This window comes from Balaenoptera physalus (genome assembly GCF_965194825.1).
Source record: "Balaenoptera physalus genome assembly, chromosome: 8".
Taxonomy (NCBI): Eukaryota; Metazoa; Chordata; class Mammalia; order Artiodactyla; family Balaenopteridae; genus Balaenoptera; species Balaenoptera physalus.
Genome location: NC_138887.1, coordinates 36784044 through 36856132, shown reverse-complemented (window position 1 = coordinate 36856132; position 72089 = coordinate 36784044).

Sequence of the window (72089 nt, the reverse complement as noted above, 5' to 3'; positions counted from 1 at the left end):
AAGACACAGGCACCCCAAAGTTTAGGGCTGCTCTGTTGACAAGAACCTCCACTTCGTTACACCTTAAATATCCCAGGAAAGAGAAAAATGGATAAAGAAGTTGTGGTCCTTAGGTGCAATGGACTATCACTCAGCCATGAAATCAACGTCATAAGGCTAGTAGCAGCATGATGAGTGAATTTAGGTACAACGATTCTAAGTGAAATAAGTCACACAGAAAAAGACACTTATCATAAGATATCACTTATAGAGGGAGTGTAAAAACCGCTACCCTTGAACTGAATTACAAAACAGAACAGAATCACACGTTTAGAAAACACACTATGGCTGCTTAACGGGAAAGGTGAGGTGGGGTGATGCATAAAACAAGGGTTTCAAATTAGCTCAGACACCGTTCCATAAACCCAATATGTAATAGACAAGACCTACTCCTAGCTCAGTGAATTGGACTCAACACTCCCTATTCACCGCCCAAGAATATATCTGACTAGTAAGAATCTTAAAACCTATGTATTGATATCTCTCTGTAAGTGAGTCAAGTGGGTGTAAAGCGGCATAAACACAGCAGTGAAAAGCAGCTAAACCCCATTATAAAAATCAATTACTTTTAAAAACCCGTGAAACAAAGACAGTGAAAGAGAGAGTAATTCTTACAAAATTCGTTCAGGGGCTGTGATGCCACCTGGATTGACCATATCTAGACCCACAGCTGATTGAGACATAAGGGTGGACACTCTTGGGGCTGAGAGGTTTGGTGAGGTTGGGTACGCAAATGCAGACCCTTTAAAGTAATACTGCGTGGTACCCATCCCATGGGTCCCAAATCTCCAAGTTCAAGGGCATCTTCCTACATCGAAAACATGCATGAGAAACCCAGAAGATGGTACACCGTGTGATCGTGAAACGTTTCTAAAACGCACCTCATTTCTCATCTACTTGTGCTCGGGGTCGCCGTTCCAGCCGCTTTACTAGCAATCTCCCTCCTTGGAGAATCAGCACCTTTAACCTCCTGTTCAGTACAGGTTGCAATTTGTCCTGAGGATGAACGGGAAGAGGGGGAACCAATGAGAGACTAGCTCTAGGTGTTGGGACAGGCACAGGTCACTCTATTTTCCCATCAGGAAGAAGAATTAACCACAGACTCAGCCTGCCGCCCGGGACCAGAGTAGGGCCTGAAGCAATCCTGCGCTTTTGCGGCCAGCTCCCAAGAAAGCGAGTTGAAAAATGGAGCTCAGGGGCACTGCAATTCACAAACCTGCAGACTTATAAATGATCACTCTCGTCCACAAATATATTGAGGGAAGGCAACGAAGAGGATTTGAAAGCAAGGCAGAATTGCAGGAAACAGATTTCAGGAGGGAGATTCGAATCGCCTTTAAAGCACAGGAAAAGCGGCAAAACCTCGACAATGATGCCCTTGGCCAAAAAGGGCGTATGCGTTTTTTCCTGAATATATTCAGGAAAAAACGCATACGCCCTTTTTGGAAAACCAAGCAACCTGGAAAGGCAAATCAGCGCTACAAAGAAGTCTCGCTTCCCATCTGTCAAAAGGGCCATGCTGAATAAAGTGTCAAAACAAGAAATGCAGGACAGGCCATGGAGAAACGGGAGCCTTGCTACGCTGATGGGCGAGATGTAAATTGCCAACAACCACTCTGCAGAAGTGTACGGTGTGTCCTGAAACATCTAAAAACTCAGCTTAGAGAGCATAGGGCACTTCCGCTCATGGGCGTATAAATTGGGAAAACTAAAAATCAGCAAGACACAGGCACCCCAAAGGTTAGGGCTGCTCTGTTGACAAGAACCTCCACTTCGTTACACCTTAAATATCCCAGGAAAGAGAAAAATGGATAAAGAAGTTGTGGTCCTTAGGTGCAATGGAATATCACTCAGCCATGAAATCAACGTCATAAGGCTAGTAGCAGCATGATGAGTGAATTTAGGTACAACGATTCTAAGTGAAATAAGTCACACAGAAAAAGACACTTATCATAAGATATCACTTATAGAGGGAGTGTAAAAACCGCTACCCTTGAACTGAATTACAAAACAGAACAGAGTCACACGTTTAGAAAACACACTATGGCTGCTTAACGGGAAAGGTGAGGTGGGGTGATGCATAAAACAAGGGTTTCAAATTAGCTCAGATACCGTTCCATAAACCCAATAGGTAATAGACAAGACCTACTCCTAGCTCAGTGAATTGGACTCAACACAACCTATTCACCGCCCAAGAATATATCTGACTAGTAAGAATCTTAAAACCTACGTATTGATATCTCTCTGTAAGTGAGTCAAGTGGGTGTAAAGCGGCATAAACACAGCAGTGAAAAGCAGCTAAACCCCATTATAAAAATCAATTACTTTTAAAAACCAGTGAAACAAAGACAGTGAAAGAGAGAGAAATTCTTACAAAATTCGTTCAGGGGCTGTGATGCCACCTGGATTGACCATATCTAGACCCACAGCTGATTGAGACATAAGGGTGGACACTCTTGGGGCTGAGAGGTTTGGTGAGGTTGGGTGAGCAAACGAAGACCCTTTAAAGTAATACTGCCTGGTACCCATCCCATGGGTCCCAAATCTCCAGGTTCAAGGGCATCTTCCTACATCGAAAACATGCATGAGAAACCCAGAAGATGGTACACCGTGTGATCGGGAAACGTTTCTAAAACGCACCTCATTTCTCATCTCCTTGTGCTCGGGTTCGCCATTCCAGCCGCTTTACTAGCAATCTCCCTCTTTGAAGAATCAGCACCTTTAACCTCCTGTTCCGTACAGGTTGCAATTTGTCCTGAGGATGAACGGGAAGAGGGGGAACCAATGAGAGACTAGCTCTAGGTGTTGGGACAGGCACAGGTCACTCTATTTTCCCATCAGGAAGAAGAATTAACCACAGGCTCAGCCTGCCGCCCGGGACCAGAATAGGGCCTGAAGCAATCCTGCGCTTTTGCGGACAACTCACAAGAAAGCGAGTTGAAACATGGAGCTCAGGGGCACTGCAATTCACAAACCTGCAGACTTATAAATGATCACTCTCGTCCACAAATATATTGAGGGAAGGCAACGAAGAGGATTTGAAAGCAAGGCAGAATTGCAGGAAACAGATTTCAGGAGGGAGATTCGAATCGCCTTTAAAGCACAGGAAAAGCGGCAAAACCTCGACAATGATGCCCTTGGCCAAAAAGGGCGTATGCGTTTTTTCCTGAATATATTCAGGAAAAAACGCATACGCCCTTCTTGGCCAACCAAGCAACCTGGAAAGGCAAATCAGCGCTACAAAGTAGTCTCGCTTCCCATCGGTCAAAAGGGCCATGCTGAATAAAGTGTCAAAACCAGAAATGCAGGACAGGCCATGGAGAAACGGGAGCCTTGCTACGCTGATGGGCAGGATGTAAATTGCCAACAGCCACTCTGGAGAAGTGTACGGTGTGTCCTGAAACATCTAAAAAACTCAGCTTAGAGAGCCTAGGGCACTTCCACTCATGGGCGTATAATTTGGGAAAACTAAAAATCAGCAAGGCACAGGCACCCCAAAGTTTAGGGCTGCTCTGTTGACAAGAACCTCCACTTCGTTACACCTTAAATATCCCAGGAAAGAGAAAAATGGATAAAGAAGTTGTGGTCCTTAGGTGCAATGGAATATCACTCAGCCATGAAATCAACGTCATAAGGCTAGTAGCAGCATGATGAGTGAATTTAGGTACAACGATTCTAAGTGAAATAAGTCACACAGAAAAAGACACTTATCATAAGATATCACTTATAGAGGGAGTGTAAAAACCGCTACCCTTGAACTGAATTACAAAACAGAACAGAGTCACACGTTTATAAAACACACTATGGCTGCTTAACGGGAAAGGTGAGGTGGGGTGGTGCATAAAACAAGGGTTTCAAATTAGCTCAGATACCGTTCCATAAACCCAATAGGTAATAGACAAGACCTACTCCTAGCTGAGTGAATTGGACTCAACACCCCCTATTCACCGCCCAAGAATATATCTGTCTAGTAAGAATCTTTAAACCTATGTATTGATATCTCTCTGTAAGTGAGTCAAGTGGGTGTAAAGCGGCATAAACACAGCAGTGAAAAGAAGCTAAACCCCATTATAAAAATCAATTACTTTTAAAAACCCGTGAAACAAAGACAGTGAAAGAGAGAGAAATTCTTACAAAATTCGTTCAGGGGCTGTGATGCCACCTGGATTGACCATATCTAGACCCACAGCTGATTGAGACATAAGGGTGGACACTCTTGGGGCTGAGAGGTTTGGTGAGGTTGGGTGAGCAAACGAAGACCCTTTAAAGTAATACTGCCTGGTACCCATCCCATGGGTCCCAAATCTCCAGGTTCAAGGGCATCTTCCTACATCGAAAACATGCATGAGAAACCCAGAAGATGGTACACCGTGTGATCGGGAAACGTTTCTAAAACGCACCTCATTTCTCATCTCCTTGTGCTCGGGTTCGCCATTCCAGCCGCTTTACTAGCAATCTCCCTCTTTGAAGAATCAGCACCTTTAACCTCCTGTTCCGTACAGGTTGCAATTTGTCCTGAGGATGAACGGGAAGAGGGGGAACCAATGAGAGACTAGCTCTAGGTGTTGGGACAGGCACAGGTCACTCTATTTTCCCATCAGGAAGAAGAATTAACCACAGGCTCAGCCTGCCGCCCGGGACCAGAATAGGGCCTGAAGCAATCCTGCGCTTTTGCGGACAACTCACAAGAAAGCGAGTTGAAACATGGAGCTCAGGGGCACTGCAATTCACAAACCTGCAGACTTATAAATGATCACTCTCGTCCACAAATATATTGAGGGAAGGCAACGAAGAGGATTTGAAAGCAAGGCAGAATTGCAGGAAACAGATTTCAGGAGGGAGATTCGAATCGCCTTTAAAGCACAGGAAAAGCGGCAAAACCTCGACAATGATGCCCTTGGCCAAAAAGGGCGTATGCGTTTTTTCCTGAATATATTCAGGAAAAAACGCATACGCCCTTCTTGGCCAACCAAGCAACCTGGAAAGGCAAATCAGCGCTACAAAGTAGTCTCGCTTCCCATCGGTCAAAAGGGCCATGCTGAATAAAGTGTCAAAACCAGAAATGCAGGACAGGCCATGGAGAAACGGGAGCCTTGCTACGCTGATGGGCAGGATGTAAATTGCCAACAGCCACTCTGGAGAAGTGTACGGTGTGTCCTGAAACATCTAAAAAACTCAGCTTAGAGAGCCTAGGGCACTTCCACTCATGGGCGTATAAACTGGGAAAACTAAAAATCAGCAAGGCACAGGCACCCCAAAGTTTAGGGCTGCTCTGTTGACAAGAACCTCCACTTCGTTACACCTTAAATATCCCAGGAAAGAGAAAAATGGATAAAGAAGTTGTGGTCCTTAGGTGCAATGGAATATCACTCAGCCATGAAATCAACGTCATAAGGCTAGTAGCAGCATGATGAGTGAATTTAGGTACAACGATTCTAAGTGAAATAAGTCACACAGAAAAAGACACTTATCATAAGATATCACTTATAGAGGGAGTGTAAAAACCGCTACCCTTGAACTGAATTACAAAACAGAACAGAGTCACACGTTTAGAAAACACACTATGGCTGCTTAACGGGAAAGGTGAGGTGGGGTGATGCATAAAACAAGGGTTTCAAATTAGCTCAGATACCGTTCCATAAACCCAATAGGTAATAGACAAGACCTACTCCTTTCTCAGTGAATTGGACTCAACACCCCCTATTCACCGCCCAAGAATATATCTGACTAGTAAGAATCTTAAAACCTATGTATTGATATCTCTCTGTAAGTGAGTCAAGTGGGTGTAACGCGGCATAAACACAGCAGTGAAAAGCAGCTAAACCCCATTATAAAAATCAATTACTTTTAAAAACCCGTGAAACAATGACAGTGAAAGAGAGAGAAATTCTTACAAAATTCGTTCAGGGGCTGTGATGCCACCTGGATTGACCATATCTAGACCCACAGCTGATTGAGACATAAGGGTGGACACTCTTGGGGCTGAGAGGTTTGTTGAGGTTGGGTGAGCAAACGCAGACCCTTTAAAGTAATACTGCGTGGTACCCATCCCATGGGTCCCAAATCTCCAGGTTCAAGGGCATCTTCCTACATCGAAAACATGCATGAGAAACCCAGAAGATGGTACACCGTGTGATCGGGAAACGTTTCTAAAACGCACCTCATTTCTCATCTCCTTGTGCTCGGGTTCGCCATTCCAGCCGCTTTACTAGCAATCTCACTCTTTGAAGAATCAGCACCTTTAAACTCCTGTTCCGTACAGGTTGCAATTTGTCCTGAGGATGAACGGGAAGAGGGGGAACCAATGAGAGACTAGCTCTAGGTGTTGCGACAGGCACAGGTCACTCTATTTTGCCATGAGGAAGAAGAATTAACCACAGGCTCAGCCTGCCGCCCCGGACCAGATTAGGGCCTGAAGCAATCCTGCGCTTTTGCGGCCAGCTCCCAAGAAAGCGAGTTGAAAAATGGAGCTCAGGGGCACTGAAATTCACAAACCTGCAGACTTATAAATGATAACTCTCGTCCACAAATATATCGAGGGAAGGCAACGAAGAGGATTTGAAAGCAAGGCAGAATTGCAGGAAACAGATTTCAGGAGGGAGATTCGAATCGCCTTTAAAGCACAGGAAAAGCGGCAAAACCTCGACAATGATGCCCTTGGCCAAAAAGGGCGTATGCGTTTTTCCTGAATATATTCAGGAAAAAACGCATACGCCCTTTTTGGCCAACCAAGCAACCTGGAAAGGCAAATCAGCGCTACAAAGAAGTCTCGCTTCCCATCGGTCAAAAGGGCCATGCTGAATAAAGTGTCAAAACCAGAAATGCAGGACAGGCCATGGAGAAACGGGAGCCTTGCTACGCTGATGGGCAGGATGTAAATTGCCAACAGCCACTCTAGAGAAGTGTACGGTGTGTCCTGAAACATCTAAAAAACTCAGCTTAGAGAGCATAGGGCACTTCCACTCATGGGCGTATAAATTGGGAAAACTAAAAATCAGCAAGACACAGGCACCCCAAAGTTTAGGGCTGCTCTGTTGACAAGAACCTCCACTTCGTTACACCTTAAATATCCAAGGAAAGAGAAAAATGGATAAAGAAGTTGTGGTCCTTATGTACAATGGAATATCACTCAGCCATGAAATCAACGTCATAAGGCTAGTAGCAGCATGATGAGTGGATTTAGGTACGACGATTCTAAGTGAAATAAGTCACACAGAAAAAGACACTTATCATAAGATATCACTTATAGATGGAGTGTAAGAACCGCAACCCTTGAACTGAATTACAAAACACAACAGAGTCACACGTTTATAAAACACACTATGGCTGCTTAACGGGAAAGGTGAGGTGGGGTGGTGCATAAAACAAGGGTTTCAAATTAGCTCAGATACCGTTCCATAAACCCAATAGGTAATAGACAAGACCTACTCCTAGCTGAGTGAATTGGACTCAACACCCCCTATTCACCGCCCAAGAATATATCTGTCTAGTAAGAATCTTTAAACCTATGTATTGATATCTCTCTGTAAGTGAGTCAAGTGGGTGTAAAGCGGCATAAACACAGCAGTGAAAAGAAGCTAAACCCCATTATAAAAATCAATTACTTTTAAAAACCCGTGAAACAAAGACAGTGAAAGAGAGAGAAATTCTTACAAAATTCGTTCAGGGGCTGTGATGCCACCTGGAATGACCATATCTAGACCCACAGCTGATTGAGACATAAGGGTGGACACTCTTGGGGCTGAGAGGTTTGGTAAGGTTGGGTAAGCAAATGCAGACCCTTTAAAGTAATACTGCGTGGTACCCATCCCATGGGTCCCAAATCTCCAGGTTCAAGGGCATCTTCCTACATCGAAAACATGCATGAGAAACCCAGAAGATGGTACACCGTGTGATCGGGAAACGTTTCTAAAACGCACCTCATTTCTCATCTACTTGTGCTCGGGTTCGCCATTCCAGCCGCTTTACTAGCAATCTCCCTCCTTGGAGAATCAGCACCTTTAACCTCCTGTTCCGTACAGGTTGCAATTTGTCCTGAGGATGAACGTGAAGAGGGGGAACCAATGAGAGACTAGCTCTAGGTGTTGGGACATTCACAGGTCACTCTATTTTCCAATCAGGAAGAAGAATTAACCACAGACTCAGCCTGCCGCCCGGGACCAGAGTAGGGCCTGAAGCAATCCTGCGCTTTTGCGGCCAGCTCCCAAGAAAGCGAGTTGAAAAATGGAGCTCAGGGGCACTGCAATTCACAAACCTGCAGACTTATAAATGATCACTCTCGTCCACAAATATATTGAGGGAAGGCAACGAAGAGGATTTGAAAGCAAGGCAGAATTGCAGGAAACAGATTTCAGGAGGGAGATTCGAATCGCCTTTAAAGCACAGGAAAAGCGGCAAAACCTCGACAATGATGCCCTTGGCCAAAAAGGGCGTATGCGTTTTTTCCTGAATATATTCAGGAAAAAACGCATACGCCTTTTTTGGCAAACCAAGCAACCTGGAAAGGCAAATCAGCGCTACAAAGAAGTCTCGCTTCCCATCTGTCAAAAGGGCCATGCTGAATAAAGTGTCAAAACAAGAAATGCAGGACAGGCCATGGAGAAACGGGAGCCTTGCTACGCTGATGGGCGAGATGTAAATTGCCAACAACCACTCTGCAGAAGTGTACGGTGTGTCCTGAAACATCTAAAAACTCAGCTTAGAGAGCATAGGGCACTTCCGCTCATGGGCGTATAAATTGGGAAAACTAAAAATCAGCAAGACACAGGCACCCCAAAGGTTAGGGCTGCTCTGTTGACAAGAACCTCCACTTCGTTACACCTTAAATATCCCAGGAAAGAGAAAAATGGAAAAAGAAGTTGTGGTCCTTAGGTGCAATGGAATATCACTCAGCCATGAAATCAACGTCATAAGGCTAGTAGCAGCATGATGAGTGAATTTAGGTACAACGATTCTAAGTGAAATAAGTCACACAGAAAAAGACACTTATCATAAGATATCACTTATAGAGGGAGTGTAAAAACCGCTACCCTTGAACTGAATTACAAAACAGAACAGAGTCACACGTTTAGAAAACACACTATGGCTGCTTAACGGGAAAGGTGAGGTGGGGTGATGCATAAAACAAGGGTTTCAAATTAGCTCAGATACCGTTCCATAAACCCAATAGGTAATAGACAAGACCTACTCCTAGCTCAGTGAATTGGACTCAACACTCCCTATGCACCGCCCAATAATATATCTGACTAGTAAGAATCTTAAAACCTATGTATTGATATCTCTCTGTAAGTGAGTCAAGTGGGTGTAAAGCGGCATAAACACAGCAGTGAAAAGCAGCTAAACCCCATTATAAAAATCAATTACTTTTAAAAACCAGTGAAACAAAGACAGTGAAAGAGAGAGAAATTCTTACAAAATTCGTTCAGGGGCTGTGATGCCACCTGGATTGACCATATCTAGACCCACAGCTGATTGAGACATAAGGGTGGACACTCTTGGGGCTGAGAGGTTTGTTGAGGTTGGGTGAGCAAACGCAGACCCTTTAAAGTAATACTGCGTGGTACCCATCCCATGGGTCCCAAATCTCCAGGTTCAAGGGCATCTTCCTACATCGAAAACATGCATGAGAAACCCAGGAGATGGTACACCGTGTGATCGGGAAACGTTTCTAAAACGCACCTAATTTCTCTTCTCCTTCTGCTCGGGTTCGCCATTCCAGCCGCTTTACTAGCAATCTCCCTCTTTGAAGAATCAGCACCTTTAACCTCCTGTTCCGTACAGGTTGCAATTTGTCCTGAGGATGAACGGGAAGAGGGGGAACCAATGAGAGACTAGCTCTAGGTGTTGGGACAGGCACAGGTCACTCTATTTTCCCATCAGGAAGAAGAATTAACCACAGGCTCAGCCTGCCGCCCGGGACCAGAATAGGGCCTGAAGCAATCCTGCGCTTTTGCGGACAACTCACAAGAAAGCGAGTTGAAACATGGAGCTCAGGGGCACTGCAATTCACAAACCTGCAGACTTATAAATGATCACTCTCGTCCACAAATATATTGAGGGAAGGCAACGAAGAGGATTTGAAAGCAAGGCAGAATTGCAGGAAACAGATTTCAGGAGGGAGATTCGAATCTCCTTTAAAGCACAGGAAAAGCGGCAAAACCTCGACAATGATGCCCTTGGCCAAAAAGGGCGTATGCGTTTTTTCCTGAATATATTCAGGAAAAAACGCATACGCCCTTCTTGGCCAACCAAGCAACCTGGAAAGGCAAATCAGCGCTACATAGTAGTCTCGCTTCCCATCGGTCAAAAGGGCCATGCTGAATAAAGTGTCAAAACCAGAAATGCAGGACAGGCCATGGAGAAACGGGAGCCTTGCTACGCTGATGGGCAGGATGTAAATTGCCAACAGCCACTCTGGAGAAGTGTACGGTGTGTCCTGAAACATCTAAAAAACTCAGCTTAGAGAGCCTAGGGCACTTCCACTCATGGGCGTATAAATTGGGAAAACTAAAAATCAGCAAGACACAGGCACCCCAAAGTTTAGGGCTGCTCTGTTGACAAGAACCTCCACTTCGTTAAACCTTAAATATCCCAGGAAAGAGAAAAATGGATAAAGAAGTTGTGGTCCTTAGGTGCAATGGAATATCACTCAGCCATGAAATCAACGTCATAAGGCTAGTAGCAGCATGATGAGTGAATTTAGGTACGACGATTCTAAGTGAAATAAGTCACACAGAAAAAGACACTTATCATAAGATATCACTTATAGAGGGAGTGTAAAAACCGCTACCCTTGAACTGAATTACAAAACAGAACAGAGTCACACGTTTAGAAAACACACTATGGCTGCTTAACGGGAAAGGTGAGGTGGGGTGATGCATAAAACAAGGGTTTCAAATTAGCTCAGATACCGTTCCATAAACCCAATAGGTAATAGACAAGACCTACTCCTTTCTCAGTGAATTGGACTCAACACCCCCTATTCACCGCCCAAGAATATATCTGACTAGTAAGAATCTTAAAACCTATGTATTGATATCTCTCTGTAAGTGAGTCAAGTGGGTGTAACAAGGCATAAACACAGCAGTGAAAAGCAGCTAAACCCCATTATAAAAATCAATTACTTTTAAAAACCCGTGAAACAAAGACAGTGAAAGAGAGAGAAATTCTTACAAAATTCGTTCAGGGGCTGTGATGCCACCTGGATTGACCATATCTAGACCCACAGCTGATTGAGACATAAGGGTGGACACTCTTGGGGCTGAGAGGTTTGGTGAGGTTGGGGGAGCAAACGCAGACCCTTTAAAGTAATACTGCGTGGTACCCATCCCATGGGTCCCAAATCTCCAGGTTCAAGGGCATCTTCCTACATCGAAAACATGCATGAGAAACCCAGAAGATGGTACACCGTGTGATCGGGAAACGTTTCTAAAACGCACCTCATTTCTCATCTCCTTGTGCTTGGGTTCGCCATTCCAGCCGCTTTACTAGCAATCTCCCTCTTTGAAGAATCAGCACCTTTAACCTCCTGTTCCGTACAGGTTGCAATTTTTCCTGAGAATGAACGGGAAGAGGGGGAACCAATGAGAGACTAGCTCTAGGTGTTGGGACAGGCACAGGTCACTCTATTTTCCCATCAGGAAGAAGAATTAACCACAGGCTCAGCCTGCCGCCCGGGACCAGAATAGGGCCTGAAGCAATCCTGCGCTTCTGCGGCCAGCTCCCAAGAAAGCGAGTTGAAAAATGGAGCTCAGGGGCACTGCAATTCACATACCTGCAGTCTTATAAATGATCACTCTCGTCCACAAATATATTGAGGGAAGGCAACGAAGAGGATTTGAAAGCAAGGCAGAATTGCAGGAAACAGATTTCAGGAGGGAGATTCGAATCGCCTTTAAAGCACAGGAAAAGCGGCAAAACCTCGACAATGATGCCCTTGGCCAAAAAGGGCGTATGCGTTTTTTCCTGAATATATTCAGGAAAAAACGCATACGCCCTTCTTGGCCAACCAAGCAACCTGGAAAGGCAAATCAGCGCTACAAAGTAGTCTCGCTTCCCATCGGTCAAAAGGGCCATGCTGAATAAAGTGTCAAAACCAGAAATGCAGGACAGGCCATGGAGAAACGGGAGCCTTGCTACGCTGATGGGCAGGATTTAAATTGCCAACAGCCACTCTGGAGAAGTGTACGGTGTGTCCTGAAACATCTAAAAAACTCAGCTTAGAGAGCCTAGGGCACTTCCACTCATGGGCGTATAAATTGGGAAAACTAAAAATCAGCAAGACACAGGCACCCCAAAGTTTAGGGCTGCTCTGTTGACAAGAACCTCCACTTCGTTACACCTTAAATATCCCAGGAAAGAGAAAAATGGATAAAGAAGTTGTGGTCCTTAAGTGCAATGGAATATCACTCAGCCATGAAATCAACGTCATAAGGCTAGTAGCAGCATGATGAGTGAATTTAGGTACGACGATTCTAAGTGAAATAAGTCACACAGAAAAAGACACTTATCATAAGATATCACTTATAGAGGGAGTGTAAAAACCGCTACCCTTGAACTGAATTACAAAACAGAACAGAGTCACACGTTTAGAAAACACACTATGGCTGCTTAACGGGAAAGGTGAGGTGGGGTGATGCATAAAACAAGGGTTTGAAATTAGCTCAGATACCGTTCCATAAACCCAATAGGTAATAGACAAGACCTACTCCTAGCTCAGTGAATTGGACTCAACACCCCCTATTCACCGCCCAAGAATATATCTGACTAGTAAGAATCTTAAAACCTATGTATTGATATCTCTCTGTAAGTGAGTCAAGTGGGTGTAAAGCGGCATAAACACAGCAGTGAAAAGCAGCTAAACCCCATTATAAAAATCAATTACTTTTAAAAACCAGTGAAACAAAGACAGTGAAAGAGAGAGAAATTCTTACAAAATTCGTTCAGGGGCTGTGATGCCACCTGGATTGACCATATCTAGACCCACAGCTGATTGAGACATAAGGGTGGACACTCTTGGGGCTGAGAGGTTTGGTGAGGTTGGGTGAGCAAACGCAGACCCTTTAAAGTAATACTGCCTGGTACCCATCCCATGGGTCCCAAATCTCCAGGTTCAAGGGCATCTTCCTACATCGAAAACATGCATGAGAAACCCAGAAGATGGTACACCGTGTGATCGGGAAACGTTTCTAAAACGCACCTAATTTCTCATCTCCTTGTGCTCGGGTTCGCCATTCCAGCCGCTTTACTAGCAATCTCCCTCTTTGAAGAATCAGCACCTTTAACCTCCTGTTCCGTACAGGTTGCAATTTGTCCTGAGGATGAACGGGAAGAGGGGGAACCAATGAGAGACTAGCTCTAGGTGTTGAACAGGCACAGGTCACTCTATTTTCCCATCAGGAAGAAGAGTTAACCACAGGCTCAGCCTCCCCCCCGTGACCAGAGTAGGGCCTGAAGCAATCCTGCGCTTTTGCGGCCAGCTCCCAAGAGAGCGAGTTGAAAAATGGAGCTCAGGGGCACTGCAATTCACAAACCTGCAGACTTATAAATGATCACTCTCGTCCCCAAATATATTGAGGGAAGGCAACGAAGAGGATTTGAAAGCAAGGCAGAATTGCAGGAAACAGATTTCAGGAGGGAGATTCGAATCGCCTTTAAAGCACAGGAAAAGCGGCAAAACCTCGACAATGATGCCCTTGGCCAAAAAGGGCGTATGCGTTTTTTCCTGAATATATTCAGGAAAAAACGCATACGCCCTTTTTGGCCAACCAAGCAACCTGGAAAGGCAAATCAGCGCTACAAAGTAGTCTCGCTTCCCATTGGTCAAAAGGGCCATGCTGAATAAAGTGTCAAAACCAGAAATGCAGGACAGGCCATGGAGAAACGGGAGCCTTGCTACGCTGATGGGCAGGATGTAAATTGCCAACAGCCACTCTGGAGAAGTGTACGGTGTGTCCTGAAACATCTAAAAAACTCAGCTTAGAGAGTATAGGGCACTTCCACTCATGGGCGTATAAATTGGGAAAATCAAAAATCAGCAAGACACGGGCACCCCAATGTTTAGGGCTGCTCTGTTGACAAGAACCTCCACTTCGTTACACCTTAAATATCCCAGGAAAGAGAAAAATAGATAAAGAACTTGTGGTCCTTAGGTGCAATGGAATATCACTCAGCCATGTAATCAACGTCATAAGGCTAGTAGCAGCATGATGAGTGAATTTAGGTACGACGATTCTAAGTGAAATAAGTCACGCAGAAAAAGACACTTATCATAAGATATCACTTATAGAGGGAGTGTAAAAACCGCTACCCTTGAACTGAATTACAAAACAGAACAGAGTCACACGTTTAGAAAACACACTATGGCTGCTTAACGGGAAAGGTGAGGTGGGGTGATGCATAAAACAAGGGTTTCAAATTAGCTCAGATACCGTTCCATACACCCAATAGGTAATAGACAAGACTTACTCCTAGCTCAGTGAATTGGACTCAACACCCCCTATTCACCGCCCAAGAATATATGTGACTAGTAAGAATCTTAAAACCTATGTATTGATATCTCTCTGTAAGTGAGTCAAGTGGGTGTAAAGCGGCATAAACACAGCAGTGAAAAGCAGCTAAACCCCATTATAAAAATAAATTACTTTTAAAAACCAGTGAAACAAAGACAGTGAAAGAGAGAGAAATTCTTACAAAATTCGTTCAGGGGCTGTGATGCCACCTGGATTGACCATATCTAGACCCACAGCTGATTGAGACATAAGGGTGGACACTCTTGGGGCTGAGAGGTTTGGTGAGGTTGGGTGAGCAAACGCAGACCCTTTAAAGTAATACTGCGTGGTACCCATCCCATGGGTCCCAAATCTCCAGGTTCAAGGGCATCTTCCTACATCGAAAACATGCATGAGAAACCCAGAAGATGGTACACCGTGTGATCGGGAAACGTTTCTAAAACGCACCTCATTTCTCATCTCCTTGTGCTCGGGTTCGCCATTCCAGCCGCTTTACTAGCAATCTCCCTCTTTGAAGAATCAGCACCTTTAACCTCCTGTTCCGTACAGGTTGAAATTTGTCCTGAGGATGAACGGGAAGAGGGGGAACCACTGAGAGACTAGCTCTAGGTGTTGGGACAGGCACAGGTCACTCTATTTTCCCATCAGGAAGAAGAATTAACCACAGGCTCAGCCTGCCGCCCGGGACCAGAATAGGGCCTGAAGCAATCCTGCGCTTTTGCGGACAACTCACAAGAAAGCGAGTTGAAACATGGAGCTCAGGGGCACTGCAATTCACAAACCTGCAGACTTATAAATGATCACTCTCGTCCACAAATATATTGAGGGAAGGCAACGAAGAGGATTTGAAAGCAAGGCAGAATTGCAGGAAACAGATTTCAGGAGGGAGATTCGAATCGCCTTTAAAGCACAGGAAAAGCGGCAAAACCTCGACAATGATGCCCTTGGCCAAAAAGGGCGTATGCGTTTTTTCCTGAATATATTCAGGAAAAATCGCATACGCCCTTTTTAGCCAACCAAGCAACCTGGAAAGGCAAATCAGCGTTACAAAGAAGTCTCGCTTCCCATCGGTCAAAAGGGCCATGCTGAATAAAGTGTCAAAACCAGAAATGCAGGACAGGCCATGGAGAAACGGGAGCCTTGCTACGCTGATGGGCGAGATGTAAACTGCCAACAGCCACTCTGGAGAAGTGTACGGTGTGTCCTGAAACATCTAAAAAACTCAGCTTAGAGAGCATAGGGCACTTCCACTCATGGGCGTATAAACTGGGAAAACTAAAAATCAGCAAGACACAGGAACCCCAAAGTTTAGGGCTTCTCTGTTGACAAGAAGCTCCACTTCGTTACACCTTACATATCCCAGGAAAGAGAAAAATGGATAAAGAAGTTGTGGTCCTTATGTACAATGGAATATCACTCAGCCATGAAATCAACGTCATAAGGCTAGTAGCAGCATGATGAGTGGATTTAGGTACGACGATTCTAAGTGAAATAAGTCACACAGAAAAAGACACTTATCATAAGATATCACTTATAGATGGAGTGTAAAAACCGCAACCCTTGAACTGAATTACAAAACAGAACAGAGTCACAGGTTTAGAAAACACACTATGGCTGCTTAACGGGAAAGGTGAGGTGGGGTGGTGCATAAAACAAGGGTTTCAAATTAGCTCAGATACCGTTCCATAAACCCAATAGGTAATAGACAAGACCTACTCCTTTCTCAGTGAATTGGACTCAACACCCCCTATTCACCGCCCAAGAATATATCTGACTAGTAAGAATCTTAAAACCTATGTATTGATATCTCTCTGTAATTGAGTCAAGTGCGTGTAAAGCGGCATAAACACAGCAGTGAAAAGCAGCTAAACCCCATTATAAAAATCAATTACTTTTAAAAACCCATGAAACAAAGACAGTGAAAGAGAGAGAAATTCTTACAAAATTCGTTCAGGGGCTGTGATGCCACCTGGATTGACCATATCTAGACCCACAGCAGATTGAGACATAAGGGTGGACACTCTTGGGGCTGAGAGGTTTCTTGAGGTTGAGTGAGCAAACGCAGACCCTTTAAAGTAATACTGCGTGGTACCCATCCCATGGGTCCCAAATCTCCAGGTTCAAGGGCATCTTCCTACATCGAAAACATGCATGAGAAACCCAGAAGATGGTACACCGTGTGATCGGGAAACGTTTCTAAAACGCACCTAATTTCTCATCTCCTTGTGCTCGGGTTCACCATTCCAGCCGCTTTACTAGCAATCTCCCTCTTTGAAGAATCAGCACCTTTAACCTCCTGTTCCGTACAGGTTGCAATTTGTCCTGAGGATGAACGGGAAGAGGGGGAACCAATGAGAGACTAGCTCTAGGTGTTGGGACAGGCACAGGTCACTCTATTTTCCCATCAGGAAGAAGAATTAACCAAAGGCTCAGCCTGCCGCCCGGGACCAGAGTAGGGCCTGAAGCAATCCTGCGCTTTTGCGGCCAGCTCCCAAGAGAGCGAGTTGAAAAATGTAGCTCAGGGGCACTGCAATTCACAAACCTGCAGACTTATAAATGATCACTCTCGTCCACAAATATATTGAGGAAAGGCAACGAAGAGGATTTGAAAGCAAGGCAGAATTGCAGGAAACAGATTTCAGGAGGGAGATTCGAATCGCCTTTAAAGCACAGGAAAAGCGGCAAAACCTCGACAATGATGCCCTTGGCCAAAAAGGGCGTATGCGTTTTATCCTGAATATATTCAGGAAAAAACGCATACGCCCTTCTTGACCAACCAAGCAACCTGGAAAGGCAAATCAGCGCTACAAAGTAGTCTCGCTTCCCATCGGTCAAAAGGGCCATGCTGAATAAAGTGTCAAAACCAGAAATGCAGGACAGGCCATGGAGAAACGGGAGCCTTGCTACGCTGATGGGCAGGATGTAAATTGCCAACAGCCACTCTGGAGAAGTGTACGGTGTGTCCTGAAACATCTAAAAAACTCAGCTTAGAGAGCCTAGGGCACTTCCACTCATGGGCGTATAAATTGGGAAAACTAAAAATCAGCAAGACACAGGCACCCCAAAGTTTAGGGCTGCTCTGTTGACAAGAACCTCCACTTCGTTACACCTTAAATATCCCAGGAAAGAGAAAAATGGATAAATAAGTTGTGGTCCTTAGGTGCAATGGACTATCACTCAGCCATGAAATCAACGTCATAAGGCTAGTAGCAGCATGATGAGTGAATTTAGGTACAACGATTCTAAGTGAAATAAGTCACACAGAAAAAGACACTTATCATAAGATATCACTTATAGAGGGAGTGTAAAAACCGCTACCCTTGAACTGAATTACAAAACAGAACAGAATCACACGTTTAGAAAACACACTATGGCTGCTTAACGGGAAAGGTGAGGTGGGGTGATGCATAAAACAAGGGTTGCAAATTAGCTCAGATACCGTTCCATAAACCCAATGGGTAATAGACAAGACCTACTCCTAGCTCAGTGAATTGGACTCAACACCCCCTATTCACCGCCCAAGAATATATCTGACTAGTAAGAATCTTAAAACCTATGTATTGATATCTCTCTGTAAGTGAGTCAAGTGGGTGTAAAGCGGCATAAACACAGCAGTGAAAAGCAGCTAAACCCCATTATAAAAATCAATTACTTTTAAAAACCCGTGAAACAAAGACAGTGAAAGAGAGAGAAATTCTTACAAAATTCGTTCAGGGGCTGTGATGCCACCTGGATTGACCATATCTAGACCCACAGCTGATTGAGACATAAGGGTGGACACTCTTGGGGCTGAGAGGTTTGGTGAGGTTGGGTACGCAAATGCAGACCCTTTAAAGTAATACTGCGTGGTACCCATCCCATGGGTCCCAAATCTCCAAGTTCAAGGGCATCTTCCTACATCGAAAACATGCATGAGAAACCCAGAAGATGGTACACCGTGTGATCGTGAAACGTTTCTAAAACGCACCTCATTTCTCATCTCCTTGTGCTCGGGTTCGCCATTCCAGCCGCTTTACTAGCAATCTCCCTCCTTGGAGAATCAGCACCTTTAACCTCCTGTTCAGTACAGGTTGCAATTTGTCCTGAGGATGAACGGGAAGAGGGGGAACCAATGAGAGACTAGCTCTAGGTGTTGGGACAGGCACAGGTCACTCTATTTTCCCATCAGGAAGAAGAATTAACCACAGACTCAGCCTGCCGCCCGGGACCAGAGTAGGGCCTGAAGCAATCCTGCGCTTTTGCGGCCAGCTCCCAAGAAAGCGAGTTGAAAAATGGAGCTCAGGGGCACTGCAATTCACAAACCTGCAGACTTATAAATGATCACTCTCGTCCACAAATATATTGAGGGAAGGCAACGAAGAGGATTTGAAAGCAAGGCAGAATTGCAGGAAACAGATTTCAGGAGGGAGATTCGAATCGCCTTTAAAGCACAGGAAAAGCGGCAAAACCTCGACAATGATGCCCTTGGCCAAAAAGGGCGTATGCGTTTTTTCCTGAATATATTCAGGAAAAAACGCATACGCCCTTTTTGGCCAACCAAGCAACCTGGAAAGGCAAATCAGCGCTACAAAGAAGTCTCGCTTCCCATCGGTCAAAAGGGCCATGCTGAATAAAGTGTCAAAACAAGAAATGCAGGACAGGCCATGGAGAAACGGGAGCCTTGCTACGCTGATGGGCGAGATGTAAATTGCCAACAACCACTCTGCAGAAGTGTACGGTGTGTCCTGAAACATCTAAAAACTCAGCTTAGAGAGCATAGGGCACTTCCGCTCATGGGCGTATAAATTGGGAAAACTAAAAATCAGCAAGACACAGGCACCCCAAAGGTTAGGGCTGCTCTGTTGACAAGAACCTCCACTTCGTTACACCTTAAATATCCCAGGAAAGAGAAAAATGGATAAAGAAGTTGTGGTCCTTAGGTGCAATGGAATATCACTCAGCCATGAAATCAACGTCATAAGGCTAGTAGCAGCATGATGAGTGAATTTAGGTACAACGATTCTAAGTGAAATAAGTCACACAGAAAAAGACACTTATCATAAGATATCACTTATAGAGGGAGTGTAAAAACCGCTACCCTTGAACTGAATTACAAAACAGAACAGAGTCACACGTTTAGAAAACACACTATGGCTGCTTAACGGGAAAGGTGAGGTGGGGTGATGCATAAAACAAGGGTTTCAAATTAGCTCAGATACCGTTCCATAAACCCAATAGGTAATAGACAAGACCTACTCCTAGCTCAGTGAATTGGACTCAACACCCCCTATTCACCGCCCAAGAATATATCTGACTAGTAAGAATCTTAAAACCTATGTATTGATATCTCTCTGTAAGTGAGTCAAGTGGGTGTAAAGCGGCATAAACACAGCAGTGAAAAGCAGCTAAACCCCATTATAAAAATCAATTACTTTTAAAAACCAGTGAAACAAAGACAGTGAAAGAGAGAGAAATTCTTACAAAATTCGTTCAGGGGCTGTGATGCCACCTGGATTGACCATATCTAGACCCACAGCTGATTGAGACATAAGGGTGGACACTCTTGGGGCTGAGAGGTTTGGTGAGGTTGGGTGAGCAAACGAAGACCCTTTAAAGTAATACTGCCTGGTACCCATCCCATGGGTCCCAAATCTCCAGGTTCAAGGGCATCTTCCTACATCGAAAACATGCATGAGAAACCCAGAAGATGGTACACCGTGTGATCGGGAAACGTTTCTAAAACGCACCTCATTTCTCATCTCCTTGTGCTCGGGTTCGCCATTCCAGCCGCTTTACTAGCAATCTCCCTCTTTGAAGAATCAGCACCTTTAACCTCCTGTTCCGTACAGGTTGCAATTTGTCCTGAGGATGAACGGGAAGAGGGGGAACCAATGAGAGACTAGCTCTAGGTGTTGGGACAGGCACAGGTCACTCTATTTTCCCATCAGGAAGAAGAATTAACCACAGGCTCAGCCTGCCGCCCGGGACCAGAATAGGGCCTGAAGCAATCCTGCGCTTTTGCGGACAACTCACAAGAAAGCGAGTTGAAACATGGAGCTCAGGGGCACTGCAATTCACAAACCTGCAGACTTATAAATGATCACTCTTGTCCACAAATATATTGAGGGAAGGCAACGAAGAGGATTTGAAAGCAAGGCAGAATTGCAGGAAACAGATTTCAGGAGGGAGATTCGAATCGCCTTTAAAGCACAGGAAAAGCGGCAAAACCTCGACAATGATGCCCTTGGCCAAAAAGGGCGTATGCGTTTTTTCCTGAATATATTCAGGAAAAAACGCATACGCCCTTCTTGGCCAACCAAGCAACCTGGAAAGGCAAATCAGCGCTACAAAGTAGTCTCGCTTCCCATCGGTCAAAAGGGCCATGTTGAATAAAGTGTCAAAACCAGAAATGCAGGACAGGCCATGGAGAAACGGGAGCCTTGCTACGCTGATGGGCAGGATGTAAATTGCCAACAGCCACTCTGGAGAAGTGTACGGTGTATCCTGAAACATCTAAAAAACTCAGCTTAGAGAGCATAGGGCACTTCCACTCATGGGCGTATAAATTGGGAAAATCAAAAATCAGCAAGACACGGGCACCCCAATGTTTAGGGCTGCTCTGTTGACAAGAACCTCCACTTCGTTACACCTTAAATATCCCAGGAAAGAGAAAAATAGATAAAGAAGTTGTGGTCCTTAGGTGCAATGGAATATCACTCAGCCATGAAATCAACGTCATAAGGCTAGTAGCAGCATGATGAGTGAATTTAGGTACGACGATTCTAAGTGAAATAAGTCACGCAGAAAAAGACACTTATCATAAGATATCACTTATAGAGGGAGTGTAAAAACCGCTACCCTTGAACTGAATTACAAAACAGAACAGAGTCACACGTTTAGAAAACACACTATGGCTGCTTAACGGGAAAGGTGAGGTGGGGTGATGCATAAAACAAGGGTTTCAAATTAGCTCAGATACCGTTCCATACACCCAATAGGTAATAGACAAGACCTACTCCTAGCTCAGTGAATTGGACTCAACACCCCCTATTCACCGCCCAAGAATATATGTGACTAGTAAGAATCTTAAAACCTATGTATTGATATCTCTCTGTAAGTGAGTCAAGTGGGTGTAAAGCGGCATAAACACAGCAGTGAAAAGCAGCTAAACCCCATTATAAAAATAAATTACTTTTAAAAACCAGTGAAACAAAGACAGTGAAAGAGAGAGAAATTCTTACAAAATTCGTTCAGGGGCTGTGATGCCACCTGGATTGACCATATCTAGACCCACAGCTGATTGAGACATAAGGGTGGACACTCTTGGGGCTGAGAGGTTTGGTGAGGTTGGGTGAGCAAACGCAGACCCTTTAAAGTAATACTGCGTGGTACCCATCCCATGGGTCCCAAATCTCCAGGTTCAAGGGCATCTTCCTACATCGAAAACATGCATGAGAAACCCAGAAGATGGTACACCGTGTGATCGGGAAACGTTTCTAAAACGCACCTCATTTCTCATCTCCTTGTGCTCGGGTTCGCCATTCCAGCCGCTTTACTAGCAATCTCCCTCTTTGAAGAATCAGCACCTTTAACCTCCTGTTCCGTACAGGTTGCAATTTGTCCTGAGGATGAACGGGAAGAGGGGGAACCACTGAGAGACTAGCTCTAGGTGTTGGGACAGGCACAGGTCACTCTATTTTCCCATCAGGAAGAAGAATTAACCACAGGCTCAGCCTGCCGCCCGGGACCAGAATAGGGCCTGAAGCAATCCTGCGCTTTTGCGGACAACTCACAAGAAAGCGAGTTGAAACATGGAGCTCAGGGGCACTGCAATTCACAAACCTGCAGACTTATAAATGATCACTCTCGTCCACAAATATATTGAGGGAAGGCAACGAAGAGGATTTGAAAGCAAGGCAGAATTGCAGGAAACAGATTTCAGGAGGGAGATTCGAATCGCCTTTAAAGCACAGGAAAAGCGGCAAAACCTCGACAATGATGCCCTTGGCCAAAAAGGGCGTATGCGTTTTTTCCTGAATATATTCAGGAAAAATCGCATACGCCCTTTTTAGCCAACCAAGCAACCTGGAAAGGCAAATCAGCGTTACAAAGAAGTCTCGCTTCCCATCGGTCAAAAGGGCCATGCTGAATAAAGTGTCAAAACCAGAAATGCAGGACAGGCCATGGAGAAACGGGAGCCTTGCTACGCTGATGGGCGAGATGTAAACTGCCAACAGCCACTCTGGAGAAGTGTACGGTGTGTCCTGAAACATCTAAAAAACTCAGCTTAGAGAGCATAGGGCACTTCCACTCATGGGCGTATAAACTGGGAAAACTAAAAATCAGCAAGACACAGGAACCCCAAAGTTTAGGGCTGCTCTGTTGACAAGAAGCTCCACTTCGTTACACCTTACATATCCCAGGAAAGAGAAAAATGGATAAAGAAGTTGTGGTCCTTATGTACAATGGAATATCACTCAGCCATGAAATCAACGTCATAAGGCTAGTAGCAGCATGATGAGTGGATTTAGGTACGACGATTCTAAGTGAAATAAGTCACACAGAAAAAGACACTTATCATAAGATATCACTTATAGATGGAGTGTAAAAACCGCAACCCTTGAACTGAATTACAAAACAGAACAGAGTCACAGGTTTAGAAAACACACTATGGCTGCTTAACGGGAAAGGTGAGGTGGGGTGGTGCATAAAACAAGGGTTTCAAATTAGCTCAGATACCGTTCCATAAACCCAATAGGTAATAGACAAGACCTACTCCTTTCTCAGTGAATTGGACTCAACACCCCCTATTCACCGCCCAAGAATATATCTGACTAGTAAGAATCTTAAAACCTATGTATTGATATCTCTCTGTAATTGAGTCAAGTGCGTGTAAAGCGGCATAAACACAGCAGTGAAAAGCAGCTAAACCCCATTATAAATATCAATTACTTTTAAAAACCCATGAAACAAAGACAGTGAAAGAGAGAGAAATTCTTACAAAATTCGTTCAGGGGCTGTGATGCCACCTGGATTGACCATATCTAGACCCACAGCAGATTGAGACATAAGGGTGGACACTCTTGGGGCTGAGAGGTTTCTTGAGGTTGAGTGAGCAAACGCAGACCCTTTAAAGTAATACTGCGTGGTACCCATCCCATGGGTCCCAAATCTCCAGGTTCAAGGGCATCTTCCTACATCGAAAACATGCATGAGAAACCCAGAAGATGGTACACCGTGTGATCGGGAAACGTTTCTAAAACGCACCTAATTTCTCATCTCCTTGTGCTCGGGTTCACCATTCCAGCCGCTTTACTAGCAATCTCCCTCTTTGAAGAATCAGCACCTTTAACCTCCTGTTCCGTACAGGTTGCAATTTGTCCTGAGGATGAACGGGAAGAGGGGGAACCAATGAGAGACTAGCTCTAGGTGTTGGGACAGGCACAGGTCACTCTATTTTCCCATCAGGAAGAAGAATTAACCAAAGGCTCAGCCTGCCGCCCGGGACCAGAGTAGGGCCTGAAGCAATCCTGCGCTTTTGCGGCCAGCTCCCAAGAGAGCGAGTTGAAAAATGTAGCTCAGGGGCACTGCAATTCACAAACCTGCAGACTTATAAATGATCACTCTCGTCCACAAATATATTGAGGAAAGGCAACGAAGAGGATTTGAAAGCAAGGCAGAATTGCAGGAAACAGATTTCAGGAGGGAGATTCGAATCGCCTTTAAAGCACAGGAAAAGCGGCAAAACCTCGACAATGATGCCCTTGGCCAAAAAGGGCGTATGCGTTTTATCCTGAATATATTCAGGAAAAAACGCATACGCCCTTCTTGACCAACCAAGCAACCTGGAAAGGCAAATCAGCGCTACAAAGTAGTCTCGCTTCCCATCGGTCAAAAGGGCCATGCTGAATAAAGTGTCAAAACCAGAAATGCAGGACAGGCCATGGAGAAACGGGAGCCTTGCTACGCTGATGGGCAGGATGTAAATTGCCAACAGCCACTATGGAGAAGTGTACGGTGTGTCCTGAAACATCTAAAAAACTCAGCTTAGAGAGCCTAGGGCACTTCCACTCATGGGCGTATAAATTGGGAAAACTAAAAATCAGCAAGACACAGGCACCCCAAAGTTTAGGGCTGCTCTGTTGACAAGAACCTCCACTTCGTTACACCTTAAATATCCCAGGAAAGAGAAAAATGGATAAATAAGTTGTGGTCCTTAGGTGCAATGGACTATCACTCAGCCATGAAATCAACGTCATAAGGCTAGTAGCAGCATGATGAGTGAATTTAGGTACAACGATTCTAAGTGAAATAAGTCACACAGAAAAAGACACTTATCATAAGATATCACTTATAGAGGGAGTGTAAAAACCGCTACCCTTGAACTGAATTACAAAACAGAACAGAATCACACGTTTAGAAAACACACTATGGCTGCTTAACGGGAAAGGTGAGGTGGGGTGATGCATAAAACAAGGGTTGCAAATTAGCTCAGATACCGTTCCATAAACCCAATGGGTAATAGACAAGACCTACTCCTAGCTCAGTGAATTGGACTCAACACCCCCTATTCACCGCCCAAGAATATATCTGACTAGTAAGAATCTTAAAACCTATGTATTGATATCTCTCTGTAAGTGAGTCAAGTGGGTGTAAAGCGGCATAAACACAGCAGTGAAAAGCAGCTAAACCCCATTATAAAAATCAATTACTTTTAAAAACCCGTGAAACAAAGACAGTGAAAGAGAGAGAAATTCTTACAAAATTCGTTCAGGGGCTGTGATGCCACCTGGATTGACCATATCTAGACCCACAGCTGATTGAGACATAAGGGTGGACACTCTTGGGGCTGAGAGGTTTGGTGAGGTTGGGTACGCAAATGCAGACCCTTTAAAGTAATACTGCGTGGTACCCATCCCATGGGTCCCAAATCTCCAAGTTCAAGGGCATCTTCCTACATCGAAAACATGCATGAGAAACCCAGAAGATGGTACACCGTGTGATCGTGAAACGTTTCTAAAACGCACCTCATTTCTCATCTCCTTGTGCTCGGGTTCGCCATTCCAGCCGCTTTACTAGCAATCTCCCTCCTTGGAGAATCAGCACCTTTAACCTCCTGTTCAGTACAGGTTGCAATTTGTCCTGAGGATGAACGGGAAGAGGGGGAACCAATGAGAGACTAGCTCTAGGTGTTGGGACAGGCACAGGTCACTCTATTTTCCCATCAGGAAGAAGAATTAACCACAGACTCAGCCTGCCGCCCGGGACCAGAGTAGGGCCTGAAGCAATCCTGCGCTTTTGCGGCCAGCTCCCAAGAAAGCGAGTTGAAAAATGGAGCTCAGGGGCACTGCAATTCACAAACCTGCAGACTTATAAATGATCACTCTCGTCCACAAATATATTGAGGGAAGGCAACGAAGAGGATTTGAAAGCAAGGCAGAATTGCAGGAAACAGATTTCAGGAGGGAGATTCGAATCGCCTTTAAAGCACAGGAAAAGCGGCAAAACCTCGACAATGATGCCCTTGGCCAAAAAGGGCGTATGCGTTTTTTCCTGAATATATTCAGGAAAAAACGCATACGCCCTTTTTGGCCAACCAAGCAACCTGGAAAGGCAAATCAGCGCTACAAAGAAGTCTCGCTTCCCATCGGTGAAAAGGGCCATGCTGAATAAAGTGTCAAAACCAGAAATGCAGGACAGGCCATGGAGAAACGGGAGCCTTGCTACGCTGATGGGCGAGATGTAAATTGCCAACAACCACTCTGCAGAAGTGTACGGTGTGTCCTGAAACATCTAAAAACTCAGCTTAGAGAGCATAGGGCACTTCCGCTCATGGGCGTATAAATTGGGAAAACTAAAAATCAGCAAGACACAGGCACCCCAAAGGTTAGGGCTGCTCTGTTGACAAGAACCTCCACTTCGTTACACCTTAAATATCCCAGGAAAGAGAAAAATGGATAAAGAAGTTGTGGTCCTTAGGTGCAATGGAATATCACTCAGCCATGAAATCAACGTCATAAGGCTAGTAGCAGCATGATGAGTGAATTTAGGTACAACGATTCTAAGTGAAATAAGTCACACAGAAAAAGACACTTATCATAAGATATCACTTATAGAGGGAGTGTAAAAACCGCTACCCTTGAACTGAATTACAAAACAGAACAGAGTCACACGTTTAGAAAACACACTATGGCTGCTTAACGGGAAAGGTGAGGTGGGGTGATGCATAAAACAAGGGTTTCAAATTAGCTCAGATACCGTTCCATAAACCCAATAGGTAATAGACAAGACCTACTCCTAGCTCAGTGAATTGGACTCAACACCCCCTATTCACCGCCCAAGAATATATCTGACTAGTAAGAATCTTAAAACCTATGTATTGATATCTCTCTGTAAGTGAGTCAAGTGGGTGTAAAGCGGCATAAACACAGCAGTGAAAAGCAGCTAAACCCCATTATAAAAATCAATTACTTTTAAAAACCCGTGAAACAAAGACAGTGAAAGAGAGAGAAATTCTTACAAAATTCGTTCAGGGGCTGTGATGCCACCTGGATTGACCATATCTAGACCCACAGCTGATTGAGACATAAGGGTGGACACTCTTGGGGCTGAGAGGTTTGGTGAGGTTGGGTGAGCAAACGAAGACCCTTTAAAGTAATACTGCCTGGTACCCATCCCATGGGTCCCAAATCTCCAGGTTCAAGGGCATCTTCCTACATCGAAAACATGCATGAGAAACCCAGAAGATGGTACACCGTGTGATCGGGAAACGTTTCTAAAACGCACCTCATTTCTCATCTCCTTGTGCTCGGGTTCGCCATTCCAGCCGCTTTACTAGCAATCTCCCTCTTTGAAGAATCAGCACCTTTAACCTCCTGTTCCGTACAGGTTGCAATTTGTCCTGAGGATGAACGGGAAGAGGGGGAACCAATGAGAGACTAGCTCTAGGTGTTGGGACAGGCACAGGTCACTCTATTTTCCCATCAGGAAGAAGAATTAACCACAGGCTCAGCCTGCCGCCCGGGACCAGAATAGGGCCTGAAGCAATCCTGCGCTTTTGCGGACAACTCACAAGAAAGCGAGTTGAAACATGGAGCTCAGGGGCACTGCAATTCACAAACCTGCAGACTTATAAATGATCACTCTCGTCCACAAATATATTGAGGGAAGGCAACGAAGAGGATTTGAAAGCAAGGCAGAATTGCAGGAAACAGATTTCAGGAGGGAGATTCGAATCGCCTTTAAAGCACAGGAAAAGCGGCAAAACCTCGACAATGATGCCCTTGGCCAAAAAGGGCGTATGCGTTTTTTCCTGAATATATTCAGGAAAAAACGCATACGCCCTTCTTGGCCAACCAAGCAACCTGGAAAGGCAAATCAGCGCTACAAAGTAGTCTCGCTTCCCATCGGTCAAAAGGGCCATGCTGAATAAAGTGTCAAAACCAGAAATGCAGGACAGGCCATGGAGAAACGGGAGCCTTGCTACGCTGATGGGCAGGATGCAAATTGCCAACAGCCACTCTGGAGAAGTGTACGGTGTGTCCTGAAACATCTAAAAAACTCAGCTTAGAGAGCCTAGGGCACTTCCACTCATGGGCGTATAAATTGGGAAAACTGAAAATTAGCAAGACACAGGCACCCCAAAGTTTAGGGCTGCTCTGTTGACAAGAACCTCCACTTCGTTACACCTTAAATATCCCAGGAAAGAGAAAAATGGATAAAGAAGTTGTGGTCCTTAGGTGCAATGGAATATCACTCAGCCATGAAATCAACGTCATAAGGCTAGTAGCAGCATGATGAGTGAATTTAGGTACAACGATTCTAAGTGAAATAAGTCACACAGAAAAAGACACTTATCATAAGATATCACTTATAGAGGGACTGTAAAAACCGCTACCCTTGAACTGAATTACAAAACAGAACAGAGTCACACGTTTAGAAAACACACTATGGCTGCTTAACGGGAAAGGTGAGGTGGGGTGATGCATAAAACAAGGGTTTCAAATTAGCTCAGATACCGTTCCATAAACCCAATAGGTAATAGACAAGACCTACTCCTTGCTCAGTGAATTGGACTCAACACCCCCTATTCACCGCCCAAGAATATATCTGACTAGTAAGAATCTTAAAACCTATGTATTGATATCTCTCTGTAAGTGAGTCAAGTGGGTGTAAAGCGGCATAAACACAGCAGTGAAAGCAGCTAAACCCCATTATAAAAATCAATTACTTTTAAAAACCCGTGAAACAAAGACAGTGAAGGAGAGAGAAATTCTTACAAAATTCGTTCAGGGGCTGTGATGCCACCTGGATTGACCATATCTAGACCCACAGCTGATTGAGACATAAGGGTGGACACTCTTGGGGCTGAGAGGTTTGTTGAGGTTGGGTGAGCAAACGCAGACCCTTTAAAGTAATACTGCGTGGTACCCATCCCATGGGTCCCAAATCTCCAGGTTCAAGGGCATCTTCCTACATCGAAAACATGCATGAGAAACCCAGAAGATGGTACACCGTGTGATCGGGAAACGTTTCTAAAAAGCACCTCATTTCTCATCTCCTTGTGCTCGGGTTCGCCATTCCAGCCGCTTTACTAGCAATCTCACTCTTTGAAGAATCAGCACCTTTAAACTCCTGTTCCGTACAGGTTGCAATTTGTCCTGAGGATGAACGGGAAGAGGGGGAACCAATGAGAGACTAGCTCTAGGTGTTGCGACAGGCACAGGTCACTCTATTTTGCCATGAGGAAGAAGAATTAACCACAGGCTCAGCCTGCCGCCCCGGACCAGATTAGGGCCTGAAGCAATCCTGCGCTTTTGCGGCCAGCTCCCAAGAAAGCGAGTTGAAAAATGGAGCTCAGGGGCACTGAAATTCACAAACCTGCCGACTTATAAATGATAACTCTCGTCCACAAATATATCGAGGGAAGGCAACGAAGAGGATTTGAAAGCAAGGCAGAATTGCAGGAAACAGATTGCAGGAGGGAGATTCGAATCGCATTTAAAGCACAGGAAAAGCGGCAAAACCTCGACAATGATGCCCTTGGCCAAAAAGGGCGTATGCGTTTTTCCTGAATATATTCAGGAAAAAACGCATACGCCCTTTTTGGCCAACCAAGCAACCTGGAAAGGCAAATCAGCGCTACAAAGAAGTCTCGCTTCCCATCGGTCAAAAGGGCCATGCTGAATAAAGTGTCAAAACCAGAAATGCAGGACAGGCCATGGAGAAACGGGAGCCTTGCTACGCTGATGGGCAGGATGTAAATTTCCAACAGCCACTCTAGAGAAGTGTACGGTGTGTCCTGAAACATCTAAAAAACTCAGCTTAGAGAGCATAGGGCACTTCCACTCATGGGCGTATAAATTGGGAAAACTAAAAATCAGCAAGACACAGGCACCCCAAAGTTTAGGGCTGCTCTGTTGACAAGAACCTCCACTTCGTTACACCTTAAATATCCCAGGAAAGAGAAAAATGGATAAAGAAGTTGTGGTCCTTATGTACAATGGAATATCACTCAGCCATGAAATCAACGTCATAAGGCTAGTAGCAGCATGATGAGTGGATTTAGGTACGACGATTCTAAGTGAAATAAGTCACACAGAAAAAGACACTTATCATAAGATATCACTTATAGATAGAGTGTAAGAACCGCAACCCTTGAACTGAATTACAAAACAGAACAGAGTCACACGTTTATAAAACACACTATGGCTGCTTAACGGGAAAGGTGAGGTGGGGTGGTGCATAAAACAAGGGTTTCAAATTAGCTCAGATACCGTTCCATAAACCCAATAGGTAATAGACAAGACCTACTCCTAGCTGAGTGAATTGGACTCAACACCCCCTATTCACCGCCCAAGAATATATCTGTCTAGTAAGAATCTTAAAACCTATGTATTGATATCTCTCTGTAAGTGAGTCAAGTGGGTGTAAAGCGGCATAAACACAGCAGTGAAAAGCAGCTAAACCCCATTATAAAAATCAATTACTTTTAAAAACCAGTGAAACAAAGACAGTGAAAGAGAGAGAAATTCTTACAAAATTCGTTCAGGGGCTGTGATGCCACCTGGATTGACCATATCTAGACCCACAGCTGATTGAGACATAAGGGTGGACACTCTTGGGGCTGAGAGGTTTGGTGAGGTTGGGTGAGCAAACGAAGACCCTTTAAAGTAATACTGCCTTGTACCCATCCCATGGGTCCCAAATCTCCAGGTTCAAGGGCATCTTCCTACATCGAAAACATGCATGAGAAACCCAGAAGATGGTACACCGTGTGATCGGGAAACGTTTCTAAAACGCACCTCATTTCTCATCTCCTTGTGCTCGGGTTCGCCATTCCAGCCGCTTTACTAGCAATCTCCCTCTTTGAAGAATCAGCACCTTTAACCTCCTGTTCCGTACAGGTTGCAATTTGTCCTGAGGATGAACGGGAAAAAGGGGAACCAATGAGAGACTAGCTCTAGGTGTTGGGACAGGCACAGGTCACTCTATTTTCCCATCAGGAAGAAGAATTAACCACAGGCTCAGCCTGCCGCCCGGGACCAGAATAGGGCCTGAAGCAATCCTGCGCTTTTGCGGACAACTCACAAGAAAGCGAGTTGAAACATGGAGCTCAGGGGCACTGCAATTCACAAACCTGCAGACTTATAAATGATCACTCTCGTCCACAAATATATTGAGGGAAGGCAACGAAGAGGATTTGAAAGCAAGGCAGAATTGCAGGAAACAGATTTCAGGAGGGAGATTCGAATCGCCTTTAAAGCACAGGAAAAGCGGCAAAACCTCGACAATGATGCCCTTGGCCAAAAAGGGCGTATGCGTTTTTTCCTGAATATATTCAGGAAAAAACGCATACGCCCTTCTTGGCCAACCAAGCAACCTGGAAAGGCAAATCAGCGCTACAAAGTAGTCTCGCTTCCCATCGGTCAAAAGGGCCATGCTGAATAAAGTGTCAAAACCAGAAATGCAGGACAGGCCATGGAGAAACGGGAGCCTTGCTACGCTGATGGGCAGGATGCAAATTGCCAACAGCCACTCTGGAGAAGTGTACGGTGTGTCCTGAAACATCTAAAAAACTCAGCTTAGAGAGCCTAGGGCACTTCCACTCATGGGCGTATAAATTGGGAAAACTAAAAATCAGCAAGACACAGGCACCCCAAAGTTTAGGGCTGCTCTGTTGACAAGAACCTCCACTTCGTTACACCTTAAATATCCCAGGAAAGAGAAAAATGGATAAAGAAGTTGTGGTCCTTAGGTGCAATGGAATATCACTCAGCCATGTAATCAACGTCATAAGGCTAGTAGCAGCATGATGAGTGAATTTAGGTACAACGATTCTAAGTGAAATAAGTCACACAGAAAAAGACACTTATCATAAGATATCACTTATAGAGGGACTGTAAAAACCGCTACCCTTGAACTGAATTACAAAACAGAACAGAGTCACACGTTTAGAAAACACACTATGGCTGCTTAACGGGAAAGGTGAGGTGGGGTGATGCATAAAACAAGGGTTTCAAATTAGCTCAGATACCGTTCCATAAACTCAATAGGTAATAGACAAGACCTACTCCTTGCTCAGTGAATTGGACTCAACACCCCCTATTCACCGCCCAAGAATATATCTGACTAGTAAGAATCTTAAAACCTATGTATTGATATCTCTCTGTAAGTGAGTCAAGTGTTTGTAAAGCGGCATAAACACAGCAGTGAAAGCAGCTAAACCCCATTATAAAAATCAATTACTTTTAAAAACCCGTGAAACAAAGACAGTGAAGGAGAGAGAAATTCTTACAAAATTCGTTCAGGGGCTGTGATGCCACCTGGATTGACCATATCTAGACCCACAGCTGATTGAGACATAAGGGTGGACACTCTTGGGGCTGAGAGGTTTGGTGAGGTTGGGTGAGCAAACGCAGACCCTTTAAAGTAATACTGCGTGGTACCCATCCCATGGGTCCCAAATCTCCAGGTTCAAGGGCATCTTCCTACATCGAAAACATGCATGAGAAACCCAGAAGATGGTACACCGTGTGATCGGGAAACGTTTCTAAAACGCACCTCATTTCTCATCTCCTTGTGCTCGGGTTCGCCATTCCAGCCGCTTTACTAGCAATCTCACTCTTTGAAGAATCAGCACCTTTAAACTCCTGTTCCGTACAGGTTGCAATTTGTCCTGAGGATGAACGGGAAGAGGGGGAACCAATGAGAGACTAGCTCTAGGTGTTGGGACAGGCAGAGGTCACTCTATTTTCCCATCAGGAAGAAGAATTAACCACAGGCTCAGCCTGCCGCCCGGGACCAGAATAGGGCCTGAAGCAATCCTGCGCTTCTGCGGCCAGCTCCCAAGAAAGCGAGTTGAAAAATGGAGCTCAGGGGCACTGCAATTCACAAACCTGCAGTCTTATAAATGATCACTCTCGTCCACAAATATATTGAGGGAAGGCAACGAAGAGGATTTGAAAGCAAGGCAGAATTGCAGGAAACAGATTTCAGGAAGGAGATTCGAATCGCCTTTAAAGCACAGGAAAAGCTGCAAAACCTCGACAATGATGCCCTTGGCCAAAAAGGGCGTATGCGTTTTTTCCTGAATATATTCAGGAAAAAACGCATACGCCCTTTTTGGCCAACCAAGCAACCTGGAAAGGCAGATCAGCGCTACAAAGAAGTCTCGCTTCCCATCGGTCAAAAGGGCCATGCTGAATAAAGTGTCAAAACCAGAAATGCAGGACAGGCCATGGAGAAACGGGAGCCTTGCTACGCTGATGGGCGAGATGTAAATTGCCAACAGCCACTCTGGAGAAGTGTACGGTGTGTCCTGGAACATCTAAAAAACTCAGCTTAGAGAGCATAGGGCACTTCCACTCATGGGTGTATAAATTGGGAAAACCAAAAATCAGCAAGACACGGGCACCCCAAAGTTTAGGGCTGCTCTGATGACAAGAACCTCCACTTCGTTACACCTTAAATATCCCAGGAAAGAGAAAAATGGATAAAGAAGTTGTGGTCCTTAGGTGCAATGGAATATCACTCAGCCATGAAATCAACGTCATAAGGCTAGTAGCAGCATGATGAGTGAATTTAGGTACAACGATTCTAAGTGAAATAAGTCACACAGAAAAAGACACTTATCATAAGATATCACTTATAGAGGGAGTGTAAAAACCGCTACCCTTGAACTGAATTACAAAACAGAACAGAGTCACACGTTTAGAAAACACACTATGGCTGCTTAACGGGAAAGGTGAGGTGGGGTGATGCATAAAACAAGGGTTTCAAATTAGCTCAGATACCGTTCCATAAACCCAATAGGTAATAGACAAGACCTACTCCTTTCTCAGTGAATTGGACTCAACACCCCCTATTCACCGCCCAAGAATATATCTGACTAGTAAGAATCTTAAAACCTATGTATTCATATCTCTTTGTAAGTGAGTCAAGTGGGTGTAACGCGGCATAAACACAGCAGTGAAAAGCAGCTAAACCCCATTATAAAAATCAATTACTTTTAAAAACCCGTGAAACAAAGACAGTGAAAAAAGAGAAATTCTTACAAAATTCGTTCAGGGGCTGTGATGCCACCTGGATTGACCATATCTAGACCCACAGCTGATTGAGACATAAGGGTGGACACTCTTGGGGCTGAGAGGTTTGTTGAGGTTGGGTGAGCAAACGCAGACCCTTTAAAGTAATACTGCGTGGTACCCATCCCATGGGTCCCAAATCTCCAGGTTCAAGGGCATCTTCCTACATCGAAAACATGCATGAGAAACCCAGAAGATGGTACACCGTGTGATCGGGAAACGTTTCTAAAACGCACCTAATTTCTCATCTCCTTGTGCTCGGGTTCACCATTCCAGCCGCTTTACTAGCAATCTCCCTCTTTGAAGAATCAGCACCTTTAACCTCCTGTTCCGTACAGGTTGCAATTTTTCCTGAGGATGAACGGGAAGAGGGGGAACCAATGAGAGACTAGCTCTAGGTGTTGGGACAGGCACAGGTCACTCTATTTTCCCATCAGGAAGAAGAATTAACCAAAGGCTCAGCCTGCCGCCCGGGACCAGAGTAGGGCCTGAAGCAATCCTGCGCTTTTGCGGCCAGCTCCCAAGAGAGCGAGTTGAAAAATGTAGCTCAGGGGCACTGCAATTCACAAACCTGCAGACTTATAAATGATCACTCTCGTCCACAAATATATTGAGGAAAGGCAACGAAGAGGATTTGAAAGCAAGGCAGAATTGCAGGAAACAGATTTCAGGAGGGAGATTCGAATCGCCTTTAAAGCACAGGAAAAGCGGCAAAACCTCGACAATGATGCCCTTGGCCAAGAAGGGCGTATGCGTTTTTTCCTGAATATATTCAGGAAAAAACGCATACGCCCTTCTTGGCCAACCAAGCAACCTGGAAAGGCAAATCAGCGCTACAAAGTAGTCTCGCTTCCCATCGGTCAAAAGGGCCATGCTGAATAAAGTGTCAAAACCAGAAATGCAGGACAGGCCATGGAGAAACGGGAGCCTTGCTACGCTGATGGGCAGGATGTAAATTGCCAACAGCCACTCTGGAGAAGTGTACGGTGTGTCCTGAAACATCTAAAAAACTCAGCTTAGAGAGCCTAGGGCACTTCCACTCATGGGCGTATAAATTGGGAAAACTAAAAATCAGCAAGACACAGGCACCCCAAAGTTTAGGGCTGCTCTGTTGACAAGAACCTCCACTTCGTTACACCTTAAATATCCCAGGAAAGAGAAAAATGGATAAATAAGTTGTGGTCCTTAGGTGCAATGGAATATCACTCAGCCATGAAATCAACGTCATAAGGCTAGTAGCAGCATGATGAGTGAATTTAGGTACAACGATTCTAAGTGAAATAAGTCACACAGAAAAAGACACTTATCATAAGATATCACTTATAGAGGGAGTGTAAAAACCGCTACCCTTGAACTGAATTACAAAACAGAACAGAGTCACACGTTTAGAAAACACACTATGGCTGCTTAACGGGAAAGGTGAGGTGGGGTGATGCATAAAACAAGGGTTTCAAATTAGCTCAGATACCGTTCCATAAACCCAATAGGTAATAGACAAGACCTACTCCTAGCTCAGTGAATTGGACTCAACACCCCCTATTCACCGCCCAAGAATATATCTGACTAGTAAGAATCTTATAACCTATGTATTGATATCTCTCTGTAAGTGAGTCAAGTGGGTGTAAAGCGGCATAAACACAGCAGTGAAAACAGCTAAACCCCATTATAAAAATCAATTACTTTTAAAAACCCGTGAAACAAAGACAGTGAAAGAGAGAGAAATTCTTACAAAATTCGTTCAGGGGCTGTGATGCCACCTGGATTGACCATATCTAGACCCACAGCTGATTGAGACATAAGGGTGGACACTCTTGGGGCTGAGAGGTTTGGTGAGGTTGGGTGAGCAAACGAAGACCCTTTAAAGTAATACTGCCTGGTACCCATTCCATGGGTCCCAAATCTCCAGGTTCAAGGGCATCTTCCTACATCGAAAACATGCATGAGAAACCCAGAAGATGGTACACCGTGTGATCGGGAAACGTTTCTAAAACGCACCTCATTTCTCATCTCCTTGTGCTCGGGTTCGCCATTCCAGCCGCTTTACTAGCAATCTCCCTCTTTGAAGAATCAGCACCTTTAACCTCCTGTTCCGTACAGGTTGCAATTTGTCCTGAGGATGAACGGGAAGAGGGGGAACCAATGAGAGACTAGCTCTAGGTGTTGGGACAGGCAGAGGTCACTCTATTTTCCCATCAGGAAGAAGAATTAACCACAGGCTCAGCCTGCCGCCCGGGACCAGAATAGGGCCTGAAGCAATCCTGCGCTTCTGCGGCCAGCTCCCAAGAAAGCGAGTTGAAAAATGGAGCTCAGGGGCACTGCAATTCACAAACCTGCAGTCTTATAAATGATCACTCTCGTCCACAAATATATTGAGGGAAGGCAACGAAGAGGATTTGAAAGCAAGGCAGAATTGCAGGAAACAGATTTCAGGAAGGAGATTCGAATCGCCTTTAAAGCACAGGAAAAGCTGCAAAACCTCGACAATGATGCCCTTGGCCAAAAAGGGCGTATGCGTTTTTTCCTGAATATATTCAGGAAAAAACGCATACGCCCTTTTTGGCCAACCAAGCAACCTGGAAAGGCAGATCAGCGCTACAAAGAAGTCTCGCTTCCCATCGGTCAAAAGGGCCATGCTGAATAAAGTGTCAAAACCAGAAATGCAGGACAGGCCATGGAGAAACGGGAGCCTTGCTACGCTGATGGGCGAGATGTAAATTGCCAACAGCCACTCTGGAGAAGTGTACGGTGTGTCCTGAAACATCTAAAAAACTCAGCTTAGAGAGCCTAGGGCACTTCCACTCATGGGCGTATAAATTGGGAAAACTAAAAATCAGCAAGACACAGGCACCCCAAAGTTTAGGGCTGCTCTGTTGACAAGAACCTCCACTTCGTTACACCTTAAATATCCCAGGAAAGAGAAAAATGGATAAATAAGTTGTGGTCCTTAGGTGCAATGGAATATCACTCAGCCATGAAATCAACGTCATAAGGCTAGTAGCAGCATGATGAGTGAATTTAGGTACAACGATTCTAAGTGAAATAAGTCACACAGAAAAAGACACTTATCATAAGATATCACTTATAGAGGGAGTGTAAAAACCGCTACCCTTGAACTGAATTACAAAACAGAACAGAGTCACACGTTTAGAAAACACACTATGGCTGCTTAACGGGAAAGGTGAGGTGGGGTGATGCATAAAACAAGGGTTTCAAATTAGCTCAGATACCGTTCCATAAACCCAATAGGTAATAGACAAGACCTACTCCTAGCTCAGTGAATTGGACTCAACACCCCCTATTCACCGCCCAAGAATATATCTGACTAGTAAGAATCTTATAACCTATGTATTGATATCTCTCTGTAAGTGAGTCAAGTGGGTGTAAAGCGGCATAAACACAGCAGTGAAAACAGCTAAACCCCATTATAAAAATCAATTACTTTTAAAAACCCGTGAAACAAAGACAGTGAAAGAGAGAGAAATTCTTACAAAATTCGTTCAGGGGCTGTGATGCCACCTGGATTGACCATATCTAGACCCACAGCTGATTGAGACATAAGGGTGGACACTCTTGGGGCTGAGAGGTTTGGTGAGGTTGGGTGAGCAAACGAAGACCCTTTAAAGTAATACTGCCTGGTACCCATTCCATGGGTCCCAAATCTCCAGGTTCAAGGGCATCTTCCTACATCGAAAACATGCATGAGAAACCCAGAAGATGGTACACCGTGTGATCGGGAAACGTTTCTAAAACGCACCTCATTTCTCATCTCCTTGTGCTCGGGTTCGCCATTCCAGCCGCTTTACTAGCAATCTCCCTCTTTGAAGAATCAGCACCTTTAACCTCCTGTTCCGTACAGGTTGCAATTTGTCCTGAGGATGAACGGGAAGAGGGGGAACCAATGAGAGACTAGCTCTAGGTGTTGGGACAGGCAGAGGTCACTCTATTTTCCCATCAGGAAGAAGAATTAACCACAGGCTCAGCCTGCCGCCCGGGACCAGAATAGGGCCTGAAGCAATCCTGCGCTTCTGCGGCCAGCTCCCAAGAAAGCGAGTTGAAAAATGGAGCTCAGGGGCACTGCAATTCACAAACCTGCAGTCTTATAAATGATCACTCTCGTCCACAAATATATTGAGGGAAGGCAACGAAGAGGATTTGAAAGCAAGGCAGAATTGCAGGAAACAGATTTCAGGAAGGAGATTCGAATCGCCTTTAAAGCACAGGAAAAGCTGCAAAACCTCGACAATGATGCCCTTGGCCAAAAAGGGCGTATGCGTTTTTTCCTGAATATATTCAGGAAAAAACGCATACGCCCTTTTTGGCCAACCAAGCAACCTGGAAAGGCAGATCAGCGCTACAAAGAAGTCTCGCTTCCCATCGGTCAAAAGGGCCATGCTGAATAAAGTGTCAAAACCAGAAATGCAGGACAGGCCATGGAGAAACGGGAGCCTTGCTACGCTGATGGGCGAGATGTAAATTGCCAACAGCCACTCTGGAGAAGTGTACGGTGTGTCCTGGAACATCTAAAAAACTCAGCTTAGAGAGCATAGGGCACTTCCACTCATGGGTGTATAAATTGGGAAAACCAAAAATCAGCAAGACACGGGCACCCCAAAGTTTAGGGCTGCTCTGATGACAAGAACCTCCACTTCGTTACACCTTAAATATCCCAGGAAAGAGAAAAATGGATAAAGAAGTTGTGGTCCTTAGGTGCAATGGAATATCACTCAGCCATGAAATCAACGTCATAAGGCTAGTAGCAGCATGATGAGTGAATTTAGGTACAACGATTCTAAGTGAAATAAGTCACACAGAAAAAGACACTTATCATAAGATATCACTTATAGAGGGAGTGTAAAAACCGCTACCCTTGAACTGAATTACAAAACAGAACAGAGTCACACGTTTAGAAAACACACTATGGCTGCTTAACGGGAAAGGTGAGGTGGGGTGATGCATAAAACAAGGGTTTCAAATTAGCTCAGATACCGTTCCATAAACCCAATAGGTAATAGACAAGACCTACTCCTTTCTCAGTGAATTGGACTCAACACCCCCTATTCACCGCCCAAGAATATATCTGACTAGTAAGAATCTTAAAACCTATGTATTGATATCTCTTTGTAAGTGAGTCAAGTGGGTGTAACGCGGCATAAACACAGCAGTGAAAAGCAGCTAAACCCCATTATAAAAATCAATTACTTTTAAAAACCCGTGAAACAAAGACAGTGAAAAAAGAGAAATTCTTACAAAATTCGTTCAGGGGCTGTGATGCCACCTGGATTGACCATATCTAGACCCACAGCTGATTGAGACATAAGGGTGGACACTCTTGGGGCTGAGAGGTTTGTTGAGGTTGGGTGAGCAAACGCAGACCCTTTAAAGTAATACTGCGTGGTACCCATCCCATGGGTCCCAAATCTCCAGGTTCAAGGGCATCTTCCTACATCGAAAACATGCATGAGAAACCCAGAAGATGGTACACCGTGTGATCGGGAAACGTTTCTAAAACGCACCTAATTTCTCATCTCCTTGTGCTCGGGTTCACCATTCCAGCCGCTTTACTAGCAATCTCCCTCTTTGAAGAATCAGCACCTTTAACCTCCTGTTCCGTACAGGTTGCAATTTTTCCTGAGGATGAACGGGAAGAGGGGGAACCAATGAGAGACTAGCTCTAGGTGTTGGGACAGGCACAGGTCACTCTATTTTCCCATCAGGAAGAAGAATTAACCAAAGGCTCAGCCTGCCGCCCGGGACCAGAGTAGGGCCTGAAGCAATCCTGCGCTTTTGCGGCCAGCTCCCAAGAGAGCGAGTTGAAAAATGTAGCTCAGGGGCACTGCAATTCACAAACCTGCAGACTTATAAATGATCACTCTCGCCCACAAATATATTGAGGAAAGGCAACGAAGAGGATTTGAAAGCAAGGCAGAATTGCAGGAAACAGATTTCAGGAGGGAGATTCGAATCGCCTTTAAAGCACAGGAAAAGCGGCAAAACCTCGACAATGATGCCCTTGGCCAAGAAGGGCGTATGCGTTTTTTCCTGAATATATTCAGGAAAAAACGCATACGCCCTTCTTGGCCAACCAAGCAACCTGGAAAGGCAAATCAGCGCTACAAAGTAGTCTCGCTTCCCATCGGTCAAAAGGGCCATGCTGAATAAAGTGTCAAAACCAGAAATGCAGGACAGGCCATGGAGAAACGGGAGCCTTGCTACGCTGATGGGCAGGATGTAAATTGCCAACAGCCACTCTGGAGAAGTGTACGGTGTGTCCTGAAACATCTAAAAAACTCAGCTTAGAGAGCCTAGGGCACTTCCACTCATGGGCGTATAAATTGGGAAAACTAAAAATCAGCAAGACACAGGCACCCCAAAGTTTAGGGCTGCTCTGTTGACAAGAACCTCCACTTCGTTACACCTTAAATATCCCAGGAAAGAGAAAAATGGATAAATAAGTTGTGGTCCTTAGGTGCAATGGAATATCACTCAGCCATGAAATCAACGTCATAAGGCTAGTAGCAGCATGATGAGTGAATTTAGGTACAACGATTCTAAGTGAAATAAGTCACACAGAAAAAGACACTTATCATAAGATATCACTTATAGAGGGAGTGTAAAAACCGCTACCCTTGAACTGAATTACAAAACAGAACAGAGTCACACGTTTAGAAAACACACTATGGCTGCTTAACGGGAAAGGTGAGGTGGGGTGATGCATAAAACAAGGGTTTCAAATTAGCTCAGATACCGTTCCATAAACCCAATAGGTAATAGACAAGACCTACTCCTAGCTCAGTGAATTGGACTCAACACCCCCTATTCACCGCCCAAGAATATATCTGACTAGTAAGAATCTTATAACCTATGTATTGATATCTCTCTGTAAGTGAGTCAAGTGGGTGTAAAGCGGCATAAACACAGCAGTGAAAACAGCTAAACCCCATTATAAAAATCAATTACTTTTAAAAACCCGTGAAACAAAGACAGTGAAAGAGAGAGAAATTCTTACAAAATTCGTTCAGGGGCTGTGATGCCACCTGGATTGACCATATCTAGACCCACAGCTGATTGAGACATAAGGGTGGACACTCTTGGGGCTGAGAGGTTTGGTGAGGTTGGGTGAGCAAACGAAGACCCTTTAAAGTAATACTGCCTGGTACCCATTCCATGGGTCCCAAATCTCCAGGTTCAAGGGCATCTTCCTACATCGAAAACATGCATGAGAAACCCAGAAGATGGTACACCGTGTGATCGGGAAACGTTTCTAAAACGCACCTCATTTCTCATCTCCTTGTGCTCGGGTTCGCCATTCCAGCCGCTTTACTAGCAATCTCCCTCTTTGAAGAATCAGCACCTTTAACCTCCTGTTCCGTACAGGTTGCAATTTGTCCTGAGGATGAACGGAAAGAGGGGGAACCAATGAGAGACTAGCTCTAGGTGTTGGGACAGGCACAGGTCACTCTATTTTCCCATCAGGAAGAAGAATTAACCACAGGCTCAGCCTGCCACCCGGGACCAGAATAGGGCCTGAAGCAATCCTGCGCTTCTGCGGCCAGCTCCCAAGAAAGCGAGTTGAAAAATGGAGCTCAGGGGCACTGCAATTCACAAACCTGCAGTCTTATAAATGATCACTCTCGTCCACAAATATATTGAGGGAAGGCAACGAAGAGGATTTGAAAGCAAGGCAGAATTGCAGGAAACAGATTTCAGGAGGGAGATTCGAATCGCCTTTAAAGCACAGGAAAAGCTGCAAAACCTCGACAATGATGCCCTTGGCCAAAAAGGGCGTATGCGTTTTTTCCTGAATATATTCAGGAAAAAACGCATACGCCCTTTTTGGCCAACCAAGCAACCTGGAAAGGCAGATCAGCGCTACAAAGAAGTCTCGCTTCCCATCGGTCAAAAGGGCCATGCTGAATAAAGTGTCAAAACCAGAAATGCAGGACAGGCCATGGAGAAACGGGAGCCTTGCTACGCTGATGGGCGAGATGTAAATTGCCAACAGCCACTCTGGAGAAGTGTACGGTGTGTCCTGAAACATCTAAAAAACTCAGCTTAGAGAGCATAGGGCACTTCCACTCATGGGCGTATAAATTGGGAAAACCAAAAATCAGCAAGACACGGGCACCCCAAAGTTTAGGGCTGCTCTGATGACAAGAACCTCCACTTCGTTACACCTTAAATATCCCAGGAAAGAGAAAAATGGATAAAGAAGTTGTGGTCCTTAGGTGCAATGGAATATCACTCAGCCATGAAATCAACGTCATAAGGCTAGTAGCAGCATGATGAGTGAATTTAGGTACAACGATTCTAAGTGAAATAAGTCACACAGAAAAATACACTTATCATAAGATATCACTTATAGAGGGAGTGTAAAAACTGCTACCCTTGAACTGAATTACAAAACAGAACAGAGTCACACGTTTAGAAAACACACTATGGCTGCTTAACGGGAAAGGTGAGGTGGGGTGATGCATAAAACAAGGGTTTCAAATTTGCTCAGATACCGTTCCATAAACCCAATAGGTAATAGACAAGACCTACTCCTTTCTCAGTGAATTGGACTCAACACCCCCTATTCACCGCCCAAGAATATATCTGACTAGTAAGAATCTTAAAACCTATGTATTGATATCTCTCTGTAAGTGAGTCAAGTGGGTGTAACGCGGCATAAACACAGCAGTGAAAAGCAGCTAAACCCCATTATAAAAATCAATTACTTTTAAAAACCCGTGAAACAAAGACAGTGAAAGAGAGAGAAATTCTTACAAAATTCGTTCAGGGGCTGTGATGCCACCTGGATTGACCATATCTAGACCCACAGCTGATTGAGACATAAGGGTGGACACTCTTGGGGCTGAGAGGTTTGGTGAGGTTGGGTGAGCAAACGAAGACCCTTTAAAGTAATACTGCCTGGTACCCATCCCATGGGTCCCAAATCTCCAGGTTCAAGGGCATCTTCCTACATCGAAAACATGCATGAGAAACCCAAAAGATGGTACACCGTGTGATCGGGAAACGTTTCTAAAACGCACCTCATTTCTCATCTCCTTGTGCTCGGGTTCGCCATTCCAGCCGCTTTACTAGCAATCTCCCTCTTTGAAGAATCAGCACCTTTAAGCTCCTGTTCCATACAGGTTGCAATTTGTCCTGAGGATGAACGGGAAGAGGGGGAACCAATGAGAGACTAGCTCTAGGTGTTGGGACAGGCACAGGTCACTCTATTTTCCCATCAGGAAGAAGAATTAACCACAGGCTCAGCCTGCCGCCCGGGACCAGAATAGCGCCTGAAGCAATCCTGCGCTTCTGCGGCCAGCTCCCAAGAAAGCGAGTTGAAAAATGGAGCTCAGGGGCACTGCAATTCACAAACCTGCAGTCTTATAAATGATCACTCTCGTCCACAAATATATTGAGGGAAGGCAACGAAGAGGATTTGAAAGCAAGGCAGAATTGCAGGAAACAGATTTCAGGAGGGAGATTCGAATCGCCTTTAAAGCACAGGAAAAGCTGCAAAACCTCGACAATGATGCCCTTGGCCAAAAAGGGCGTATGCGTTTTTTCCTGAATATATTCAGGAAAAAACGCATACGCCCTTTTTGGCCAACCAAGCAACCTGGAAAGGCAGATCAGCGCTACAAAGAAGTCTCGCTTCCCATCGGTCAAAAGGGCCATGCTGAATAAAGTGTCAAAACCAGAAATGCAGGACAGGCCATGGAGAAACGGGAGCCTTGCTACGCAGATGGGCGAGATGTAAATTGCCAACAGCCACTCTGGAGAAGTGTACGGTGTGTCCTGAAACATCTAAAAAACTCAGCTTAGAGAGCATAGGGCACTTCCACTCATGGGCGTATAAATTGGGAAAACCAAAAATCAGCAAGACACGGGCACCCCAAAGTTTAGGGCTGCTCTGATGACAAGAACCTCCACTTCGTTACACCTTAAATATCCCAGGAAAGAGAAAAATGGATAAAGAAGTTGTGGTCCTTAGGTGCAATGGAATATCACTCAGCCATGAAATCAACGTCATAAGGCTAGTAGCAGCATGATGAGTGAATTTAGGTACAACGATTCTAAGTGAAATAAGTCACACAGAAAAAGACACTTATCATAAGATATCACTTATAGAGGGAGTGTAAAAACTGCTACCCTTGAACTGAATTACAAAACAGAACAGAGTCACACGTTTAGAAAACACACTATGGCTGCTTAACGGGAAAGGTGAGGTGGGGTGATGCATAAAACAAGGGTTTCAAATTTGCTCAGATACCGTTCCATAAACCCAATAGGTAATAGACAAGACCTACTCCTTTCTCAGTGAATTGGACTCAACACCCCCTATTCACCGCCCAAGAATATATCTGACTAGTAAGAATCTTAAAACCTATGTATTGATATCTCTCTGTAAGTGAGTCAAGTGGGTGTAACGCGGCATAAACACAGCAGTGAAAAGCAGCTAAACCCCATTATAAAAATCAATTACTTTTCAAAACCCGTGAAACAAAGACAGTGAAAGAGAGAGAAATTCTTACAAAATTCGTTCAGGGGCTGTGATGCCACCTGGATTGACCATATCTAGACCCACAGCTGATTGAGACATAAGGGTGGACACTCTTGGGGCTGAGAGGTTTGTTGAGGTTGGGTGAGCAAACGCAGACCCTTTAAAGTAATACTGCGTGGTTCCCATCCCATGGGTCCCAAATCTCCAGGTTCAAGGGCATCTTCCTACATCGAAAACATGCATGAGAAACCCAGAAGATGGTACACCGTGTGATCGGGAAACGTTTCTAAAACGCACCTCATTTCTCATCTCCTTGTGCTCGGGTTCGCCATTCCAGCCGCTTTACTAGCAATCTCCCTCTTTGAAGAATCAGCACCTTTAAACTCCTGTTCCGTACAGGTTGCAATTTGTCCTGAGGATGAACGGGAAGAGGGGGAACCAATGAGAGACTAGCTCTAGGTGTTGCGACAGGCACAGGTCACTCTATTTTGCCATGAGGAAGAAGAATTAACCACAGGCTCAGCCTGCCGCCCCGGACCAGATTAGGGCCTGAAGCAATCCTGCGCTTTTGCGGCCAGCTCCCAAGAAAGCGAGTTGAAAAATGGAGCTCAGGGGCACTGAAATTCACAAACCTGCAGACTTATAAATGATAACTCTCGTCCACAAATATATCGAGGGAAGGCAACGAAGAGGATTTGAAAGCAAGGCAGAATTGCAGGAAACAGATTTCAGGAGGGAGATTCGAATCGCCTTTAAAGCACAGGAAAACCGGCAAAACCTCGACAATGATGCCCTTGGCCAAAAAGGGCGTATGCGTTTTTTCCTGAATATATTCAGGAAAAAACGCATACGCCCTTCTTGGCCAACCAAGCAACCTGGAAAGGCAAATCAGCGCTACAAAGTAGTCTCGCTTCCCATCGGTCAAAAGGGCCATGCTGAATAAAGTGTCAAAACCAGAAATGCAGGACAGGCCATGGAGAAACGGGAGCCTTGCTACGCTGATGGATAGGATGTAAATTGCCAACAACCACTCTGGAGAAGTGTACGGTGTGTCCTGAAACATCTAAAAAACTCAGCTTAGAGAGCCTAGGGCACTTCCACTCATGGGCGTATAAATTGGGAAAACTAAAAATCAGCAAGACACAGGCACCCCAAAGTTTAGGGCTGCTCTGTTGACAAGAACCTCCACTTCGTTACACCTTAAATATCCCAGGAAAGAGAAAAATGGATAAAGAAGTTGTGGTCCTTAGGTGCAATGGAATATCACTCAGCCATGAAATCAACGTCATAAGGCTAGTAGCAGCATGATGAGTGAATTTAGGTACAACGATTCTAAGTGAAATAAGTCACACAGAAAAAGACACTTATCATAAGATATCACTTATAGAGGGAGTGTAAAAACCGCTACCCTTGAACTGAATTACAAAACAGAACAGAGTCACACGTTTAGAAAACACACTATGGCTGCTTAACGGGAAAGGTGAGGTGGGGTGATGCATAAAACAAGGGTTTCAAATTAGCTCAGATACCGTTCCATAAACCCAATAGGTAATAGACAAGACCTACTCCTAGCTCAGTGAATTGGACTCAACACCCCCTATTCACCGCCCAAGAATATATCTGACTAGTAAGAATCGTAAAACCTATGTATTGATATCTCTCTGTAAGTGAGTCAAGTGGGTGTAAAGCGGCATAAACACAGCAGTGAAAAGCAGCTAAACCCCATTACAAAAATCAATTACTTTTAAAAACCAGTGAAACAAAGACAGTGAAAGAGAGAGAAATTCTTACAAAATTCGTTCAGGGGCTGTGATGCCACCTGGATTGACCATATCTAGACCCACAGCTGATTGAGACATAAGGGTGGACACTCTTGGGGCTGAGAGGTTTGGTGAGGTTGGGTGAGCAAACGAAGACCCTTTAAAGTAATACTGCCTGGTACCCATCCCATGGGTCCCAAATCTCCAGGTTCAAGGGCATCTTCCTACATCGAAAACATGCATGAGAAACCCAGAAGATGGTACACCGTGTGATCGGGAAACGTTTCTAAAACGCACCTAATTTCTCATCTCCTTGTGCTCGGGTTCGCCATTCCAGCCTCTTTACTAGCAATCTCCCTCTGTGAAGAATCAGCACCTTTAACCTCCTGTTCCGTACAGGTTGCAATTTGTCCTGAGGATGAACGGGAAGAGGGGGAACCAATGAGAGACTAGCTCTAGGTGTTGGGACAGGCACAGGTCACTCTATTTTCCCATCAGGAAGAAGAATTAACCACAGGCTCAGCCTGCCGCCCGGGACCAGAATAGGGCCTGAAGCAATCCTGCGCTTTTGCGGACAACTCACAAGAAAGCGAGTTGAAACATGGAGCTCAGGGGCACTGCAATTCACAAACCTGCAGACTTATAAATGATCACTCTCGTCCACAAATATATTGAGGGAAGGCAACGAAGAGGATTTGAAAGCAAGGCAGAATTGCAGGAAACAGATTTCAGGAGGGAGATTCGAATCGCCTTTAAAGCACAGGAAAAGCGGCAAAACCTCGACAATGATGCCCTTGGCCAAAAAGGGCGTATGCGTTTTTTCCTGAATATATTCAGGAAAAAACGCATACGCCCTTCTTGGCCAACCAAGCAACCTGGAAAGGCAAATCAGCGCTACAAAGTAGTCTCGCTTCCCATCGGTCAAAAGGGCCATGCTGAATAAAGTGTCAAAACCAGAAATGCAGGACAGGCCATGGAGAAACGGAAGCCTTGCTACGCTGATGGGCAGGATGTAAATTGCCAACAGCCACTCTGGAGAAGTGTACGGTGTGTCCTGAAACATCTAAAAAACTCAGCTTAGAGAGCCTAGGGCACTTCCACTCATGGGCGTATAAATTGGGAAAACTAAAAATCAGCAAGACACAGGCACCCCAAAGTTTAGGGCTGCTCTGTTGACAAGAACCTCCACTTCGTTACACCTTAAATATCCCAGGAAAGAGAAAAATGGATAAAGAAGTTGTGGTCCTTAGGTGCAATGGAATATCACTCAGCCATGAAATCAACGTCATAAGGCTAGTAGAAGCATGATGAGTGAATTTAGGTACAACGATTCTAAGTGAAATAAGACACACAGAAAAAGACACTTATCATAAGATATCACTTATAGAGGGACTGTAAAAACCGCTACCCTTGAACTGAATTACAAAACAGAACAGAGTCACACGTTTAGAAAACACACTATGGCTGCTTAACGGGAAAGGTGAGGTGGGGTGATGCATAAAACAAGGGTTTCAAATTAGCTCAGATACCGTTCCATAAACCCAATAGGTAATAGACAAGACCTACTCCTTTCTCAGTGAATTGGACTCAACACCCCCTATTCACCGCCCAAGAATATATCTGACTAGTAAGAATCTTAAAACCTATGTATTGATATCTCTCTGTAAGTGAGTCAAGTGGGTGTAACGCGGCATAAACACAGCAGTGAAAAGCAGCTAAACCCCATTATAAAAATCAATTACTTTTAAAAACCCGTGAAACAAAGACAGTGAAAGAGAGAGAAATTCTTACAAAATTCGTTCAGGGGCTGTGATGCCACCTGGATTGACCATATCTAGACCCACAGCTGATTGAGACATAAGGGTGGACACTCTTGGGGCTGAGAGGTTTGTTGAGGTTGGGTGAGCAAACGCAGACCCTTTAAAGTAATACTGCGTGGTACCCATCCCATGGGTCCCAAATCTCCAGGTTCAAGGGCATCTTCCTACATCGAAAACATGCATGAGAAACCCAGAAGATGGTACACCGTGTGATCGGGAAACGTTTCTAAAACGCACCTCATTTCTCATCTCCTTGTGCTCGGGTTCGCCATTCCAGCCGCTTTACTAGCAATCTCACTCTTTGAAGAATCAGCACCTTTAAACTCCTGTTCCGTACAGGTTGCAATTTGTCCTGAGGATGAACGGGAAGAGGGGGAACCAATGAGAGACTAGCTCTAGGTGTTGCGACAGGCACAGGTCACTCTATTTTGCCGTGAGGAAGAAGAATTAACCACAGGCTCAGCCTGCCGCCCCGGACCAGATTAGGGCCTGAAGCAATCCTGCGCTTTTGCGGCCAGCTCCCAAGAAAGCGAGTTGAAAAATGGAGCTCAGGGGCACTGAAATTCACAAACCTGCAGACTTATAAATGATAACTCTCGTCCACAAATATATCGAGGGAAGGCAACGAAGAGGATTTGAAAGCAAGGCAGAATTGCAGGAAACAGATTTCAGGAGGGAGATTCGAATCGCCTTTAAAGCACAGGAAAAGCGGCAAAACCTAGACAATGATGCCCTTGGCCAAAAAGGGCGTATGCGTTTTTCCTGAATATATTCAGGAAAAAACGCATACGCCCTTTTTGGCCAACCAAGCAACCTGGAAAGGCAAATCAGCGCTACAAAGAAGTCTCGCTTCCCATCGGTCAAAAGGGCCATGCTGAATAAAGTGTCAAAACCAGAAATGCAGGACAGGCCATGGAGAAACGGGAGCCTTGCTACGCTGATGGGCAGGATGTAAATTGCCAACAGCCACTCTAGAGAAGTGTACGGTGTGTCCTGAAACATCTAAAAAACTCAGCTTAGAGAGCATAGGGCACTTCCACTCATGGGCGTATAAATTGGGAAAACTAAAAATCAGCAAGACACAGGCACCCCAAAGTTTAGGGCTGCTCTGTTGACAAGAACCTCCACTTCGTTACACCTTAAATATCCCAGGAAAGAGAAAAATGGATAAAGAAGTTGTGGTCCTTATGTACAATGGAATATCACTCAGCCATGAAATCAACGTCATAAGGTTAGTAGCAGCATGATGAGTGGATTTAGGTACGACGATTCTAAGTGAAATAAGTCACACAGAAAAAGACACTTATCATAAGATATCACTTATAGATGGAGTGTAAGAACCGCAACCCTTGAACTGAATTACAAAACAGAACAGAGTCACACGTTTATAAAACACACTATGGCTGCTTAACGGGAAAGGTGAGGTGGGGTGGTGCATAAAACAAGGGTTTCAAATTAGCTCAGATACCGTTCCATAAACCCAATAGGTAATAGACAAGACCTACTCCTAGATCAGTGAATTGGACTCAACACCCCCTATTCACCGCCCAAGAATATATCTGACTAGTAAGAATCTTAAAACCTATGTATTGATATCTCTCTGTAAGTGAGTCAAGTGGGTGTAAAGCGGCATAAACACAGCAGTGAAAAGCAGCTAAACCCCATTATAAAAATCAATTACTTTTAAAAACCAGTGAAACAAAGACAGTGAAAGAGAGAGAAATTCTTACAAAATTCGTTCAGGGGCTGTGATGCCACCTGGATTGACCATATCTAGACCCACAGCTGATTGAGACATAAGGGTGGACACTCTTGGGGCTGAGAGGTTTGGTGAGGTTGGGTGAGCAAACGAAGACCCTTTAAAGTAATACTGCCTGGTACCCATCCCATGGGTCCAAAATCTCCAGGTTCAAGGGCATCTTCCTACATCGAAAACATGCATGAGAAACCCAGAAGATGGTACACCGTGTGATCGGGAAACGTTTCTAAAACGCACCTAATTTCTCATCTCCTTGTGCTCGGGTTCGCCATTCCAGCCGCTTTACTAGCAATCTCCCTCTTTGAAGAATCAGCACCTTTAACCTCCTGTTCCGTACAGGTTGCAATTTTTCCTGAGGATGAACGGGAAGAGGGGGAACCAATGAGAGACTAGCTCTAGGTGTTGGGACAGGCACAGGTCACTCTATTTTCCCATCAGGAAGAAGAATTAACCACAGGCTCAGCCTGCCGCCCGGGACCAGAATAGGGCCTGAAGCAATCCTGCGCTTTTGCGGACAACTCACAAGAAAGCGAGTTGAAACATGGAGCTCAGGGGCACTGCAATTCACAAACCTGCAGACTTATAAATGATCACTGTCGTCCACAAATATATTGAGGGAAGGCAACGAAGAGGATTTGAAAGCAAGGCAGAATTGCAGGAAACAGATTTCAGGAGGGAGATTCGAATCGCCTTTAAAGCACAGGAAAAGCGGCAAAACCTCGACAATGATGCCCTTGGCCAAAAAGGGCGTATGCGTTTTTTCCTGAATATATTCAGGAAAAAACGCATACGCCCTTCTTGGCCAACCAAGCAACCTGGAAAGGCAAATCAGCGCTACAAAGTAGTCTCGCTTCCCATCGGTCAAAAGGGCCATGCTGAATAAAGTGTCAAAACCAGAAATGCAGGACAGGCCATGGAGAAACGGGAGCCTTGCTACGCTGATGGGCAGGATGTAAATTGCCAACAGCCACTCTGGAGAAGTGTACGGTGTGTCCTGAAACATCTAAAAAACTCAGCTTAGAGAGCCTAGGGCACTTCCACTCATGGGCGTATAAATTGGGAAAACTAAAAATCAGCAAGACACAGGCACCCCAAAGTTTAGGGCTGTTCTGTTGACAAGAACCTCCACTTCGTTACACCTTAAATATCCCAGGAAAGAGAAAAATGGATAAAGAAGTTGTGGTCCTTAGGTGCAATGGAATATCACTCAGCCATGAAATCAACGTCATAAGGCTAGTAGCAGCATGATGAGTGAATTTAGGTACAACGATTCTAAGTGAAATAAGTCACACAGAAAAAGACACTTATCATAAGATATCACTTATAGAGGGAGTGTAAAAACCGCTACCCTTGAACTGAATTACAAAACAGAACAGAGTCACACGTTTAGAAAACACACTATGGCTGCTTAACGGGAAAGGTGAGGTGGGGTGATGCATAAAACAAGGGTTTCAAATTAGCTCAGATACCGTTCCATAAACGCAATAGGTAATAGACAAGACCTACTCCTTTCTCAGTGAATTGGACTCAACACCCCCTATTCACCGCCCAAGAATATATCTGACTAGTAAGAATCTTAAAACCTATGTATTGATATCTCTCTGTAAGTGAGTCAAGTGGTTGTAACGCGGCATAAACACAGCAGTGAAAAGCAGCTAAACCCCATTATAAAAATCAATTACTTTTAAAAACCCGTGAAACAAAGACAGTGAAAGAGAGAGAAATTCTTACAAAATTCGTTCAGGGGCTGTGATGCCACCTGGATTGACCATATCTAGACCCACAGCTGATTGAGACATAAGGGTGGACACTCTTGGGGCTGAGAGGTTTGTTGAGGTTGGGTGAGCAAACGCAGACCCTTTAAAGTAATACTGCGTGGTACCCATCCCATGGGTCCCAAATCTCCAGGTTCAAGGGCATCTTCCTACATCGAAAACATGCATGAGAAACCCAGAAGATGGTACACCGTGTGATCGGGAAAGGTTTCTAAAACGCACCTCATTTCTCATCTCCTTGTGCTCGGGTTCGCCATTCCAGCCGCTTTACTAGCAATCTCACTCTTTGAAGAATCAGCACCTTTAAACTCCTGTTCCGTACAGGTTGCAATTTGTCCTGAGGATGAACGGGAAGAGGGGGAACCAATGAGAGACTAGCTCTAGGTGTTGCGACAGGCACAGGTCACTCTATTTTGCCATGAGGAAGAAGAATTAACCACAGGCTCAGCCTGCCGCCATGGACCAGATTAGGGCCTGAAGCAATCCTGCGCTTTTGCGGCCAGCTCCCAAGAAAGCGAGTTGAAAAATGGAGCTCAGGGGCACTGAAATTCACAAACCTGCAGACTTATAAATGATAACTCTCGTCCACAAATATATCGAGGGAAGGCAACGAAGAGGATTTGAAAGCAAGGCAGAATTGCAGGAAACAGATTTCAGGAGGGAGATTCGAATCGCCTTTAAAGCACAGGAAAAGCGGCAAAACCTCGACAATGATGCCCTTGGCCAAAAAGGGCGTATGCGTTTTTCCTGAATATATACAGGAAAAAACGCATACGCCCTTTTTGGCCAACCAAGCAACCTGGAAAGGCAAATCAGCGCTACAAAGAAGTCTCGCTTCCCATCGGTCAAAAGGGCCATGCTGAATAAAGTGTCAAAACCAGAAATGCAGGACAGGCCATGGAGAAACGGGAGCCTTGCTACGCTGATGGGCAGGATGTAAATTGCCAACAGCCACTCTGGAGAAGTGTACGGTGTGTCCTGAAACATCTAAAAAACTCAGCTTAGAGAGCATAGGGCACTTCCACTCATGGGCGTATAAATAGGGAAAACTAAAAATCAGCAAGACACAGGCACCCCAAAGTTTAGGGCTGCTCTGTTGACAAGAACCTCCACTTCGTTACACCTTAAATATCCCAGGAAAGAGAAAAATGGATAAAGAAGTTGTGGTTCTTAGGTGCAATGGAATATCACTCAGCCATGAAATCAACGTCATAAGGCTAGTAGCAGCATGATGAGTGAATTTAGGTACAACGATTCTAAGTGAAATAAGTCACACAGAAAAAGACACTTATCATAAGATATCACTTATAGAGGGAGTGTAAAAACCGCTACCCTTGAACTGAATTACAAAACAGAACAGAGTCACACGTTTAGAAAACACACTATGGCTGCTTAACGGGAAAGGTGAGGTGGGGTGATGCATAAAACAAGGGTTTCAAATTAGCTCAGATACCGTTCCATAAACCCAATAGGTAATAGACAAGACCTACTCCTTTCTCAGTGAATTGGACTCAACACCCCCTATTCACCGCCCAAGAATATATCTGACTAGTAAGAATCTTAAAACCTATGTATTGATATCTCTCTGTAAGTGAGTCAAGTGGGTGTAACGCGGCATAAACACAGCAGTGAAAAGCAGCTAAACCCCATTATAAAAATCAATTACTTTTAAAAACCCGTGAAACAAAGACAGTGAAAGAGAGAGAAATTCTTACAAAATTCGTTCAGGGGCTGTGATGCCACCTGGATTGACCATATCTAGACCCACAGCTGATTGAGACATAAGGGTGGACACTCTTGGGGCTGAGAGGTTTGGTGAGGTTGGGTGAGCAAACGCAGACCCTTTAAATAATACTGCGTGGTACCCATCCCATGGGTCCCAAATCTCCAGGTTCAAGGGCATCTTCCTACATCGAAAACATGCATGAGAAACCCAGAAGATGGTACACCGTGTGATCGGGAAACGTTTCTAAAACGCACCTCATTTCTCATCTCCTTGTGCTCGGGTTCGCCATTCCAGCCGCTTTACTAGCAATCTCACTCTTTGAAGAATCAGCACCTTTAAACTCCTGTTCCGTACAGGTTGCAATTTGTCCTGAGGATGAACGGGAAGAGGGGGAACCAATGAGAGACTAGCTCTAGGTGTTGCGACAGGCACAGGTCACTCTATTTTGCCGTGAGGAAGAAGAATTAACCACAGGCTCAGCCTGCCGCCCCGGACCAGATTAGGGCCTGAAGCAATCCTGCGCTTTTGCGGCCAGCTCCCAAGAAAGCGAGTTGAAAAATGGAGCTCAGGGGCACTGAAATTCACAAACCTGCAGACTTATAAATGATAACTCTCGTCCACAAATATATCGAGGGAAGGCAACGAAGAGGATTTGAAAGCAAGGCAGAATTGCAGGAAACAGATTTCAGGAGGGAGATTCGAATCGCCTTTAAAGCACAGGAAAAGCGGCAAAACCTAGACAATGATGCCCTTGGCCAAAAAGGGCGTATGCGTTTTTCCTGAATATATTCAGGAAAAAACGCATACGCCCTTTTTGGCCAACCAAGCAACCTGGAAAGGCAAATCAGCGCTACAAAGAAGTCTCGCTTCCCATCGGTCAAAAGGGCCATGCTGAATAAAGTGTCAAAACCAGAAATGCAGGACAGGCCATGGAGAAACGGGAGCCTTGCTACGCTGATGGGCAGGATGTAAATTGCCAACAGCCACTCTAGAGAAGTGTACGGTGTGTCCTGAAACACCTAAAAAACTCAGCTTAGAGAGCATAGGGCACTTCCACTCATGGGCGTATAAATTGGGAAAACTAAAAATCAGCAAGACACAGGCACCCCAAAGTTTAGGGCTGCTCTGTTGACAAGAACCTCCACTTCGTTACACCTTAAATATCCCAGGAAAGAGAAAAATGGATAAAGAATTTGTGGTCCTTATGTACAATGGAATATCACTCTGCCATGAAATCAACGTCATAAGGTTAGTAGCAGCATGGTGAGTGGATTTAGGTACGACGATTCTAAGTGAAATAAGTCACACAGAAAAAGACACTTATCATAAGATATCACTTATAGATGGAGTGTAAGAACCGCAACCCTTGAACTGAATTACAAAACAGAACAGAGTCACACGTTTATAAAACACACTATGGCTGCTTACCGGGAAAGGTGAGGTGGGGTGGTGCATAAAACAATGGTTTCAAATTAGCTCAGATACCGTTCCATAAACCCAATAGGTAATAGACAAGACCTACTCCTAGCTCAGTGAATTGGACTCAACACCCCCTATTCACCGCCCAAGAATATATCTGACTAGTAAGAATCTTAAAACCTATGTATTGATATCTCTCTGTAAGTGAGTCAAGTGGGTGTAAAGCGGCATAAACACAGCAGTGAAAAGCAGCTAAACCCCATTATAAAAATCAATTACTTTTAAAAACCAGTGAAACAAAGACAGTGAAAGAGAGAGAAATTCTTACAAAATTCGTTCAGGGGCTGTGATGCCACCTGGATTGACCATATCTAGACCCACAGCTGATTGAGACATAAGGGTGGACACTCTTGGGGCTGAGAGGTTTGGTGAGGTTGGGTGAGCAAACGAAGACCCTTTAAAGTAATACTGCCTGGTACCCATCCCATGGGTCCCAAATCTCCAGGTTCAAGGGCATCTTCCTACATCGAAAACATGCATGAGAAACCCAGAAGATGGTACACCGTGTGATCGGGAAACGTTTCTAAAACGCACCTAATTTCTCATCTCCTTGTGCTCGGGTTCGCCATTCCAGCCGCTTTACTAGCAATCTCCCTCTTTGAAGAATCAGCACCTTTAACCTCCTGTTCCGTACAGGTTGCAATTTTTCCTGAGGATGAACGGGAAGAGGGGGAACCAATGAGAGACTAGCTCTAGGTGTTGGGACAGGCACAGGTCACTCTATTTTCCCATCAGGAAGAAGAATTAACCACAGGCTCAGCCTGCCGCCCGGGACCAGAATAGGGCCTGAAGCAATCCTGCGCTTTTGCGGACAACTCACAAGAAAGCGAGTTGAAACATGGAGCTCAGGGGCACTGCAATTCACAAACCTGCAAACTTATAAATGATCACTCTCGCCCACAAATATATTGAGGGAAGGCAACGAAGAGGATTTGAAAGCAAGGCAGAATTGCAGGAAACAGATTTCAGGAGGGAGATTCGAATCGCCTTTAAAGCACAGGAAAAGCGGCAAAACCTCGACAATGATGCCCTTGGCCAAGAAGGGCGTATGCGTTTTTTCCTGAATATATTCAGGAAAAAACGCATACGCCCTTCTTGGCCAACCAAGCAACCTGGAAAGGCAAATCAGCGCTACAAAGTAGTCTCGCTTCCCATCGGTCAAAAGGGCCATGCTGAATAAAGTGTCAAAACCAGAAATGCAGGACAGGCCATGGAGAAACGGGAGCCTTGCTACGCTGATGGGCAGGATGTAAATTGCCAACAGCCACTCTGGAGAAGTGTACGGTGTGTCCTGAAACATCTAAAAAACTCAGCTTAGAGAGCCTAGGGCACTTCCACTCATGGGCGTATAAATTGGGAAAACTAAAAATCAGCAAGACACAGGCACCCCAAAGTTTAGGGCTGTTCTGTTGACAAGAACCTCCACTTCGTTACACCTTAAATATCCCAGGAAAGAGAAAAATGGATAAAGAAGTTGTGGTCCTTAGGTGCAATGGAATATCACTCAGCCATGAAATCAACGTCATAAGGCTAGTAGCAGCATGATGAGTGAATTTAGGTACAACGATTCTAAGTGAAATAAGTCACACAGAAAAAGACACTTATCATAAGATATCACTTATAGAGGGAGTGTAAAAACCGCTACCCTTGAACTGAATTACAAAACAGAACAGAGTCACACGTTTAGAAAACACACTATGGCTGCTTAACGGGAAAGGTGAGGTGGGGTGATGCATAAAACAAGGGTTTCAAATTAGCTCAGATACCGTTCCATAAACCCAATAGGTAATAGACAAGACCTACTCCTAGCTCAGTGAATTGGACTCAACACCCCCTATTCACCGCCCAAGAATATATCTGACTAGTAAGAATCGTAAAACCTATGTATTGATATCTCTCTGTAAGTGAGTCAAGTGGGTGTAAAGCGGCATAAACACAGCAGTGAAAAGCAGCTAAACCCCATTATAAAAATCAATTACTTTTAAAAACCCGTGAAACAAACACAGTGAAAGAGAGAGAAATTCTTACAAAATTCGTTCAGGGGCTGTGATGCCACCTGGATTGACCATATCTAGACCCACAGCTGATTGAGACATAAGGGTGGACACTCTTGGGGCTGAGAGGTTTGGTGAGGTTGGGTGAGCAAACGAAGACCCTTTAAAGTAATACTGCCTGGTACCCATCCCATGGGTCCCAAATCTCCAGGTTCAAGGGCATCTTCCTACATCGAAAACATGCATGAGAAACCCAGAAGATGGTACACCGTGTGATCGGGAAACGTTTCTAAAACGCACCTCATTTCTCATCTCCTTGTGCTCGGGTTCGCCATTCCAGCCGCTTTACTAGCAATCTCCCTCTTTGAAGAATCAGCACCTTTAACCTCCTGTTCCGTACAGGTTGCAATTTGTCCTGAGGATGAACGGGAAGAGGGGGAACCAATGAGAGACTAGCTCTAGGTGTTGGGACAGGCACAGGTCACTCTATTTTCCCATCAGGAAGAAGAATTAACCACAGGCTCAGCCTGCCGCCCGGGACCAGAATAGGGCCTGAAGCAATCCTGCGCTTTTGCGGACAACTCACAAGAAAGCGAGTTGAAACATGGAGCTCAGGGGCACTGCAATTCACAAACCTGCAGACTTATAAATGATCACTCTCGTCCACAAATATATTGAGGGAAGGCAACGAAGAGGATTTGAAAGCAAGGCAGAATTGCAGGAAACAGATTTCAGGAGGGAGATTCGAATCGCCTTTAAAGCACAGGAAAAGCGGAAAAACCTCGACAATGATGCCCTTGGCCAAAAAGGGCGTATGCGTTTTTTCCTGAATATATTCAGGAAAAAACGCATACGCCCTTCTTGGCCAACCAAGCAACCTGGAAAGGCAAATCAGCGCTACAAAGTAGTCTCGCTTCCCATCGGTCAAAAGGGCCATGCTGAATAAAGTGTCAAAACCAGAAATGCAGGACAGGCCATGGAGAAACGGGAGCCTTGCTACGCTGATGGGCAGGATGTAAATTGCCAACAGCCACTCTGGAGAAGTGTACGGTGTGTCCTGAAACATCTAAAAAACTCAGCTTAGAGAGCCTAGGGCACTTCCACTCATGGGCGTATAAATTGGGAAAACTAAAAATCAGCAAGACACAGGCACCCCAAAGTTTAGGGCTGCTCTGTTGACAAGAACCTCCACTTCGTTACACCTTAAATATCCCAGGAAAGAGAAAAATGTATAAAGAAGTTGTGGTCCTTAGGTGCAATGGAATATCACTCAGCCATGAAATCAACGTCATAAGGCTAGTAGCAGCATGATGAGTGAATTTAGGTACAACGATTCTAAGTGAAATAAGTCACACAGAAAAAGACACTTATCATAAGATATCACTTATAGAGGGAGTGTAAAAACCGCTACCCTTGAACTGAATTACAAAACAGAACAGAGTCACACGTTTAGAAAACACACTATGGCTGCTTAACGGGAAAGGTGAGGTGGGGTGCTGCATAAAACAAGGGTTTCAAATTAGCTCAGATACCGTTCCATAAACCCAATAGGTAATAGACAAGACCTACTCCTAGCTCAGTGAATTGGACTCAACACCCCCTATTCACCGCCCAAGAATATATCTGACTAGTAAGAATCGTAAAACCTATGTATTGATATCTCTCTGTAAGTGAGTCAAGTGGGTGTAAAGCGGCATAAACACAGCAGTGAAAAGCAGCTAAACCCCATTATAAAAATCAATTACTTTTAAAAACCCGTGAAACAAACACAGTGAAAGAGAGAGAAATTCTTACAAAATTCGTTCAGGGGCTGTGATGCCACCTGGATTGACCATATCTAGACCCACAGCTGATTGAGACATAAGGGTGGACACTCTTGGGGCTGAGAGGTTTGGTGAGGTTGGGTGAGCAAACGAAGACCCTTTAAAGTAATACTGCCTGGTACCCATCCCATGGGTCCCAAATCTCCAGGTTCAAGGGCATCTTCCTACATCGAAAACATGCATGAGAAACCCAGAAGATGGTACACCGTGTGATCGGGAAACGTTTCTAAAACGCACCTAATTTCTCATCTCCTTGTGCTCGGGTTCGCCATTCCAGCCGCTTTACTAGCAATCTCCCTCTTTGAAGAATCAGCACCTTTAACCTCCTGTTCCGTACAGGTTGCAATTTGTCCTGAGGATGAACGGGAAGAGGGGGAACCAATGAGAGACTAGCTCTAGGTGTTGGGACAGGCACAGGTCACTCTATTTTCCCATCAGGAAGAAGAATTAACCACAGGCTCAGCCTGCCGCCCGGGACCAGAATAGGGCCTGAAGCAATCCTGCGCTTTTGCGGACAACTCACAAGAAAGCGAGTTGAAACATGGAGCTCAGGGGCACTGCAATTCACAAACCTGCAGACTTATAAATGATCACTCTCGTCCACAAATATATTGAGGGAAGGCAACGAAGAGGATTTGAAAGCAAGGCAGAATTGCAGGAAACAGATTTCAGGAGGGAGATTCGAATCGCCTTTAAAGCACAGGAAAAGCGGAAAAACCTCGACAATGATGCCCTTGGCCAAAAAGGGCGTATGCGTTTTTTCCTGAATATATTCAGGAAAAAACGCATACGCCCTTCTTGGCCAACCAAGCAACCTGGAAAGGCAAATCAGCGCTACAAAGTAGTCTCGCTTCCCATCGGTCAAAAGGGCCATGCTGAATAAAGTGTCAAAACCAGAAATGCAGGACAGGCCATGGAGAAACGGGAGCCTTGCTACGCTGATGGGCAGGATGTAAATTGCCAACAGCCACTCTGGAGAAGTGTACGGTGTGTCCTGAAACATCTAAAAAACTCAGCTTAGAGAGCCTAGGGCACTTCCACTCATGGGCGTATAAATTGGGAAAACTAAAAATCAGCAAGACACAGGCACCCCAAAGTTTAGGGCTGCTCTGTTGACAAGAACCTCCACTTCGTTACACCTTAAATATCCCAGGAAAGAGAAAAATGTATAAAGAAGTTGTGGTCCTTAGGTGCAATGGAATATCACTCAGCCATGAAATCAACGTCATAAGGCTAGTAGCAGCATGATGAGTGAATTTAGGTACAACGATTCTAAGTGAAATAAGTCACACAGAAAAAGACACTTATCATAAGATATCACTTATAGAGGGACTGTAAAAACCGCTACCCTTGAACTGAATTACAAAACAGAACAGAGTCACACGTTTAGAAAACACACTATGGCTGCTTAACGGGAAAGGTGAGGTGGGGTGATGCATAAAACAAGGGTTTCAAATTAGCTCAGATACCGTTCCATAAACCCAATAGGTAATAGACAAGACCTACTCCTTTCTCAGTGAATTGGACTCAACACCCCCTATTCACCGCCCAAGAATATATCTGACTAGTAAGAATATTAAAACCTATGTATTGATATCTCTCTGTAAGTGAGTCAAGTGGGTGTAACGCGGCATAAACACAGCAGTGAAAAGCAGATAAACCCCATTATAAAAATCAATTACTTTTAAAAACCCGTGAAACAAAGACAGTGAAAGAGAGAGAAATTCTTACAAAATTCGTTCAGGGGCTGTGATGCCACCTGGATTGACCATATCTAGACCCACAGCTGATTGAGACATAAGGGTGGACACTCTTGGGGCTGAGAGGTTTGTTGAGGTTGGGTGAGCAAACGCAGACTCTTTAAAGTAATACTGCGTTGTACCCATCCCATGGGTCCCAAATCTCCAGGTTCAAGGGCATCTTCCTACATCGAAAACATGCATGAGAAACCCAGAAGATGGTACACCGTGTGATCGGGAAACGTTTCTAAAACGCACCTCATTTCTCATCTCCTTGTGCTCGGGTTCGCCATTCCAGCCGCTTTACTAGCAATCTCACTCTTTGAAGAATCAGCACCTTTAAACTCCTGTTCCGTACAGGTTGCAATTTGTCCTGAGGATGAACGGGAAGAGGGGGAACCAATGAGAGACTAGCTCTAGGTGTTGCGACAGGCACAGGTCACTCTATTTTGCCATGAGGAAGAAGAATTAACCACAGGCTCAGCCTGCCGCCCCGGACCAGATTAGGGCCTGAAGCAATCCTGCGCTTTTGCGGCCAGCTCCCAAGAAAGCGAGTTGAAAAATGGAGCTCAGGGGCACTGAAATTCACAAACCTGCAGACTTATAAATGATAACTCTCGTCCACAAATATATCGAGGGAAGGCAACGAAGAGGATTTGAAAGCAAGGCAGAATTGCAGGAAACAGATTTCAGGAGGGAGATTTGAATCGCCTTTAAAGCACAGGAAAAGCGGCAAAACCTAGACAATGATGCCCTTGGCCAAAAAGGGCGTATGCGTTTTTCCTGAATATATTCAGGAAAAAACGCATACGCCCTTTTTGGCCAACCAAGCAACCTGGAAAGGCAAATCAGCGCTACAAAGAAGTCTCGCTTCCCATCGGTCAAAAGGGCCATGCTGAATAAAGTGTCAAAACCAGAAATGCAGGACAGGCCATGGAGAAACGGGAGCCTTGCTACGCTGATGGGCAGGATGTAAATTGCCAACAGCCACTCTAGAGAAGTGTACGGTGTGTCCTGAAACATCTAAAAAACTCAGCTTAGAGAGCATAGGGCACTTCCACTCATGGGCGTATAAATTGGGAAAACTAAAAATCAGCAAGACACAGGCACCCCAAAGTTTAGGGCTGCTCTGTTGACAAGAACCTCCACTTCGTTACACCTTAAATATCCCAGGAAAGAGAAAAATGGATAAAGAAGTTGTGGTCCTTATGTACAATGGAATATCACTCAGCCATGAAATCAACGTCATAAGGTTAGTAGCAGCATGATGAGTGAATTTAGGTACGACGATTCTAAGTGAAATAAGTCACACAGAAAAAGACACTTATCATAAGATATCACTTATAGATGGAGTGTAAGAACCGCAACCCTTGAACTGAATTACAAAACAGAACAGAGTCACACGTTTATAAAACACACTATGGCTGCTTAACGGGAAAGGTGAGGTGGGGTGGTGCATAAAACAAGGGTTTCAAATTAGCTCAGATACCGTTCCATAAACCCAATAGGTAATAGACAAGACCTACTTCCAGCTCAGTGAATTGGACTCAACACCCCCTATTCACCGCCCAAGAATATATCTGACTAGTAAGAATCTTAAAACCTATGTATTGATATCTCTCTGTAAGTGAGTCAAGTGGGTGTAAAGCGGCATAAACACAGCAGTGAAAAGCAGCTAAACCCCATTATAAAAATCAATTACTTTTAAAAACCAGTGAAACAAAGACAGTGAAAGAGAGAGAAATTCTTACAAAATTCGTTCAGGGGCTGTGATGCCACCTGGATTGACCATATCTAGACCCACAGCTGATTGAGACATAAGGGTGGACACTCTTGGGGCTGAGAGGTTTGGTGAGGTTGGGTGAGCAAACGAAGACCCTTTAAAGTAATACTGCCTGGTACCCATCCCATGGGTCCCAAATCTCCAGGTTCAAGGGCATCTTCCTACATCGAAAACATGCATGAGAAACCCAGAAGATGGTACACCGTGTGATCGGGAAACGTTTCTAAAACGCACCTAATTTCTCATCTCCTTGTGCTCGGGTTCGCCATTCCAGCCGCTTTACTAGCAATCTCCGTCTGTGAAGAATCAGCACCTTTAACCTCCTGTTCCGTACAGGTTGCAATTTTTCCTGAGGATGAACGGGAAGAGGGGGAACCAATGAGAGACTAGCTCTAGGTGTTGGGACAGGCACAGGTCACTCTATTTTCCCATCAGGAAGAAGAATTAACCACAGGCTCAGCCTGCCGCCCGGGACCAGAATAGGGCCTGAAGCAAACCTGCGCTTTTGCGGACAACTCACAAGAAAGCGAGTTGAAACATGGAGCTCAGGGGCACTGCAATTCACAAACCTGCAGACTTATAAATGATCACTCTCGTCCACAAATATATTGAGGGAAGGCAACGAAGAGGATTTGAAAGCAAGGCAGAATTGCAGGAAACAGATTTCAGGAGGGAGATTCGAATCGCCTTTAAAGCACAGGAAAAGCGGCAAAACCTCGACAATGATGCCCTTGGCCAAAAAGGGCGTATGCGTTTTTTCCTGAATATATTCAGGAAAAAACGCATACGCCCTTCTTGGCCAACCAAGCAACCTGGAAAGGCAAATCAGCGCTACAAAGTAGTCTCGCTTCCCATCGGTCAAAAGGGCCATGCTGAATAAAGTGTCAAAACCAGAAATGCAGGACAGGCCATGGAGAAACGGGAGCCTTGCTACGCTGATGGGCAGGATGTAAATTGCCAACAGCCACTCTGGAGAAGTGTACGGTGTGTCCTGAAACATCTAAAAAACTCAGCTTAGAGAGCCTAGGGCACTTCCACTCATGGGCGTATAAATTGGGAAAACTAAAAATCAGCAAGACACAGGCACCCCAAAGTTTAGGGCTGCTCTGTTGACAAGAACCTCCACTTCGTTACACCTTAAATATCCCAGGAAAGAGAAAAATGGATAAAGAAGTTGTGGTCCTTAGGTGCAATGGAATATCACTCAGCCATGAAATCAACGTCATAAGGCTAGTAGCAGCATGATGAGTGAATTTAGGTACAACGATTCTAAGTGAAATAAGTCACACAGAAAAAGACACTTATCATAAGATATCACTTATAGAGGGAGTGTAAAAACCGCTACCCTTGAACTGAATTACAAAACAGAACAGAGTCACACGTTTAGAAAACACACTATGGCTGCTTAACGGGAAAGGTGAGGTGGGGTGATGCATAAAACAAGGGTTTCAAATTAGCTCAGATACCGTTCCATAAACCCAATAGGTAATAGACAAGACCTACTCCTTTCTCAGTGAATTGGACTCAACACCCCCTATTCACCGCCCAAGAATATATCTGACTAGTAAGAATCTTAAAACCTATGTATTGATATCTCTCTGTAAGTGAGTCAAGTGGGTGTAACGCGGCATAAACACAGCAGTGAAAAGCAGCTAAACCCCATTATAAAAATCAATTACTTTTAAAAACCCGTGAAACAAAGACAGTGAAAGAGAGAGAAATTCTTACAAAATTCGTTCAGGGACTGTGTTGCCACCTGGATTGACCATATCTAGACCCACAGCTGATTGAGACATAAGGGTGGACACTCTTGGGGCTGAGAGGTTTGTTGAGGTTGGGTGAGCAAACGCAGACCCTTTAAAGTAATACTGCGTGGTACCCATCCCATGGGTCCCAAATCTCCAGGTTCAAGGGCATCTTCCTACATCGAAAACATGCATGAGAAACCCAGAAGATGGTACACCGTGTGATCGGGAAACGTTTCTAAAACGCACCTAATTTCTCATCTCCTTGTGCTCGGGTTCGCCATTCCAGCCGCTTTACTAGCAATCTCACTCTTTGAAGAATCAGCACCTTTAAACTCCTGTTCCGTACAGGTTGCAATTTGTCCTGAGGATGAACGGGAAGAGGGGGAACCAATGAGAGACTAGCTCTAGGTGTTGCGACAGGCACAGGTCACTCTATTTTGCCGTGAGGAAGAAGAATTAACCACAGGCTCAGCCTGCCGCCCCGGACCAGATTAGGGCCTGAAGCAATCCTGCGCTTTTGCGGCCAGCTCCCAAGAAAGCGAGTTGAAAAATGGAGCTCAGGGGCACTGAAATTCACAAACCTGCAGACTTATAAATGATAACTCTCGTCCACAAATATATCGAGGGAAGGCAACGAAGAGGATTTGAAAGCAAGGCAGAATTGCAGGAAACAGATTTCAGGAGGGAGATTCGAATCGCCTTTAAAGCACAGGAAAAGCGGCAAAACCTAGACAATGATGCCCTTGGCCAAAAAGGGCGTATGCGTTTTTCCTGAATATATTCAGGAAAAAACGCATACGCCCTTTTTGGCCAACCAAGCAACCTGGAAAGGCAAATCAGCGCTACAAAGAAGTCTCGCTTCCCATCGGTCAAAAGGGCCATGCTGAATAAAGTGTCAAAACCAGAAATGCAGGACAGGCCATGGAGAAACGGGAGCCTTGCTACGCTGATGGGCAGGATGTAAATTGCCAACAGCCACTCTAGAGAAGTGTACGGTGTGTCCTGAAACATCTAAAAAACTCAGCTTAGAGAGCATAGGGCACTTCCACTCATGGGCGTATAAATTGGGAAAACTAAAAATCAGCAAGACACAGGCACCCCAAAGTTTAGGGCTGCTCTGTTGACAAGAACCTCCACTTCGTTACACCTTAAATATCCCAGGAAAGAGAAAAATGGATAAAGAAGTTGTGGTCCTTATGTACAATGGAATATCACTCAGCCATGAAATCAACGTCATAAGGCTAGTAGCAGCATGATGAGTGGATATAGGTACGACGATTCTAAGTGAAATAAGTCACACAGAAAAAGACACTTATCATAAGATATCACTTAGAGATGGAGTGTAAAAACCGCAACCCTTGAACTGAATTACAAAACAGAACAGAGTCACAGGTTTAGAAAACACACTATGGCTGCTTAACGGGAAAGGTGAGATGGGGTGGTGCATAAAACAAGGGTTTCAAATTAGCTCAGATACCGTTCCATAAACCCAATAGGTAATAGACAAGACCTACTCCTTTCTCAGTGAATTGGACTCAACACCCCCTATTCACCGCCCAAGAATATATCTGACTAGTAAGAATCTTAAAACCTATGTATTGATATCTCTCTGTAATTGAGTCAAGTGCGTGTAAAGCGGCATAAACACAGCAGTGAAAAGCAGCTAAACCCCATTATAAAAATCAATTACTTTTAAAAACCCGTGAAACAAAGACAGTGAAAGAGAGAGAAATTCTTACAAAATTCGTTCAGGGGCTGTGATGCCACCTGGATTGACCATATCTAGACCCACAGCAGATTGAGACATAAGGGTGGACACTCTTGGGGCTGAGAGGTTTGGTGAGGTTGGGTGAGCAAACGCAGACCCTTTAAAGTAATACTGCGTGGTACCCATCCCATGGGTCCCAAATCTCCAGGTTCAAGGGCATCTTCCTACATCGAAAACATGCATGAGAAACCCAGAAGATGGTACACCGAGTGATCGGGAAAGGTTTCTAAAACGCACCTAATTTCTCATCTCCTTGTGCTCGGGTTCGCCATTCCAGCCGCTTTACTAGCAATCTCCCTCCTTGGACAATCAGCACCTTTAACCTCCTGTTCCGTACAGGTTGCAATTTTTCCTGAGGATGAACGGGAAGAGGGGGAACCAATGAGAGACTAGCTCTAGGTGTTGGCACAGGCACAGGTCACTCTATTTTCCCATCTAGAAGAAGAATTAACCACAGGCTCAGCCTGCCGCCCGGGACCAGAATAGGGCCTGAAGCAATCCTGCGCTTCTGCGGCCAGCTCCCAAGAAAGTGAGTTGAAAAATGGAGCTCAGGGGCACTGCAATTCACAAACCTGCAGTCTTATAAATGATCACTCTCGTCCACAAATATATTGAGGGAAGGCAACGAAGAGGATTTGAAAGCAAGGCAGAATTGCAGGAAACAGATATCAGGAGGGAGATTCGAATCGCCTTTAAAGCACAGGAAAAGCTGCAAAACCTCGACAATGATGCCCTTGGCCAAAAAGGGCGTATGCGTTTTTTCCTGAATATATTCAGGAAAAAACGCATACGCCCTTTTTGGCCAACCAAGCAACCTGGAAAGGCAAATCAGCGCTACAAAGAAGTCTCGCTTCCCATCGGTCTAAAGGGCCATGCTGAATAAAGTGTCAAAACAAGAAATGCAGGACAGCCCATGGAGAAACGGGAGCCTTGCTACGCTGATGGGCGAGATGTAAATTGCCAAAAGCCACTCTGCAGAAGTGTACGGTGTGTCCTGAAACATCTAAAAACACAGCTTAGAGAGCATAGGGCACTTCCACTCATGGGCGTATAAATTGGGAAAACTAAAAATCAGCAAGACACAGGCACCCCAAAGTTTAGGGCTGCTCTGTTGACAAGAACCTCCACTTCGTTACACCTTAAATATCCCAGGAAAGAGAAAAATGGATAAAGAAGTTGTGGTCCTTATGTACAATGGAATATCACTCAGCCATGAAATCAACGTCATAAGCCTAGTAGCAGCATGATGAGTGGATTTAGGTACGACGATTCTACATGAAATAAGTCACACAGAAAAAGACACTTATCATAAGATATCACTTATAGAGGGAGTGTAACAACCGCTACCCATGAACTGAATTACAAAACAGAACAGAGTCACACGTTTAGAAAACACACTATGGCTGCTTAACGGGAAAGGTGAGGTGGGGTGGTGCATAAAACAAGGCTTTCAAATTAGCTCAGATACCGTTCCGTAAACCCAATATGTAATAGACAAGACCTACTCCTAGCTCAGTGAATTGGACTCAACACCCCATATTCACCGCCCAAGAATATATCTGACTAGTAAGAATCTTAAAACCTATATATTGATATCTCTCTGTAATTGAGTCAAGTGGGTGTAAAGCCGCATAAACACAACAGTGAAAAGCAGCTAAACCCCATTATAGAAATCAATTACTTTTAAAAACCCATGAAACAAAGACAGTGAAAGAGAGAGAAATTCTTACAAAATTCGTTCAGGGGCTGTGATGCCACCTGGATTGACCATATCTAGACCCACAGCTGATTGAGACATAAGGGTGGACACTCTTGGGGCTGAGAGGTTTGATGAGGTTGGGTGAGCAAACGCAGACCCTTTAAAGTAATACTGCGTGGTACCCATCCCATGGGTCCCAAATCTCCAGGTTCAAGGGCATCTTCCTACATCGAAAACATGCATGAGAAACCCAGAAGATGGTACACCGTGTGATCGGGAAACGTTTCTAAAACGCACCTCATTTCTCATCTCCTTGTGCTCGGGTTCACCATTCCAGCCGCTTTACTAGCAATCTCCCTCCTTGGAGAATCAGCACCTTTAACCTCTTGTTCCATACAGGTTGCAATTTGTCCTGAGGATGAACGGGAAGAGGGGGAACCAATGAGAGACTAGCTCTAGGTGTTGGGACAGGCACAGGTCACTCTATTTTCCCATCAGGAAGAAGAATTAACCACAGGCTCAGCCTGCCGCCCGGGACCAGAATACGGCCTGAAGCAATTCTGCGCTTCTGCGGACAGCTCCCAAGAAAGCGAGTTGAAAAATGGAGCTCAGGGGCACTGCAATTCACAAACCTGCAGTCTTATAAATGATCACTCTCGTCCACAAATATATTGAGGGAAGGCAACGAAGAGGATTTGAAAGCAAGGCAGAATTGCAGGAAACAGATTTCAGGAGGGAGATTCGAATCGCCTTTAAAGCACAGGAAAAGCTGCAAAACCTCGACAATGATGCCCTTGGCCAAAAAGGGCGTATGCGTTTTTTCCTGAATATATTCAGGAAAAAACGCATACGCCCTTTTTGGCCAACCAAGCAACCTGGAAAGGCAAATCAGCGCTACAAAGAAGTCTCGCTTCCCATCGGTCAAAAGGGCCATGCTGAATAAAGTGTCAAAACCAGAAATGCAGGACAGGCCATGGAGAAACGGGAGCCTTGCTACGCTGATGGGCGAGATGTAAACTGCCAACAGCCACTCTGGAGAAGTGTACGGTGTGTCCTGAAACATCTAAAAAACTCAGCTTAGAGAGCATAGGGCACTTCCACTCATGGGCGTATAAACTGGGAAAACTAAAAATCAGCAAGACACAGGAACCCCAAAGTTTAGGGCTGCTCTGTTGACAAGAAGCTCCACTTCGTTACACCTTACATATCCCAGGAAAGAGAAAAATGGATAAAGAAGTTGTGGTCCTTATGTACAATGGAATATCACTCAGCCATGAAATCAACGTCATAAGGCAAGTAGCAGCATGATGAGTGGATTTAGGTACGACGATTCTAAGTGAAATAAGTCACACAGAAAAAGACACTTATCATAAGATATCACTTATAGATGGAGTGTAAAAACCGCAACCCTTGAACTGAATTACAAAACAGAACAGAGTCACACGTTTAGAAAACACACTATTGCTGCTTAACGGGAAAGGTGAGGTGGGGTGGTGCATAAAACAAGGGTTTCAAATTAGCTCAGATACCGTTCCATAAACCCAATAGGTAATAGACAAGACCTACTCCTTTCTCAGTGAATTGGACTCAACACCCCCTATTCACCGCCCAAGAATATATCTGACTAGTAAGAATCTTAAAACCTATGTATTGATATCTCTCTGTAACTGAGTCAAGTGCGTGTAAAGCGGCATAAACACAGCAGTGAAAAGCAGCTAAACCCCATTATAAAAATCAATTACTTTTAAAAACCCGTGAAACAAAGACAGTGAAAGAGAGAGAAATTCTTACAAAATTCGTTCAGGGGCTGTGATGCCACCTGGATTGACCATATCTAGACCCACAGCTGATTGAGACATAAGGGTGGACACTCTTGGGGCTGAGATGATTGGTGAGGTTGGGTGAGCAAACACAGACCCTTTAAAGTAATACTGCATGGTACCCATCCCATGGGTCCCAAATCTCCAGGTTCAAGGGCATCTTCCTACATCGAAAACATGCATGAGAAACCCAGAAGATGGTACACCGTGTGATCGGGAAACGTTTCTAAAACGCACCTCATTTCTCATCTCCTTGTGCTCGGGTTCACCATTCCAGCCGCTTTACTAGCAATCTCCCTCCTTGGAGAATCAGCACCTTTAACCTCTTGTTCCATACAGGTTGCAATTTGTCCTGAGGATGAAAGGGAAGAGGGGAAACCAATGAGATACTAGCTCTAGGTGTTGGGACAGGCACAGGTCACTCTATTTTCCCATCAGGAAGAAGAATTAACCACAGGCTCAGCCTGCCGCCCGGGACCAGAGTAGGGCCTGAAGCAATCCTGCGCTTTTGCGGCCAGCTCCCAAGAAAGCGAGTTGAAAAATGGAGCTCAGGGGCACTGCAATTCACAAACCTGCAGACTTATAAATGATAACTCTCGTCCACAAATATATCGAGGGAAGGCAACGAAGAGGATTTGAAAGCAAGGCAGAATTGCAGGAAACAGATTTCAGGAGGGAGATTCGAATCGCCTTTAAAGCACAGGAAAAGCGGCAAAACCTCGACAATGATGCCCTTGGCCAAAAAGGGCGTATGCGTTTTTTCCTGAATATATTCAGGAAAAAACGCATACGCCGTTTTTGGCCAACCAAGCAACCTGGAAAGGCAAATCAGCGCTACAAAGAAGTCTCGCTTCCCATCGGTCAAAAGGGCCATGCTGAATAAAGTTTCAAAACCAGAAATGCAGGACAGGCCATGGAGAAACGGGAGCCTTGCTACGCTGATGGGCAGGATGTAAATTGCCAACAGCCACTCTAGAGAAGTGTACGGTGTGTCCTGAAACATCTAAAAAACTCAGCTTAGAGAGCATAGGGCACTTCCACTCATGGGCGTATAAATTGGGAAAACTAAAAATCAGCAAGACACAGGCACCCCAAAGTTTAGGGCTGCTCTGTTGACAAGAACTTCCACTTCGTTACACCTTAAATATCCCAGGAAAGAGAAAAATGGATAAAGAAGTTGTGGTCCTTATGTACAATGGAATATCACTCAGCCATGAAATCAACGTCATAAGGCTAGTAGCAGCATGATGAGTGGATATAGGTACGACGATTCTAAGTGAAATAAGTCACACAGAAAAAGACACTTATCATAAGATATCACTTAGAGATGGAGTGTAAAAACCGCAACCCTTGAACTGAATTACAAAACAGAACAGAGTCACAGGTTTAGAAAACACACTATGGCTGCTTAACGGGAAAGGTGAGATGGGGTGGTGCATAAAACAAGGGTTTCAAATTAGCTCAGATACCGTTCCATAAACCCAATAGGTAATAGACAAGACCTACTCCTTTCTCAGTGAATTGGACTCAACACCCCCTATTCACCGCCCAAGAATATATCTGACTAGTAAGAATCTTAAAACCTATGTATTGATATCTCTCTGTAATTGAGTCAAGTGCGTGTAAAGCGGCATAAACACAGCAGTGAAAAGCAGCTAAACCCCATTATAAAAATCAATTACTTTTAAAAACCCGTGAAACAAAGACAGTGAAAGAGAGAGAAATTCTTACAAAATTCGTTCAGGGGCTGTGATGCCACCTGGATTGACCATATCTAGACCCACAGCAGATTGAGACATAAGGGTGGACACTCTTGGGGCTGAGAGGTTTGGTGAGGTTGGGTGAGCAAACGCAGACCCTTTAAAGTAATACTGCGTGGTACCCATCCCATGGGTCCCAAATCTCCAGGTTCAAGGGCATCTTCCTACATCGAAAACATGCATGAGAAACCCAAAAGATGGTACACCGAGTGATCGGGAAAGGTTTCTAAAACGCACCTAATTTCTCATCTCCTTGTGCTCGGGTTCGCCATTCCAGCCGCTTTACTAGCAATCTCCCTCCTTGGACAATCAGCACCTTTAACCTCCTGTTCCGTACAGGTTGCAATTTTTCCTGAGGATGAACGGGAAGAGGGGGAACCAATGAGAGACTAGCTCTAGGTGTTGGCACAGGCACAGGTCACTCTATTTTCCCATCTAGAAGAAGAATTAACCACAGGCTCAGCCTGCCGCCCGGGACCAGAGTAGGGCCTGAAGCAATCCTGCGCTTTTGCGGCCAGCTCCCAAGAAAGCGAGTTGAAAAATGGAGCTCAGGGGCACTGCAATTCACAAACCTGCAGACTTATAAATGATAACTCTCGTCCACAAATATATCGAGGGAAGGCAACGAAGAGGATTTGAAAGCAAGGCAGAATTGCAGGAAACAGATTTCAGGAGGGAGATTCGAATCGCCTTTAAAGCACAGGAAAAGCGGCAAAACCTCGACAATGATGCCCTTGGCCAAAAAGGGCGTATGCGTTTTTTCCTGAATATATTCAGGAAAAAACGCATACGCCGTTTTTGGCCAACCAAGCAACCTGGAAAGGCAAATCAGCGCTACAAAGAAGTCTCGCTTCCCATCGGTCAAAAGGGCCATGCTGAATAAAGTTTCAAAACCAGAAATGCAGGACAGGCCATGGAGAAACGGGAGCCTTGCTACGCTGATGGGCAGGATGTAAATTGCCAACAGCCACTCTAGAGAAGTGTACGGTGTGTCCTGAAACATCTAAAAAACTCAGCTTAGAGAGCA